This window comes from Ixodes scapularis, unplaced genomic scaffold (genome assembly GCF_016920785.2).
Source record: "Ixodes scapularis isolate PalLabHiFi unplaced genomic scaffold, ASM1692078v2 PGA_scaffold10__122_contigs__length_95168666, whole genome shotgun sequence".
Taxonomy (NCBI): domain Eukaryota; kingdom Metazoa; phylum Arthropoda; class Arachnida; order Ixodida; family Ixodidae; genus Ixodes; species Ixodes scapularis.
The window spans coordinates 32,839,499-32,911,587 of NW_024609836.1; the positions used below are offsets into that span (position 1 = coordinate 32,839,499).

Consider the following 72,089-nt stretch of genomic DNA (forward strand, 5'->3'; position numbering starts at 1 on the left):
TGCGTTGAAAATACGGTACTGTACATTGTTTTTCAGCACAGCCGGTACACATGTAAAAGTCTACACGTTTTTTTTTATGATATGATAATTTCACTTAGTACAATATAACTTCTTTTTTTTTATGAGCACTGACCGATTACTTTAGCTATAGCGGTGTTCATGACAGTGCTCAAGCGAAGAGTATTCAACCACCCTAAGAGGGTGACTATAAAACAACGAATAGAGCTGGGCAGAAATATAGAAAGGTATGACCGGCTCGTTGTTCCTTACCGCTTTGCGTAACTGATAGTTTTTTTGGTTAAACCCAACTTTGATTAATAAATTATACATATTTTAGAGTATTTTTCTTTAGAATCAAAAACCCCAAACCCCACTGATTATATTATTCATAGTGACGTTGATAACGATTTCCAGGATGTATGAAAACGAAGTATATAACATTCAAAGAACAACATATATCAAGTTATTTCGTCTGCATTCAAAAGTAAGACTGCGCACGCCAAGGGAATAATTGCCTTAGCATTGTAATGGTTGATTTATATCATAAACAAAAGCAAAATCACAGTGTTCAACAACCTCGGGTAAATGAAGTAATATGTGCAGCAATGTCTCTCACTCAGTCATATACATAATACCAAAGTGCAGACAAACTCATAACTCGTATACTGAAGTATTTAAGGTTGTCATTGTGATGTTTTGTTTTATTATTATTATTTTAAAGTGGGAACCCAGTGATCCCATACGCCGTTGTGGCATTCAGGGAGGCCTGCAGGATCTACTCCTTTGTTAAGAGGCTTCGCCTCTTCTTGCTTAAAGCAAGCGAGTATTTCCTTTAGCTCATTTAGCTTACCAGCCTGAAAAAAAAAGAAAATAATCGTCACTTGAGTTTGTGATGGTCAACAAAACCATATTAATTCCCTGGCAGTAGCTATCTGGAGAGAATATTTCTGACTTCAGTAAACGTTGTGTCAGACAGAAAGAAAGGTCACAAATTATATAAACCAGTAAAAGCATACAAAAGCTTTAAGCGATTCATAAAAAGAAAGATAGGCGAAGCGTACACATGTTGGCAACTCACAAGTAATGCATAAATAAGCAAACGCTTCTATCTGCACAACCAGTCCTGTTGTGTTAGCTAGCATTGTTCAGCTTTCATCAAATATTGTTACGAGAGATATAAAATTTGATGTGGCAGACGTTTGTGTTCCATAACAGGCGTGCGAAACAGGAAACTTCGGAATATCGTACGGAAACCTAAACATGCCAAAAACCGTTTCGCTGTACTTTCAGGAATGTGTAGCCTGTAGCCTATTTATTCCACGGGAATCGCAAACATGATCCGGTTAATAGAATATTCGCGATGTTCCTACCTCAGATACCTCACGTAGCTATTAAAAGGAAAATTACTTGAAAAACTTTTCTAAGCTTCGATTTTTGTATTTCGTACGGTGTTTCGCACGTGCTTTACGCAATTTAAACCCCCCTCCCCTTTCCGACCCCCCCCCCCCCTCCAAAAAAAAAAAAAAAAAATTGAAAAAAAAAATAAGAGCGTACCATGTTTAACTTTATTCGATAATTCGCAGAAAGCCTAGAGACGCAGAATGCGTCGAATGTGTGTGTCGACCTATTTCTATCTATTCCGCTCCGTTTACCTGTTTTACCCGAGCGGCTTTTAAGATAAATTTTTAAGGGAGCCCGAAAGAACCCACGTCGCACTCTGCGTCCGTCAGTTCTTTCATAATTTATCAAGTTGAGTTATTTACCTCCGCCCGGACGTAACGAGAGCGCGTAAAGGATTCGTTTAAATCTATGTCGTTAATCTTTTAATATTGTTTGGTAAATGGTCACTTTAAAAGTAGTTAGGCACGCGATCACGTAAATCTAGTAGGTGCTGTGACACTTATGATGAACGTTAGCACTTAGCCTATTGTTATGACATGATCGTGTAACACATAATGATTGATTACGTGACATCAGGCACTGGGACGACAAATGTTTTGCGACAACGGAAGTACAGTGCGCCTCAAACTTAACGCCGCCACGAGATGGTCCGGTTTCTTCACTTTTTGAGCTATTCCTGAACCTAGCGGTCGAAATAGTTGGTGAAGGTTTGTGTCGCCGATGAAAACCCATCCAGAGGAAGGTATTCGAGCAGCTGCAGCGATCAATTTGTCTTTGGGTAGCATGCAATAGATCAATATTTGCGAAACTGAGCGGCGGCGTTAAGTTTGAGGCGCACTGTACATTGGCAGCTGTAACGACGCTCATCCAGGCCGCTCCTTTCCTTTCTCTTCTTTTTTTTTTGTTTTGTTTTGCGAGAAGCGGGGTTGTTGTTGTTTTCTTATCAACGTGAAAACGTCTTTCGTGGCAGTCTATACTTAAAAACCGACCATAGAATGCAAGCTTCGTTCCAAGTTTTTTTAAGTAGAAGTATTTTTCCTGAGGCGAACATATTTCTCTCTCTCTCTTTCTCTTTGTGTCCCATATGTACGGAGACATTTCGATTCCTTTTTTAATGGCTTATATTCAGAGTATAATTCAGATGACTTACCTCCGTCTCATTGCATACCAAGTTGTTTGTTTCACAAGGATCTTCTTTAATGTTAAATAAGTAAAATCTATCTTGATGTATGTCGACATTCAACGGTTCGTTACTACAGTTTATTTTGGCCTCGGCCCTCCAATAGGGAGAAAATTGTAGGGGTTCGGGTTTATACAAGTCCCTGAGAGCAGAGGCAGCCACGGACTCATTCATCAAAGCATCGAGGTCATCCAACGGACGCTTGCCTCCCACGGTCTCAAATCTCTGGTCATACAAGCTTTTGTTGAATCGTCCTTCAATGAGTTTGTAGTCACCCACTCGAATTCCGTAGTAGTTTACTACTGAGTTTATATTGAGCACGACCGTGTCACGTTGGGATTCGCTTGATGTAGACAACGAGTCCCAGATGTCAACTCCGTCTATATCGCCAAGCTCTGAGACGTTCCCTCCTGGAAGAGACGATACTCGTTAAGCATGCGGTGAGTCACCATTTGCAGGGACGCCGCTCCGCCTTGGCAGCAGATTGCATAAGTTATTCTAATGTACGCTAGACGTTCAACTGGCGCTAGCGTCTATGCGGCTTCCCGGAAGCAAATTGAAGCAGACAGCGTCCAGTCTACTTTTGCGGTGCTCCTGTGCATTCCTATGAGAAAACGCGCGTGCATTTTGTCTCTTCGTCAGAAAATAACAAGGCGCACTTTTGTTATTTGGGTCGTACCGAATAGTATGTACTTTTATTAAGATTGCTAACATAAATTGGTTTATTTACAGTATTTGTCTTCACCAGTGAGCGATGTTGAACTTTGCTATGTTGACGTGCAAACCACTGTTCCATAGCAAATGTGTAAAAACGTGCGACGATTCTAAGCAAATAGCTATCGAAAGAATTTAGAGTGTGAGCATTCCGGTGCGCTTATACATTGCTAATATGCCACTTCGTGGGCATTCCGGCGGCGCTTATACATTGCTTATGTGTAGGGAGGTCGCGAACCACCCGAGGTTCGATCTCGAAAGGTTTCGATATTTGCGAAGCGAACTAAGCTTCGATTTCGAAAAATTTCGATATTTCTGTACCGACCAAGGTTCGATTTCGAAAAATTCGCAACTTTTGACCACAGCGGAGTTTCAAATTCGAACATTTCGAAGCTTTCACGGTTTCTAAAATTTCGAATTCGAATATTTCGAATTTTTTTTACTTCAGGTTCGATAAATTCGAAGATTTCGAAATTCTTTGTAAAAAAAAATTCGAAAACTGCGAACGCTTCGAATTTTTATAGACATGAAGTTCGAACAATTCGAAGATTTCGAATTCTTTTTGGCATAAAGTTCGAAAAGTTCGAAGGTTTCGATTCTCTTTTAACGCTAAATTCAAAAAAAAAAAAAAAAAAAAAAAACTTCGAAGATTTTGAATTTCTTTCTAATCCAAGTTTTCAAAATTCGAAGTCCGATTTTCAAGTTTTTCCACAGTTTCAGTTTCAAATAACGTTTTCACGACTCACTGGTTTTCACAAAATCAAGTTTAGAAAAGTTAGGGTGTGATATCTAGATTCTGCAAAGTTGGTCAGGCAATTAAATGAGACGACGAGTGTCTCGGACGTGCTAGAATATTTGCCAGTGCAGAATTGTGACCGCCAGCCCCGGGGGGGGGGGGGGGGGGGGGGGGGGTCTTTAACCTGCATCACGCAGTAGTGATTGCACGAACACACTGTTTTACGAGACTCATTTAGTTCGAAACGGCCAAGGGCGAGCAGGAGGTTGAGGCTCAGATAAACCTTGAAGCGACCTGGCAAACTAGCTCGCCACCCCTTGCACGCTTGTAGTAATCCGATCCGGTGAAGTTTATAATTGTCCTGGAGGTTTATCTTCTGGGACGGAGGAATCGCCTCGCAAAAAGCACAAATGCCGACACAACTCGAGGTCGAGGAGCGTTCTACCATACAAGTGGCGTCGGAAGAGGAAAAACGGGGGGAAAGAATGTAGCGGGGGGGGGGGGGGGCTTCAGCTTCAGCTTCAGCTTCCTTCTCTTCCTTGCAGGTATTTCGGACTGTTAAAGAAAACAATACGGGGAAAGAGGGCGTGGTCGAGCTTATTTTAATCTGAAATTATTTATGCATATGTATAGCTACTGTCGCTCTTCACTGCATAAAAGGTTGCGTAGATGGTCATTGTTAGAAACTCGTTGTCAGAAGGCACTGCTCGTCACATGCTTAGTGGTTCGGAAGTTCAAAGCTGTCTTTTCGACCTAAACACCTGTGCCAATAGTAAAAAAAAAAAAAAAAAAAAAAAAGAATAAATGCGGGAATAAAAAGCAGGAGGAAAAAAAAAACTATCAAGAATTCGTCGGAAGTGTTCTATTCTTGCATATTCAGAGGTTCAGAACTTCGAAACAAGTTTCTTTTACCAAAATGTGTACAGGCTAAAAGAAACACGTCCCAGGAACGTGAAGCGAAAAAAAAAAAAAAGTTTTCTTTTAATGACGTGCTGAACTTGAACACTATTAGAAATCTTCTCCCATGAGTTAATTTTTAACGTGAAAAAACAATAAATATATTATTTTGTATTCTGCAGATGGCAATTATATGTACTGTCTGTGGTGGTAATTTAAATGCGATACCTCAAACAACTTAGACGAAAATAAATATCAAGTTTAGGTCATAATTGCATGCAGATACATGTTTGGACATTTCTTCGAAACTCACGTTGAATAACAATAATCACACCTTAAGACGGCACTTACCTAGGCTATACATAGATCATTCTTAAAAAAGTATAACATATCTACCATAAATAGCTCCGGCTGCAGCGTGCTTCAAATCTGGCACAAACGATAATCGTCAAAAAACCCGTCGTCCTTCCTCGCCCCTTCGGGGATTTATTTCTTTAAACCTAAGCATGCCAGAACATTGAAATAAACGACATTGTCTTTCGTAAGGAACGCAGCACCGCGTGTAAAAGTTCGAGAAAAAAAAATACGAATATACCCCACTACTTGAAATCAAATGAAACCGTCCGCCGGTCTTTCGAAGTTCGACGAACGTCGAACTTTTACCCTAAAAGTTCGAAGTTCGTCAAACTTCTGACTTTTCAGAATTCGAAAGTTCGAAACTTTTCGAATTCTCTTGATAAATAAATCGAAAGTTCGAAATTCATCGAATTTTTTGGTCAGTCAAGTTCGAAAGTTCGACAAGCATCGAACCTTGCAGCGCAATAAATTCGAAAGTTTGAAAAAGATCGAATTTTTTAGCGTAATAAGTTCGACGATTCGAAAAGTGTCGAACTTCTTAGCTTAACAAGTTCGAAAATTCGACCTCCGTCGAATTTTACGATATAGACAATTCGAAAAATCGAAATCTTTCGAACAATCGAAATCTTTCGAACCTTTCGAACCGCTTGATTCGATCATCGAAACTTAGATTCGAAAAAAAGTTCGCGGCATCCCTACACGTAACCCCCCAACCCCCGGAGGATATTCAAGAATGAGGGGAGGAGGAGGATAAGGAGGTGAGGAGGAGGGAGGAGCGGTATACCCTCCCCTCAGTACCCTTCCCTCCTCCTCAAGAGCTGCGCTCTCATTCGGCGTTACAGGAAGTTGTAAACGGCTTTCACTTTTTTTCGCTGAAATGCATTACCGTAAATATGTTTTCGAATGGTTTCTGTCTGCTTCAATTTAGAACAGTGCATTAGCACCAGTTGAACCTCCAGCATACATTATCTCTATATAAGATTGGCAACGCCTCCAATGGCAGCGTCCGCGTTACACCGCACAGTGAAGCGCTGCCCGCTACGACCCCTTCTGATACGCCCATTGCATTTTGACCGCACGTTTCTCGATCTCGCTCCGGAGTTAAGGTTTTGTACTTTGACATTGGAAAACCTACCACCGTCCCGCGTTTCTCTGTGTGTCATCTCGCGACGTTCGGCCCTGCAGGGCTTGCTCGGGTTCACTTTGTCCCCCGCGATTGTAAGCGGCAAATACTGTATAAACACCTCCATGTTTTCGCGTATCTGCGCTGGAACACGCCTCTACGAAGGGTGTGTACCCTCGACTGATTGGAAAAGCGCTACGGAACGAAATTCATATTTACGGGCACCAGTAATTGATAAAATCCGCAGGAGAAGTATTTTCCTTCCTCATTTTATCCCATTGACCTTCTCAGGGATTGAGATGGCCGTGGCTGTCTGTGCCAATGCAAGGAGAGGATCTGTGTTCTCAACTTACCAGTCTTGTATTAAAAAAAAAACAAAAAAACTATGGCTCTCAACGACACTATCCTCGTGTCGTTGGATCGATGGCGTGTCTCCAAGACAAGACCGTGACATCATTGTCTTGTCGCACACTTCCAATAGTCTCTCGTTAAGATATTGGCTAGGTAGGAAAGATCAACATATAGAATAGAATTTTCTAAGACGGAAAATATATATATATATATTATAGACACTGGAACCAGATAACTGATTCTTCGGGATAACATGCATTTATCACTCGTGCAACAAGCGTAAAGCTGACGGTGTGATAGCGCGGATGATAAGAGACGAAAATACCGCGCGGGGGGTCGTTTTTGCACTTGCAGCCTTGCGCCTCTTTCACGAGTGGTAATTTAAGCACACCACCTTTCTTCCCACGCACTTCAAGTCTGTCCAAAATTGACTGATTTAGTTGTTTTCAATGTAGCTCAGCAAGATTCTAATTAAAACTTCAGGTTTATCTGCACTAATTAGAAAGTAAAATAAAAACAAATTGTTACTGTAAACGATTGTTTTTTTTTCGCGGGTTCGATATTTCGCGATTTAGGTCAAAGCTGAAATTTTGGAATAATTTGCGGGTTCTAATTTTCGTGACGCGGTGGGATCTCGAAATAGTTTCCAATGTGTTTACATGTTACCGGAATGGTTCGCGGGACCTAGTTTTTGAGAATTGTAGGCGATTCGCGAAATTCGCGAACATTGGGTCCTCGCGAAAATTAAGTCGTTTATAGCATTTCCTTTACTTATCGTGACGATAGCCTGCTGTATTTGGTCCCCCTGGCCCTATATCACATCTGCTGAAACCGCATTACTACAGTTTTTACAGCTTTTTTTATTTAGGGTATGTGCGGACTAGAAGACACCCTACCCTGTACTCGTAATACTCACCCGCTGCAGAGTAGAGCGTCGGAAGCCAATCTGAGATGTGCATGAGCTGGTTGGAGACACGCTTCGTGTTCTTCAGACGACGACTCCATAGAAAAGCTGTGCCCCTAACGCCACCCTCATATAGGGTAAACTTTCCACCCCTCAGGGGCCAATTGTAGCCTCGATTTGACTGGACTCCCCAGGGCAGTGCGCCGTTGTCAGAAGAAAACACGATGATAGTGTCATTTAACATGTCAGCCTTTTGCAAGGCATCGATCACGGTACCAACAGATTGATCCAGTGCGTCCACCATACCTTAAGGAACAAAATACATATTTATAATTCTTTAATGTTTTAAATAAATACAAATGTGTTTTACGAAAATTGTGTTATTCACATGCTGCGCAGGGTGCGTCAACGAAATCGATAGCTGTTTGAAAGAACTGCGTAAATCGGTTTCTAAACGTATCAAGCTGAAATTTTGATCAGAAGCTGTCGGCGAACTTGCATTAAGGTGTAAAATTTGCACTGAACAAACATAGCAGTAAAAAGTCAGAAATTAAAACTCTGAAATCTCTACCTACGGGGGCAATGTGCTAACCAAAGCTGTCTGTCTCATTGGCGCGATGGTGGACAAATGTTAGGAGTGCTCTTCGCGTCGACGTGGGAGGGGAGGGGGGGGGGGGGGGGGGAGTTGGGAGTTCGGCCTTGAAGGCACCGAATTGGGCACTTTTTAGCGTCAGCTTCGTAAATTGTAGAGGAGCCCGGAGTTTTTCGCGGAAACTCCGCCCGAAAACGTCGGTGGACCTTTTTTGTCCTCTTCCACTCCCGTACGAGTGAGCAACCTCGCTCATTTGAGCTAAGCGCGCCATGAAGATGACTTAATAATTGGAAACGAGCGTGTTGGTCAAGATATACGAATGCATGACAGGATATAACTTTTTTGTTGTTGCTAAATGAAAAAAGTGCTGTTTCCATTTCCGTCCTCGATGTTTTATCCTTTCATGTGCTCGTGTCGTTTCGTAAGATGACTTGCATCTGGAAACAGCATGGGCAAAACTCGTATCGGTAGTAAAAAATCAGCCTGCGCTGACTATTCTTGCAGAGAAAGCGCGCATCGTTTCTGGCACAGAAACGTCTGCTATTGCTGAGGTCGAGAAAAACGGCAGTCGTGGCCATCGGCGATCTTACGTGCCGCCATCTGTCGGGTGTCGCGCCAATCAGACGCCTCTGATGTAAACATGTGACAACAACAAAAATAGCTTTACCCGATGGAGATACGTTTTCTGAAATAATGTACCTTGCAAGACACTTTTTCAATAAGGTGCGCTTCGGAAACATGTTTTTTCTTAATCGTGTTCCACAATTTCTCGAACGAGTCTTACGATATAAATATTGGGCCGATTTTGTCTTCAGTGGAAGTTCAATCCGTAAGATACGTGTTCTGCTCCAGGCACCTGATTTATTTTTCCAAAAATTCAGTTTGAGAAACAGTATTCTGATTTTCAAGCCTGGAAATCACTCTCTATGAGTTGCTGAAGCCATAAAATAATAAATAGATTTTGATATTGGCAGTCCTGAATAGACCAATAATACTATTTATATCATACTTTTCGGACGCACCCATCGAAGTAAACAATACTAAACAAACACGTGAAAAGTTATACGTAATACAAACCTGCAAATAAAGTTCTGTTTTCTTCTCTAATGTACGAAACATTTCTGACGCCATCAGTCGGAACTTGGAAAGGCGTGGATCCACCACCTATGTGAGGTGCTTGGTGACTTAAATACAAGAAAAATGGCTGCAATTATATAAAAAGAAATTATAAGCTCGCAATACTTAGAAGTTTTTAGCAACAATAATAATAACATAAAATGTTCAACGTAATCTTTGTGTCATCTAAAAAAAAAAAACATATCGAGAACACACTGTTTCTCATTTAGTCGTAGTTGAGAACGATCTTTGCATGAGTATCCCAAACCTGATTTTTTTTCTCTTACCGTTGACTTATTATGGCAACGAATCAGTTCAATGGCTTTCTCCGTGTAATAATGAGTCGAGTATTGTTGATTTGTTTCCCAGTAAATCTCTTCACCAGATCTAAAGTCATGCCCAGTGTAAGTAACCTTAAATAATGGAAAATAGTATTTTTATTAAAACACTAGAATAGAGTGTAAGCAATAGACTAATGAAGTAATGACAAAATTCAATTTACATTGCATGGTTTTGCGACAGGTGGACATCCTAGCGTGTAGTTCTGGTTGAAGTAGTCCAGCGAGGGGTTGTAAAATCCAAAAAATGTGTCGAATCCACGCCTCAATGGTACATACTTTTTATCATAATATCCGAGGTGCCACTGCAACAAGATTTTTGGTGTCAGTTATTTTATTGTGCAGCTCACAAGCATTTCTCCTCAAATTCAGTTCTCTGGAGTACTGGAATATTACGTGGTAAAATGACTGAAATACCAAAATGGCTATTATTTGATGGAGACCTCAAAGCCCTTCAAAATCAACTTTGGCATGTAGCTTTGATACGAACATAAAACATACCAAACAGCATATAATATTGCAATCGAAATCTGCAGTGTCATATCCAAAAGAGTTAAAGTACCTTGTATCGCCACCAATTATGAAAATAAGTTTGTAATTTTTATGTGCCCTCTATCTCCTACGACCTACCGGACAGCGTTTGTCGTGTGGACTAAAAGAAATAGCAGGAGTGCTCCAACTTCTTCATAAAACATCGTAACTCTAAGTGTGTGTGCGTGTGTGTCTGCGTGTGCGCGTTAATCATCAATTATTGCATCACAATGACGATAGTGTAAGGAGAGCTTAAAATGTTTGTACGTGCACGGGACACTGGGATCATGACTTTATGACATTCAGGGTGAAGCCCTCGAAGCTCGATTGGACGAGTCCGTGCGTGGACGTCAACGGTTCTTCGCGGAGACGCGCTACTGACTTTACCCCGAGAACCTTCATAAGCCTAACGAGCCGGACGCGCTTGCCGGCGATGCCGGCAAAAGCTTTAATCTGGATGGCGGGCCAAAAATAGTGTTAATGACTGTTATGGACGACCCCATGTATGAGCTATACGGTAGATGAGCATGGGCTAGTCGTACGCGCCAGCATCTGTTCCCGCTCGAAACAACAAACGTCAAATGTTGTGAGGTTTGTCAAAAACAAAAATGGGTATTTAAACTCGTTACTCCCATTATTTGCTTTTTTCTTTCTTTCTTTCTTTTTTAGCCTATCACGGTTTTTGCTAACCCCTTCCCCGAATCGTTGATTCGAACACAACCATTGCATTGATCGCATTAATACCGATCGGCGGAAGCGAAAAAAGAAGTAGAGCAGAGTGTGCTATACTCCGTTTCACCTTATGTTGCACTGCAGAGAAGGCTAGGAGCGCGAGCTCACAGCGTTGAGAGCTGCTTTTAACGCACGAGAGCTTATGGCGCCGAGATGTGCCCTAGAACAAGGAGCTCGCGCTTTTAGCCTTTTCTGCGGTACATCATAAGGTGAAACAGTGTACAGACCGCGCTGAAGTGACCTAAGACTGAGCCAACACCATCTAGAACTATGAAGGCCTCTAAAGCCCCACCCTTCTTTCATCGTGGAACGTCATCACCCTGTATAGATCATATGACTACTTTGAGTTGAGGCCAGAAGCGAACACCAGCTCGTGACTATATTTCCTGAGCGCGGGCAGCAGCGTGGCTGGAACACGAGCGCGTCGGCAACACCGATACACGTTACATCCGCGGGTCTTTGGAGAACAAAACAAAACAGAAGCAAACATTGTAACCGTATAACAAAAGGTAAACACAAATACACCCCAGGATTTGCAAAAAAAAAAAACAACGAAAAATTATATTATGGGAGTTGTTTGAATGTTTCACTGTAAGTTAGTCGGCGGGGTGGTAGTCTACTTTTTGCTGATCTTCTAACTATTGTTCTAACTGATGATGCCTCAGAAACTGCTGCTTCACTTTGCACTGGTAATGAATCTGGAGAAGTTGGTTGGCTTTGGTCCCGGTAACTAGGCGGAGGTGGCCTTCCCTGCACACTTGTAGGTTGCTGTGTTGAGACGATATCATCCTCGAGGCTGCTGAATGTCTCAGGCGTTTTCAGCAAGTGACGGCGGTTCCTCCCCCGTTAGGTCCTGTTATTCTCTTTCTATAGCTTGTAGGAGCGTGGTCCAACGCAACCGGTGGCCTTCGCTTTATCAGTCGAAGAGCTTTTTTGTCGTAGTTGAACAATATCATCTCGCTTGAGGTCCTTCAGCGACGCTCCGGTGGTCTCGTACTGCCTCTTTTTGGGCACAGGGCTATTGGGCTCTGATGTGAAGTCTGGAGCTGTGTCCGCAGTTTTCTCCCATTCAGTTATTCTCCCGGAGAGCGTCCGCCTAACAAAGCACAAGATCGATAATTCAGAAGACCCAGATAAAAATTCTCCCCCACGTTGTCACATTTTTACAGCGAAGCGGCGAAGTTGTTATATGCGCTAGGATCTGGGAAATAATGCGTCCGCGGATGTGGACACAGAACTCCCGATTGGTCGTGGCAAGAATGAATAATGAAAAATAAAAAGAGGGGCAACCAGCGTGAGTGAGCCTTCTTTGGCATTATTAGATAGAGGTCCTAATCCCTTGTGTTACGTTTCCTGCGGATCAACGACGGAACGGCTTCCGAAGGAACAGACAGACTCTCTCTCTGCTGGAAGAACGATCTATCTTTATTACAAAACGAAGCTCCCTTTTAATGATCCTGCATCCAATCAGGAACGGACAAAAAGAAAGAAATGCAATATTGCGCCGCACCAACTAATCTTATCGGAAGTGAGGCGTAGCATAGCACCGCAATCGTTACACTTGTTATAATCTAATACATCTTTTCCTGTTAAATCTGCGTTTATTTACACTATCTACAGTTTAAGCTGAAAAGAGGCTAGCCATTGCTCATGGCGTTTTGGAATCAGACTATCCCTGCTATCCCGGGTGCGCACGTGCTTTTCTTGAGCCTCGTCTTCGTCTTTCTTGACCGCGATATATATCATATCCCCCTTCTTGATTAACACCCAGTACATAGTCTTTAAAGTGTGCTGGCTGCTTGATCTGGCGACCCCCTCGGGTAGTCCTTGAACCGGGGTCTGCTTGGACGTCCGCGTTGTCGTCCACGGTGTCTCTGTCCTGGACTTCAGCATGATTGTCCATGGTGCCTCTGTCCTGGACGTCAGCATTATTGTCCCCGGTGCAACTGTTCTCGGGCTGTGTCATTTGTGACTCGTCTATGTCCTCCGTGGCTGGGTAGATTAAGAATGGCGAAGCTTTTTCTTTGCCCTCTAGAGTTTCCAAGTGTGATCTTCTGGGGCGAATATGATCAACGTGTCGCCGCTGAAGTTTTCCGTCCTCCGTTCTTGTTTGAAAGGATCGAATACCGAGCGGTTTCATGATTACCGCGGTAACCCATGCTGGTCTTCCACCGAAATTTCTAACGTAGACGGTTTGGCCTGCCGAGTAATCTCCCGTTACTCCGTCCGTCGGAGCTTCTCGGTCTTCGCTTGTCGACGAGCTTTGATTCATGAGATCGAGAGGTGTGGCGATCCGTCGGCCGAACATTGCTTCGGCGGGTGTTTTCCCCGTGGAGGTTGAAACTGTCGTATGCTGCCTGAACAAAAACCTGGCGATTCTACACTGGATTGTTCCTTCCTTGAGTTTCAGGAGGGCCTTTTTTGTTTCGCCCATCATACGCTCCGCTTGCCCGTTTGTGGCCGGATGATATGGGGCGCTGGTGTAGTGTTTGATGCCGTTTTTCGTTAAGAACTCGTCCATTTCGTTCGACACGAAATTTGGCGCATTGTCGGAGAAAAGGATTCTGGGTACTCCAAAAGTTGCAAAGGTGGAGCGAAGGGCGTCGATGATGCGTGTAGACGTCGTGGAGTGCATCGGCTTCACCTCCAACCACTTCGAGTAAGCGTCGACGACGATGAGGTACGATATCCCGTCAATTGGTCCGGCGAAGTCTATGTGAATTGTCTCCCAGGGTCGAGTGGCAGGTGACCAGTCAGGCGTTGGTACCGTAGACTTGGCCCGATGATGCTGTTGGCACGTCTCACACGCAGCTGCGGTTGCTTCGATGTCTGCGTCAAGCTTTGGCCACCAGAAATGGCTCCGTGCAGTACTTTTCATGGCAACAATACCCGGGTGGTTGGCATGCAGCATTTTCAAAGCTTGCTCGCGTGCTGCTTGTGGTAGAACAACACGTGCCCCCCACGTCACACTGCCGTTGTGTGTTGCCAACTCGTGTTCTCTGCGCTTGTACGGTGCGAACTCGTCTCCTGTCCAGTTTGTGGTGGTTCCGTCTTGTAGTCCTTGGTAGACTTTTGACAAAACGGAGTCTTCCTTGGTCAGACGCGCAATGCGGTGGCCCGTCAAGGGTGGGCACTCCATTGCTTCGAGCATAAGTACATCTCCTGGCGGTGCGGCTTCGTCCTTCATAATTGGCAGTGGTAGACGGCTGAGTGCGTCCACGTTCTGGTGCGCCTTGCCTTGTCGGTAACGCAACTCGTAGTCGTAACAGCCAAGTAGAAGGCACCATCGGGTCATGCGGGGTGACAGCATTACCGGAATCTGTCGACCTTGGCTCATTATCCCCAGAAGTGGCTTGTGATCGGTGTACACGGTCACTTGTCGCCCGGCGACGTACTGGTGGAAATGTTTCATGCCGAAGATGATGGCTAGTCCTTCCTTATCCAGCTGAGCGTAATTACGTTCGCTTTTGCCGAGTGTTCTGGATGCGTAGGCAATTGGAGCTTCTTCTCCGGCGTCGTCCAGCTGCGACAGAACTGCCCCAACATCGTATGGTGATGCGTCGCAAGACAAAACAAGTTTCCGCTTGTCGTCATAGTGAGCGAGCAGGGGTGCTGAACTAAGCAGCACCTTCAGCTCTTTGAAAGCCTTGTGCTCTTCGTTCCCCCAGCGCCACTTGGCGTCTTTGTCAAGCAGTCGATGCAGCCTTTCGGCGGTGGATGCCCTGTTCCGCAGAAAACGACTGTAGAAGCTCAGCATTCCAAGAAAGGCTTGGAGCTCCTTTTTGTTGCTTGGTTCCGGGGCTTCCGTGATGGCCTTTACCTTCTCGGCGGTTGGTCTCACTCCATTAGCGTCAACGTAGGTAGCCTAGGAATTCTATCGCTGGAACCCCGAATTTGCATTTGGCTTAGGAGACCCGAAGTCCGGCTTCCGCGAGGCGTTGCAGAACGGCTTTCAAGCGTTCTAAATGTTGCTCTTCAGTTGCCCCTGTGACCATTATATCGTCAAGGTATGCTCCCGTGCCTTCAATGCCTGACAACAGCGTGTCCATGAACTGTTGAAACAGCAAAGGCGCAACCGAAATTCCGAAAGGAACTCGTTTAACGCGAAAGAGCCCCATCGGTGTCGTTACAGTCAGTAACTCTGCTGTGGCGTCGTCCACTCGCAATTGCTGGTACGCTTGTTGCAGATCTATCTTCGAGAAGATCTTTCCTCCTCGTGCGATGGACAACAGGTCTGGTGCTGTGGGAAGCGGATATGCGTTTGCCTTGAGTGCCGGGTTTACCGTGCACCGATAGTCCCCACATAGCCGTAGTGTACCGTTCTTTTTTCGGACGATGACAAAGGGTGTTGCCCAGGACGACGACTTTACCGGCTCCAAAATGTTCTGGGCCTGAAGCTTGTTCAGCTCTTCATGTACTGCTGTTCGCAGAGCGAAAGGCACTGGTCGACTCTTCAGGAATTTTGGAGCTACGTCCTGCTTGAGGTCTATGTGTAGCGGTTCGCCGACATGACCGTCGAGCTGTCCCTAGAACACTTGCTCATGGGTTCTCAGTAGATCTTCCAGGTTTGGTGGAGACACTGAGTGTACGCCGGAAACCTTGATGTTCAACGCCGGAAACCAGTCCCGACCAAGCGGACTTGCTCCCTTTCCGTTAACCACGTAGAGGTCCAGACGAGCGTCTTTGTCCTTGGATCGTACGTTGACCGGCACCTTGCCTGCTAGTTGCATCTTGTCTCCAGCCCAGACGCACAAGGAGAGGTCGCAAGGTTCTAGCTTAGGAGGTCGTCCCTGCCAAAGACGTTTGTATGTTTCGGAGCTGATTATGGAGTGGGAAGCTCCGCAATCCACTTCCATGTCGAGGTGTCGTCCGTTCACGAGTAGCTCCGCGATGACCCGCGAGGTGTCTCCCTGGGTAACGCTGTTGACAGCAAAAAAATCACCATGCGTCTCATGCTCTGTTGCGTCCACGTGATGCGTGCGACACTTCGATTCCTCTTGGGACTTGCGCTGGGCTCTGCGTTTGAAGCAGGCCTCTTCCAGATGACCTTTCTTGCGGCAAAATGTGCAAGTTGCTTTGATATGCTTGCAGACATCCGGCGTGTGCGAGCCTGTGCAGCGGAAACAAGGTTTCTTCACTGTTTTTCCGCCCTTGGAGGTCTTGACTGTGGAGGTGCTCTGGACCTTCCCTTCTTTTTCACCTTGAATGTGACGTTGCTGGCTGGCAGCAGACTCGGTAGCCAAAGCAATCGCGTAAGCTCGGTCGAAGGTGATGTGACGTTCGACGAGCAAGCGTTGCTGTAGGCGTGAGTCCTTAATGCCACAGATGAAACGGTCACAGAGCATGACATCCAGTGGCAGAACGGTAGAAAATTCAGTTCCTGGTGCTTGTGCGGCCTGGGCCGCTTGTATCACCTCGCTGGACGAAGTAGCGGTTGTAGCCGTAGTAGTCCTGGCCGGTACATTAGTCACCGTTCCGAAGTTGCAGTCCGCTGCGATCTTGCGGAGGGCGGCGACGTAATCAGAGATGGTCTCTGCCGGTGCTTGGTTTCGCTGATGGAACTTGAAACGGCTGAGCAGTTCTGCCGGCTTCGGGTCGTAGTGTTCGTTGAGGAGTTTCACAATTTCTCCAAACTCGACTTCCGAAGGCTTTCTCGGCGCTAGTAGAGCCCGTACGGTGTCGAAGGTCGACTCACCGCATGATGTGAGCAGAACTGCTCGCTTCTTCGCGGGGCCGGTTATGTCCTTGGCTTCGAAGTAGAACTCGAGGCGTTCCAACCATGAACTCCAGTTGCCTCCGGGGTTAAATGCCGGAATTCGTCCGTGAGAGCCGTAGCCTTCCATCTTCAGGGTTCGCGAAACTCCCTCGTCGCCAATTAATACATCTTTTCCTGTTTACACTATGTACAGTTTAAGCCGAAAAGAAGTTAGCCATTGCTCATGGCGTTTTGGAATCAGACTATCCCTGCTATCCCGGGTGCGCGCGTGCTTTTCTTGAGCCTCGTCTTCGTCTTTCTTGACCGCGATATATATCATAATCTCTAGGCATCGTCCTCGATGTCGTCCTAGAAGTCGTCCTTGAGGTATTCCGAGAGGCTGTCCTCTAGGGGTTGTTTTTTAGGTCGTCCTAGAAGTCGCCCTTGAAGTCGTCCTAGACGTCGTCCTCGAGGTCGCCCTGAAAGTTGTCCTCCAAGTCGTCCGAGAGGTCGTCCTGAAAGTTGTCCTCCAAGTCGTCCGAGAGGTCGTCCTCAAAGTAGACCTAGAAGTCGTCCTCGGAGTCGTCCTAGAAGTCGTCCTTTAGGTTGTCCTAGAAGTCGTTTTTGAGGTTGCCCTTGAGGTCGTCCTAAAAATCGTTTTTGAGTTAACCCTTGAGGTTTTCCTAGATGTGGTACCCGAGGTCGTCCAAGAGATCGTCCTTTAGTCGCCGTCCTAGAGGTAGTCTTAGAAGTCGTCCTTGAGGTCGTCCTAGACGTCGTCCTAGTAGGCGCCCTAAAATTCGTCCATGAGGTCGTCCTAGAAGTCATCCTTGAGGTCGTCTTAGACGTCGTCCTCTAGGCATTGTCCTCAAGGTTGTCCTAGAAGTCGTGCTTGAGGTTGTCCTAGACATCGTCCTGTAGGCATCCTCTTAGACGTAGGGCTCTAGGCATCGTCCTAGACGTCGTAAAAATAACAGCTTCGCTGGTCCTTCATTTCTATGTGAAGTGGAAGTGCTTTACAATTTTTTCAAAATCCTCTCTGCAATTCGCATTCCTTTCTCCGCAAGACCGTTGGATTGCGGGAAGTGAGGACTTGATAAAAATCATAAACATTCGAAAAACACCTAAACTCGTATGACCAAAAATTGTGGACCGTTGTCTGTGCAAACCTCAGCTGGTATGCCGTGTCTTGCAAAACACGATGATAATGTTCGGATGAGTGTTTGAGAAGAGGTCTCTTGAAGCTTTTCCACTTCTGGATAATTAGAGTAGGCGTCAAATGCTACTAAGTATGAGTTTCTACCTGATGCAAACAAATCAACGCCAACGCGATACCACGGGTGGGAGGCACTTCGCGCATCATTATTATAGTGGCTCCTGGGGTTGCTGATATGCAATTTTTTTGCATGACGTGCATCCGGCCACAAAGGATTCAGTGTCTCGTCATTTTCGGCTGGAGCACGAGCGCGTCAGCAACCCCGAGAGACAATACAGACCCGTGCCCGATGCCGAGCGTCCTTCGAAGCGTTGATTGGACACGAGGCCTAGCCGAACGTTGACGCAGCACTCGTGTCCAATCTGCGTCTTCGCTCGATCTCACTGTGATGTCGTCCAAATTCTACTGCACAGGGTTTGGTCATACTTGCCGGTGTTCACTGAACACGTTTGGTCTGACTCTTCTCAGCGCGGCGGGGCGCGGCGCATAGTGGACGACGTCGGCACAATCGCGTTCGGGACCTGAATCTAGGACGATGCAAAGGCAGCAAGGGGATTTGGACAACGATGAGTGCCCGTTCTCAGCGCGGCAACCATAAACCTAACCCGTAGCCAATGGTGTGCTACTATACTACGTTTTAAGTCTAGACGCACGCTACGAGCTAATGCGACTGATCAAGACAGCATCCAAAGCTCAAGAGGCCTTTTCTGTTTCTGATTGGTTCGCCGATGATATATGACATGCACAGAAACCTGACGAACACCCCCATAATGGTGCGCGTTATCGCTGTCTGCTTGGTGCCACCAGCTCGTGGCGCCGGCTGCTAAATATAGCCACTTGAGTGTAGAAACACAGCTGGTTCCAGAGCCGATCAAGTGACTTTTGTCACTGTTTTATTGTTGTTAAACTAACATGCCTAATTCAGTAGGACTATCAAAACAAATTCGACAGATTTTCTCCCGCATTTATTCGCAGGTGTAACGAGAGAAACAGATGAAACTTGTGCTGTATGGGGAATGACATTTTCATGATACGCTTACTTTTATATACGTCTCTGTGAAATAAACATTTTTTCGGATTTCTTCCATTCGCTTAGATTGGATTCCTCAACCTCACGTATCCGCGAAAACGGGACATAAGGTTTTTTCAAGGACGAACGGCGGGACGATACCAACGAACCTAAAACTAGACTCCCCCGCCCAAAACGGTACATCTGGTCACTGTACCAATCCGTCGCGGACCGGAAACGCTAGGCTTGTTTCATATTATTATTTTGCTTATAACTTCCAAAATAATGCAAAATTCCGGAAGAAATTTTTCTCCACGATCCTACGTTCTATGAGCTCCGTTTAAACTCAAGGTTCCAACCGGTCCGAAAATCATATAGAACATTTTACTAAGTAACATATTTAAAGGGCTGTTGCTTAGTAGTAAAAAAAGTGCGCATTTTTACAACCTCGTGCCTCGACCTGAAAAACAATGTTTACAAATAAATATTTTTATTTTCCGAAAGAATGGGGCAGATTTAGAGAAACGTTCAGTAGAAACATTTTTCCTTGTTGAACTTGTTACCACCGCCTATAAAAACACTGCCCTAAATGACTATTCTCGCAGGCTTCCATATTTGTCTTAGTTTATGATGGTGTGTTGTGGAAATATCTGGGGGTATGATGTGCATCCTGTATCGTATAGTTTTACATTGGTTTGCATTTTTCTTGGTAGTTTTCAAGCGGTGAAATTTCCTAAAATTAGGTCCTCTCAAAAATTAATTTGTGTCCAGTATTTGCGTTTCGGCCTCGTTTGAATAATATGCTGAGAAACATAACCAAAGAAGAGCATCACAAAATACAATACTTCTTTTAAACGCCTAGCTTTTTACCACTAAGCCCCAGCCTTTAAACTGTGCTACTTGATAAAATTTTCTAAACGCTCTGAAATAGCCGTCAGAAACCGTACTGCATAACTTATATTACAGCAGCGAGAGTATTCAATATCTAAAGTGTTTTAGAACACTAACTATGTCTCAAACGCACAAGTTGGTTTGTTTTCTTGTGTTTTCTAAACTTCAGCACTGAAGATAGGTGCTGGTACTACTCTGCATGAACGCATTTCCGAAGTGTGTGTTTAACCATAGCCTCCTCTATACTCCCAAAGCCTGGCAGTTCGGCGACGGAGTCGTAGATCGCCCTGTCGCAGATTTGGAGCGCGAGGATCTGGTAGCACAGAGCATTTCTCGGGCAGCCTGTAGTCAGCGCACAGCTTTTGCAGCGGCGAGGACCTGAGACATGGTTTTCAAACCCGACGAGAAAAGAAGCGGTAGCGCATAGACGCGAGGAGCACCAGCGGATTTTCCATCGCTCAGTACAAGTGTGTTTCGGCGTCTCGCCGCAGCGAGGCGCCCGTTACATGGCTCTCCTCTCATCCGTTGTCTTCCTCTCTACCTTTTACCTTTCGGCGGCCGCGACTTGTGGCGATCTGCCAGGCTTTGTCAGTATATACGAGGCTATGGTCTAATGCGTCCCCCTCGATTTCCGCCTGATGACGTCATAAAAGTGTCATTCTGTCGCCGGCAGCGATCCTAGCGGTGTCATTACAGTGGTGGCGGATCCGGCAGACGCCTCTTCTGCAGCAAGTTCCTATGCAGCTTGACCTTTCACGGGAGCTTCGGCAGCAAGGAGTTGGGGACGCCACGACGACAATGACACTCGCCTTCCCTCGTGTTTTTTCGTTTTTTTTTCGGGACTTCTAAGCCCAATTGCCAGAATCGCGACATCCGCTAGAATGACACTCCGGCTTTTGTGGCGGCATGTGTTGCCATTTTGGAACCGCTTTGGATGCATGGTCAGAATAAGACACCAAACACACCAATCGGAGACCCGTTCCGAACGCACACCGTGATTGTAGTGCCTGACAAAAAACAAAAACAAAAAAACAACCGTATCTCCACCTGGTGAATGATGTTGATTGGGGCGAAGCTCTGGTGGTGCTTGTCTGCGTAGACGCTGAGTGGCAGCATGCCGAGCCTTTCGTTCGTTTTCATCCATGTCATGCTGCGGTCAAATGCTCAAATGCGTATATAACCACCGTTCCATACCACACATTCTCTTTCTGACATGGATGAAAACGAACGAAAGGCTCGGCATGCTACGGCTCACCGTGTACGCAGACAAGCACCACCAGGGTCGCTAAACTCGTCAACAAAAATATTCTTTGTGCGGCCCAGGCCGCACAAGCACCAGGAACTGAATTTTCTACCGTTCTGCCACTGGATGTCATGCTCTGTGACCGTTTCATCTGTGGCATTAAGGACTCACGCCTACAGCAACGCTTGCTCGTCGAACGTCACATCACCTTCGACCGAGCTTACGCGATTGCTTTGGCTACCGAGTCTGCTGCCAGCCAGCAACGTCACATTCAAGGTGAAAAAGAAGGGAAGGTCCAGAGCACCTCCACAGTCAAGACCTCCAAGGGCGGAAAAACAGTGAAGAAACCTTGTTTCCGCTGCACAGGCTCGCACACGCCGGATGTCTGCAAGCATATCAAAGCAACTTGCACATTTTGCCGCAAGAAAGGTCATCTGGAAGAGGCGTCTTCCTGCGTCTTCGCTCGATCTCACTGTGATGTCGTCCAAATTCTACTGCACAGGGTTTGGTCATACTTGCCGGTGTTCACTGAACACGTTTGGTCTGACTCTTCTCAGCGCGGCGGGGCGCGGCGCATAGTGGACGACGTCGGCACAATCGCGTTCGGGACCTGAATCTAGGACGATGCAAAGGCAGCAAGGGGATTTGGACAACGATGAGTGCCCGTTCTCAGCGCGGCAACCATAAACCTAACCCGTAGCCAATGGTGTGCTACTATACTACGTTTTAAGTCTAGACGCACGCTACGAGCTAATGCGACTGATCAAGACAGCATCCAAAGCTCAAGAGGCCTTTTCTGTTTCTGATTGGTTCGCCGATGATATATGACATGCACAGAAACCTGACGAACACCCCCATAATGGTGCGCGTTATCGCTGTCTGCTTGGTGCCACCAGCTCGTGGCGCCGGCTGCTAAATATAGCCACTTGAGTGTAGAAACACAGCTGGTTCCAGAGCCGATCAAGTGACTTTTGTCACTGTTTTATTGTTGTTAAACTAACATGCCTAATTCAGTAGGACTATCAAAACAAATTCGACAGATTTTCTCCCGCATTTATTCGCAGGTGTAACGAGAGAAACAGATGAAACTTGTGCTGTATGGGGAATGACATTTTCATGATACGCTTACTTTTATATACGTCTCTGTGAAATAAACATTTTTTCGGATTTCTTCCATTCGCTTAGATTGGATTCCTCAACCTCACGTATCCGCGAAAACGGGACATAAGGTTTTTTCAAGGACGAACGGCGGGACGATACCAACGAACCTAAAACTAGACTCCCCCGCCCAAAACGGTACATCTGGTCACTGTACCAATCCGTCGCGGACCGGAAACGCTAGGCTTGTTTCATATTATTATTTTGCTTATAACTTCCAAAATAATGCAAAATTCCGGAAGAAATTTTTCTCCACGATCCTACGTTCTATGAGCTCCGTTTAAACTCAAGGTTCCAACCGGTCCGAAAATCATATAGAACATTTTACTAAGTAACATATTTAAAGGGCTGTTGCTTAGTAGTAAAAAAAGTGCGCATTTTTACAACCTCGTGCCTCGACCTGAAAAACAATGTTTACAAATAAATATTTTTATTTTCCGAAAGAATGGGGCAGATTTAGAGAAACGTTCAGTAGAAACATTTTTCCTTGTTGAACTTGTTACCACCGCCTATAAAAACACTGCCCTAAATGACTATTCTCGCAGGCTTCCATATTTGTCTTAGTTTATGATGGTGTGTTGTGGAAATATCTGGGGGTATGATGTGCATCCTGTATCGTATAGTTTTACATTGGTTTGCATTTTTCTTGGTAGTTTTCAAGCGGTGAAATTTCCTAAAATTAGGTCCTCTCAAAAATTAATTTGTGTCCAGTATTTGCGTTTCGGCCTCGTTTGAATAATATGCTGAGAAACATAACCAAAGAAGAGCATCACAAAATACAATACTTCTTTTAAACGCCTAGCTTTTTACCACTAAGCCCCAGCCTTTAAACTGTGCTACTTGATAAAATTTTCTAAACGCTCTGAAATAGCCGTCAGAAACCGTACTGCATAACTTATATTACAGCAGCGAGAGTATTCAATATCTAAAGTGTTTTAGAACACTAACTATGTCTCAAACGCACAAGTTGGTTTGTTTTCTTGTGTTTTCTAAACTTCAGCACTGAAGATAGGTGCTGGTACTACTCTGCATGAACGCATTTCCGAAGTGTGTGTTTAACCATAGCCTCCTCTATACTCCCAAAGCCTGGCAGTTCGGCGACGGAGTCGTAGATCGCCCTGTCGCAGATTTGGAGCGCGAGGATCTGGTAGCACAGAGCATTTCTCGGGCAGCCTGTAGTCAGCGCACAGCTTTTGCAGCGGCGAGGACCTGAGACATGGTTTTCAAACCCGACGAGAAAAGAAGCGGTAGCGCATAGACGCGAGGAGCACCAGCGGATTTTCCATCGCTCAGTACAAGTGTGTTTCGGCGTCTCGCCGCAGCGAGGCGCCCGTTACATGGCTCTCCTCTCATCCGTTGTCTTCCTCTCTACCTTTTACCTTTCGGCGGCCGCGACTTGTGGCGATCTGCCAGGCTTTGTCAGTATATACGAGGCTATGGTCTAATGCGTCCCCCTCGATTTCCGCCTGATGACGTCATAAAAGTGTCATTCTGTCGCCGGCAGCGATCCTAGCGGTGTCATTACAGTGGTGGCGGATCCGGCAGACGCCTCTTCTGCAGCAAGTTCCTATGCAGCTTGACCTTTCACGGGAGCTTCGGCAGCAAGGAGTTGGGGACGCCACGACGACAATGACACTCGCCTTCCCTCGTGTTTTTTCGTTTTTTTTTCGGGACTTCTAAGCCCAATTGCCAGAATCGCGACATCCGCTAGAATGACACTCCGGCTTTTGTGGCGGCATGTGTTGCCATTTTGGAACCGCTTTGGATGCATGGTCAGAATAAGACACCAAACACACCAATCGGAGACCCGTTCCGAACGCACACCGTGATTGTAGTGCCTGACAAAAAACAAAAACAAAAAAACAACCGTATCTCCACCTGGTGAATGATGTTGATTGGGGCGAAGCTCTGGTGGTGCTTGTCTGCGTAGACGCTGAGTGGCAGCATGCCGAGCCTTTCGTTCGTTTTCATCCATGTCATGCTGCGGTCAAATGCTCAAATGCGTATATAACCACCGTTCCATACCACACATTCTCTTTCTGACATGGATGAAAACGAACGAAAGGCTCGGCATGCTACGGCTCACCGTGTACGCAGACAAGCACCACCAGGGTCGCTAAACTCGTCAACAAAAATATTCTTTGTGTTATGACATAGTGGGGGGAGGAGCCGAAAGATTGCTGCGAAGTTTTCTTTTCTCACAAACCCGCAGATCCGTCTGTCTTCGTGACGTTTTTCGTTGAGGGGATGAAAAATCCCTACGCCTCCCTAGGCACCGGACAAGAGCAGCACTAGAGAGCGCGCGGACACGACCGTGGCTCATACGTGTGACGTCACAACAAAGATTATCAGCTGCGACCGTCATGTTTGATGGTCTCTAAAAAGCACGATGGATGCTTGAGAATTGCATTTTAATATCAACACCGTCGAAGTTGATAGTCTGGTATCGTTCTTATTTCCGCCGATAAAGCAGAATTTACTAAAATGCGTCCCTGCCGTTCTTTTGATTTATCTCGGGCCCAAAGTGTAGCCCGACGTGGCTAGGTCACAAGGAGCCGACTACCGTTGTCCACTTTCGGACGAATTTCGCCTCCGGGCAGCTGTCCCTTCATCGGCGGGATAAAATCATTTTATGGTAGACATTCGAAGATCAGTCACTTTGGGATTAAGTATGTTTATCAACGGAAATAAGGAAATAAAAGTAATGTCAGGTTGTCAATATTGGCGGTGATGCTTCAAGAACGCAAGGACCCTAAAGTTGACATCGTAGATTTGAACACGAACCATCAAATTTGTCGTTCACAACTGATAATCCTGACTCCGTCGTCAAAGGTATCAACTATAAAATGACGTCACTGAACGCTCCCACACACTATATACGTGCCCTGGCACGAGTCTTTTGCTTGAAAGTCTGTCATGGCCACTCTTGAGTTCATGGAACGCGAGCTGTTTTAATTCCAGAATCTCTTGAACCGTTATTTCGAAAATTGCAGGCTGTGCTGTTCCTCGTCATTGCTCATTGGAACACCTCTAAGCAGGGTCGTCGAAACAGGAGGATGGGGAGGGCGGGGGGGTGGGGGATTTAGCCCCGCCCTCCCCCAGTTGCGTCTAAAGAGGGGGCAAGGGGCATAAGGGTGGAAGGGGGGGGGGGGGGGGGTATCGCCTCAGCCCTGAACCGCCATAGCACTTCCGGGAGTTATAATAAAATATTAGGGGAAAGGAATATCCCCCTTCTTCACCACAATCACCTTCTCTCTCTCTCTCTCCCGAACAATTTCTACGGCCCTTCTAGAGACTCCTATTTGTGTGTGTGTGTGTGTGTGTGTTCGTGAGTGTGTGTGTGTGCGTGCGTGTGTGTGTGTGTGTCTCTGTGTGTGCGTGCGCGCGCGTGTGTGTGTGTGTGTGTGTGTGTGTGTGTGTGTGTGTGTGTGTGTGTGTGTGTTGGTCGTACCTTAATTCTTTCTTTAGAGCGCAGCTCTTCGGCGCTCGTTTCGGGGTTTCGCGGCGTGGGCGTCGCCGTCGGCGTAACCGGCCCGCTAAATTTAGCGCGAAATTGACGTCACAGGACCTCAACACCAATTCAATTCCCAGCTACGTGAGTTCAACGCCGATTCACTTCTCCACTACATTGTAATGTGATGTCCTTTTCCCTGCTAAATTTAGCGGAGAAACTGAATGGGAGGAGGAGGGGAGAAGAGGAAGAGGGAAGGAGGAGGGGCATACCCTCCTCTCCGTACCCTCCCTTATTCCTCCTCAAGAGTTGAGCTCTGATTTCGCATTACAAAGATTTGCAAACGTCTTTAATTTTTTTTAATTCCCTTTCTTCGGCTTTTTTTTTTTTTTATCCCCCGTTTCCCCTCAACTCTCAGACATTACCGACGTCTCTACACAAACCGCCTGTGGGTGACCCTGGCGTTGTTGACAGTGGCGGAAGATGAGCTCTATAAAGCCGCCCGCGTACACCGCGCACGGCTCCACAACATCACAAAGTTTAATCTTCGCCTCGATTTCGAAGCGAAGATTTTGGCCTCAAATAACTCCTTCCCAAAGTTGTGAAACGTCACTTTGTCGTCACCAGTAACTTCCACAAACGATGATCTTGCGACGAGAAAGTTCAGAGTATTTACCGGCCGCCTAGGTACAATCTACGCATCATTGACTTTAACGCGGCGTAGGGATGTAGGGACACTCGGGAGAAACGTCACCAGTGCAGCCGTTCAATCGGCTGGCACCACGGTGTTGCTCGCACGCGCTTCGATGGAGCTCGCTACGACTTTGTGTTTTCATTCTCGCTGGAATTTGAGCACCGAGAGAGCTTGAATGATTGACACCTCGCTCGGCTTGACGTCAGCGTCGCGAGAGTCCAATTAGCGCGTTCCGCAACTTTCAGACACAAAGTTGTGCTCGACGAGTTTAGCTACCCAGAGCTTCGCCCGAATCATCATCATTCACCACGTGGAGATTCGTTTTTTTTTTTTGCCCTACACGAGCACGGGAGCAAGTGCTCACGTGCTCCTGAGCAAAAACACGCGACGCCGGACTTGGGACGGACATACGGACATGGCTAGCCCCTAAGGAGCTTCGCCCCTAAAAAAAAATGTATCTTGAAACTTACAGAAAAATTTGCTCACCTTTCCAACCATGTGTGTCTTGTATCCGAGACGTTTGAAGTGTTCTGGCATAATAGTATAGTTAAGTGGCAAACCCATTGGTTCCGCTGGAAGGATTATTAAATGTTGCAGGCCTAGAAATAAAATATATATTTTGTGTCGGCGGACTCTGACACGAAAAACCGTTCCAAATAAGATTAATGTCGCCACATATAATGATACGCACTTCCAGCAAGTCGACGGGTTGGAGAAAGCATATTCTTAAAGGGCCCATAACATTATTCATTCATTCTAAACATATAATTCGTTTTCACATTCGTGATATATCTAGACATTTTATTACTAACCTCAGATGTGTCTATTATATCAATAACTTAGTTTAATTTCGCACATTCGATGGCTACTACTGAAAATTATATAAAATATTCGATTGTAGAACTTTTAACGAAACAGTATGAACGGTGACTTATTCAGTTTTACCTATAAATAGACGGCACGGCATTTAACCGAGTCACCATTTTAATGAAAACTTAGTCACATGCAACTGAATGTAGAAAAGCTACACTAATTATTCTACTATTGACAATCGTTCGCTTACACTCATGCATTCAGGTTGAATCGTAGAAAAACGCTGCTTTAATATTTTTTTACGCACCATGGTCGCACACACACACATTTCTTTCCGCGCGCTCACCCATCGATTGACTACTGCCAGGGTTCTCACTTTCAGTTTCTTCTCCCATTCGCGCGGTTTTGGGCGCCAGTAAAATGTCAAAGAGACAAATCCTTACATTCGGCCGTCCGGCCCACTTAACGTCCTCGTTTAGAAAACGAGAAGCTTAACAAAAAAAAAAAAAAAAATACGATGATACCAATTTCATATCATACCGACCTGCAGACTGGCAAGAACACGCGTCCGACTCGGCAGTCCAAATTGGAGATTATTCTCTTGGTCTTCAAAATCCCCAGGAAATACATCGTCCTCAAGATGAGATGTCTTGGAGGTCGTTGATCATCCCTTGGGATGGGAGACATGGGCCGTTGTTGCAAACCGGCTACTTGAATTCTGGTCATTCTCCGCTACCCTCTAGGTATGTGCAGCCAGCACTTCCGTGACTGCCAGGGATTCTCGGTGCTTGGGCAGTGTCTCAGTAGGATTCCTAGTGTGCTGAGGTGCTCTCTTCAAGAACACTACTTGTCCCACACCGTACAGATTTACTGCATTGTGGCAATTGTCATATGCCTCCTTACTCCTTTCCTGTCCTTCCAACAGAGTCGCACTTTTGCTAGCAGCTCGCTTGGATCCTTCTAGGTAGTTTCATCGCCTTGAGACAGCTCTTGTAGTTGTTCAGCAACCAGAGGGTACTTGTGGATAACGTTTTGAAAAAAAACCACTCAATCTCACAAACTGTATTAAGGCTTTACTCGATGGAGCGAATATCCGTCTAATAACTGAAGAACTTCGCCCGGCGGTACGTTTTGCTTTGCACGCGACGCAGTATAGTCACTGTGCTGATGCCAGGCGCAGAGCGAAAGCCGCCGGGAGAAATTCGTCGACTTTTTGCAGCATATTCGCCCCATGGAGTTCAGCCTTTAAGTAGTGCACATTCTCATGAGTCGGAAATTGGGCGATTGCGTTTGCCTTGGCCTCTCCTGGCTGCATCTAGCCGTTAGTCGAATGGAAACTTAGGAAGTCCACACAATCGCTGGCGAAGTTCGACTTGCCGAAGCCCAGGGTAAGCTTTGCGTCCTGGCTTGTTTGCTCGAAGCGCTAACCGCGGCTAAAGTTAGCCGCAGTACCTATGAGAGGGATTTTGAAATCACGTGACTGGAGGCTCGGTAGGGATGCGGGGAAACATGGCGGTGCCCCGGTGAGTGATAGCCGCTCGCTTTGGAACTACTGTGTCGTGGTAGCTGCAATATTGGGCACGTTAGTCAGCAACGAATGGTGCAGGAGGCTTTCGCTTTGCCTTACCTCACTTAAATCGCAAAGCATGAGCAATGACCTCGCCGCTATTTTTAGATAGACTTTCGATTCTGGCCATTCCTAAGCCTAAATAAACGCGATAATTGTCGGCATGGCAACGTTTTTGGAAAGCGGATTGCCTTGACTCAATCGGCCGGGTATTCATAGCACACAAAAGCAGACAGCGTCCCAACACACCTTTTTCTAAATGATCCAAGCACCGATGTGCATGCTACGACTGTCGTTGCACGCATCGCACCGTGCTGGCGTCTGCAGTAGTGACCGTTCTAAAGCAAAGTCTAAAACAAATTTTGCCTTGCACGCGCGTTCGTCAAAGCCTTATAATGATTTTTTACTTCGAATCTTTTATAAGAGGAAACCAGCGCGCGTGGACCGTAGCGTTACACTTCCAGCGTTCTCCTCGCGATGCGTGGATAATTTAGAAGAAAAGTATGTTGGGACGCTGTCTGCTTTTGTGTGCTATCAATACCCGGCCGATTGAGTTAAGGCAATCCGCTTTCCAAAGACGTTGCCATGCAGACACTTATCGCGTTCATTTAGGCTTAGTTATGGCCAGAATTGAAAGACTATTTAAAAAATGCGGCGAGGTCATTGCCCATGATTTGCGATTTAAGTGAGGTAAGGCAAAGCGAAAACCTCCTGCACCATTCGTTGCTGACTAACGCGCTGGATATTGCAGCTACAACGACATATTAGTTCCAAAGCGAGCGGCGCTCACTCATGGGGCACCGCCATGTTTCCTCACATCCTTACCGAGCCAGTCACGTGATTTCAAAATCCCTCTCCTAGGTACTGCGGCTAAATTTAGCCGCGGTTAGCGCTTTGAGCAAACGGGCCTTGAAGGCTTGAAATACCTGCAGGAGGCGCTCGATCATGTCGTTTCAATCTTGCGTTGGGATGACAACATCATCTAGGTAGTACATCACAGTTCCCATTAGGTATCCCAGAACACGATTCATGAGTCGCTGGAACACAGCTAGTGCGTTTGTGAGGCCAAGCATAATCTTTTGGAACTGTCGAGTTCATCCATGTGCAAGATCCAGGACCGTGCAGAGAGTTGCTCCCGCGAAGTTTACAGCACTAGCTGTTAGTGGGATAATTAGCGCTTTCGCTCCGTCGACCGCGCTCCATAATGACGCGCGGCCCCCTATTTTCGGCACTCTTCCAAAACATTCCACGGGCCGCTCATAACAAGAAAACACCCAAGAAAGATAACATGCATAGTCATGCATAGTAGCAAGATGGCGTGAATCGTCAATAAAATAGACCCCGCCGGGAAACCTTGCAGTACACTGGGATAACGTGCCCACGTGACCCAGAATGAGCACAAACAACAATGCTCGGGAATTCTACAGGTTCCACTGCCTCAGAAGTTTACGATGCATTCTTCACGAGAAATCAAGAGAAAATCAAGTGCGTCAGTGCCCCGTCAATGCACCCGTGAGACACGAAGTTTTATTTTCTAAACGAACGGCAAGAAAGATGGCATTAATTGTGTTTGTCTGTTTCAACAAATTTTCATTCGAGAGTGCACTTCGTCTTGTCTACATGCATGACCCTGTCCATTCGGCGCTTTTCGTTTTGGCACGTGTGACTGTTCGCACCGAAGTGACGTACGAAAGCACATCCCCCTCTTACACAAACAGCTGAAATGCTCTGTACTTCATACACCCTCATTTGTTCCAAGACGCTACGAAATTTTCTTCCGTTCAGCATTACTAGGTCTCATACCAAACGCCTATGCTGACTTTATGGTGCGTGTTCGCACCTTTACCGTTTATTTCGTCCTTCTGCTCCGAAACGACACGTTAGATGCTCCGACGTCACACCTCACCTATCACTGTGTTTCACTTTACGGTTTGCGTAAGTGTTTACAATTTTTTAAACTGGTCATCAATGTTAGATAAAAGAAAACTTCACTCTGTGAGCATTCAGCTTCCTATAGCCCATTACGAGTCGCTTCTTTCCATTCGTTTTGTCCACCACTAGCACTAGGCTAGCGTAGTCGGAGTAGGTCTCAATAGGAGTTCCGAGGACTTTCCACTCCTTTGCAATCTTGCGTGTTGTTTGTCGAGCTTCCATGTTTGCCGCATTGCCAAAAAGGGTGCTTTCTGAAGTTTCGACGATGTCCATTTCTACTATTGACGTGCCACCCAATTCACTGGATGCTATTGCAAAACACACCTTGAAGTCGTTCACAAATTGCACCAATTCAGTCCGTCGCACCTCAGTCACTGACCAACGTTGACGTACATGTTCTGAATGGTCCTACGCTCAGTCTTTCTCGATTGCTTTGTTGTCTTGTGTCCGTCGAACTCTCTGACAACTTGCAAAACTTCCACCGTCTTCGCTCATCCATGTGGTTCATCTTTTCGGATGACCGATTCATCGTGTCTAACAGGACACATCGGCACTGTTACTTCGCCATTTGCCATGTCGAACAAGACATCCTCTCCGCAGTGAATGTATATGACAGTTCCTCTAAGTTTTTGCTGTGACGTGAGGGTGTTCCAGTTGACTCTTTCCTTCTAAAGGATACTCCACCTTTGCCCTCAATAGAAGATTATGCATGTTTTCGAGCGGTTCCAAGTCAACAACTGGGCAGTCGTTTGCTGCAAGAATTGAAGACACCCTTCTGCTCTTGGATATGTAATGTAAGGCAGCTCGGTAAACGTATACGTCCAACCAGCAAGTCCACGGACTGGGCTTTATCTAGAACAACAAGGGCGGGGCGTCCTTGGCCACTACTCCATCAATCGCAATGTCCGCACTGCTCTTGCCTGCAGGCACACTGTTTTTTTTTTTTTTTCACAACCTTAGAGGGGCGGTTCCTCCAATAGAAGCTCAACGTCGCAACGCGCTGCTGCAGAGGCACGTAGAAGACAGCCGGAGCTTCTAGCGTCAACAAGCCCGACGAGTGTAACTCGCGTTTAGTGACACTTCCATCAGCCAGGCACCAACGTTTTTGGTTTCCTCCGCTAAGGTGCTGGCAGCATTTGCATCATCACGCTGAGTCACCTTGCTCTGACGTTGGGTATGACTCGTTCCGTTGCAACGCAGGCACTTTAAGGGTCGTTTTGTCTTTGGGCAGTCTCGTACCATTTGGCCGTAGAGATTCCAATTGTAGCACTTAGGTTCTCCTTTTCTTGTTTCAAAGCGGTGGTCGCTTGTCTCTTGTCCTTCGCCAGTCTTTCTTGCGGACGTCGCACTTGTATCTTCGGTTGGCGTAATCAGTGGTCGTGCGCGCATTGCGTGAAACATTAAAATATTCTTCCCTTTTACGTTCAATCCTCTCAAATTACTTGATGTCGTGCAGGAGGTTGTCATCATCGTCATAGTTTCTTCCCAGTAGCATTGTGCTGAGTTGTCTCGAGAGCAGTCCCATGCATGATGAACTGTTCCCGTGTTTTAGAGACATTGAGATGCACTTATCGCCACAGACGAACCTTGGTGCGGAAGTATAGGCCGTCGTATTCTCCTTGGGTTGTAACGTGTGGTTTTTCATTCTCCTAAAGCGCTCCGCAGCGTGAGTTTGACTGACGAATGTCCGACAGAAACATTCCTCAAAACCTTTCCATAACGCGATCTCATCATTGCACGGACGCAGTCAATCCTTCGCCCCTCCGGTCAGATGAGACTTCGCCGTCTCGATAGAGCAACGCCGTTCTCCGTAAGTTCTCGACCCACTCAAGAGCTGAGGCTCCATCTTCACTGCCTTCGAAACACTCCGCGTTTTCTTTTAGGTCTGCCATTAATTCAAACGTGGTCCCGCCGAAAGGTTCCGCAGCTGCCGACGGCGCCGTGGTTGCAGTTAAACGGTCCAGCAAATCTTTTAGCAACCGGTCATTTTCCAAGATCACACTCAAAAGCTCTCTCACAAAGATCCTGTCGTTTAGATCGGTAGCTTCTGCTGAGCCGGTCGCACTCGTAGACTTTTGTTTGCTCATCTTTGGTTAGGCTTAATATTGCCGCGCGCGCAGCTGGCCAAGTAGGCAGCGCGCGCGTGGCCTAACGGTTATCGCGCGTGCATTCCACGCTGAAAGCCAGGGTTCGATTCCTGGCCGCGGAGGCGCATTTTTGTTGACTCTGTAAAGTAATGTTCTGGTAAATTCGAGAACCATGTTGCTTGTTCGAGGTCAGAATGTTCTACGCGCCGAACCTTCTACGCCGAACGATCCAGAAACCCACGAGGGTACATAAGGGATTCCGCAACGCGAACGGAGTCAGTTTTCGCACCAGCGTTCGACTCTGCTGCTACGCCGACTTCGACGCCCGCGACGCTCTATTATTATCTTTTGTACTCGTTTATTTTCGGCACAAGTTCGCCACATTAAACGTTTATTTCTTTCTCTTTATTTCCTGTTTTTTTTGGTCACTACCCGTGACATTTTGGTGGAGGGGCTGGGTACCGCATGCCCCTGCCGCGTACCCCTCCGAAGGCCCGCAGTGCAAGTCCGACGCCTAGCCCACGAAGAACCGACGAAAGCACTTCCGAGATCCGGTTCAGTCGTCGCACCCAAGGTCTACACCCGGAATTCGGACCTCTACCGCCCAAGACTAACCAGCCAACCAGGCCAACGATGGACAGCCAGTCGTCCCAGAACCCGTCCACCGCCAGCGTCATATACCTGCCTGTCGCCCCACGCAACCCGACGCCGTTCCATGGTGAGGCCCATGAGGATGTGGAGGATTGGCTACAGCATTACGAACGAGTGGCCCGCCATAACCAGTGGTCACCAGAGCAGTGCCTTCAGAACGTCTACTTCGCTCTAGAAGGCACGGCGCGCACCTGGTTCGAGAACCACGAAGCGTCGATTTCTACGTGGGAAGAGTTCCAGGCCGAGCTGCGACGCACCTTTGCCAACCAGCAGCGACGACAGCGTGCCGAAGAACTCCTCCAAGCAAGACACCAAGGGCCAAACGAGAGCGTCACAAGCTTCGTCGAAGACGTTCTCCGCCTCATGAACCGCGCCGACCCAAACGCTCCCGAAGAGAAAACGTTGCGGGTCCTAATGCGCGGCGTCAAAGAAAACATCTTCGGGGGCCTCGTGCGGAGCCCGCCTACGACTGTCCAGGGTTTCATTACTGAGGCCACCAACATCGAACGTGCCCTTCACGCACGGGCCTCACACTACCAGAGACTTCCCGGCTTCGCTGCCCTCTCGCCGTCCAGCTGCAGCATCCCGGACATCCGCGACATCATCCGGGACGTCGTCCGGGAAGAACTCAGGAAGCTGCTGCCTGCTGCCAACCAGCCGGCTTCGCTGTCGATAGCCGAGGTGGTGCGCGAAGAAGTTCAGCGCGCAATTCAACCGGAGACTCCTGCCAGCGTGGCCGCAGCCGATGAGCCGACGCTGACCTACGCCGCAGTGGCCCGAGGACCGTCGCCAACTGCTCAACACTAGCCGGTGGCGCCACGACGAGACCCATCAACGCAGGCGTACCCCTGACGCAACGACGAAGTACGTCAGTACGACCGCCGAGAACAGCAGGCGCCAAGGAAAAGCGACGTGTGGAGGACAGCGGATCGACGACCCATCTGCTACCACTGCGGGGAGGCCGACCATATCTACCGTCGTTGTCCCTACCGGCAAATGGGCCTGCGTGGGTTCCACCCGAACGACCCACGCCCGAGGTACGGCGAACGCCCTCGCGACATCGAGGAGTACCTCCGACGTTCGCCCTCCCCAGTGTCGTCTCTCCGCCGTGAAGCCCGCTCCCCATCGCCACGACGTTCAGCCTCCCCAGCGCCACGATCCCGCCGAGAGAGCCTGTCTCCCCTGCGTCGTCGGGAAAACTGAGTGCGGCAACGCCTGGAGGTGACGTTGCCGAAAACGACGGAAGCAAACAGCCTCCAAGAACGCCGGAGCGCTCCCACTCTCTCGACACCCCGCATTGCACCGACGCGCCTGCAACGGTGTCCAACAACCTAAACGTTGTTATTGATGGCCAAAACGCATCGGCACTCGTTGACACCGGGGCAGACCACTCAGTATTGAGTGGGAGGCTCTCTCGCCACCTTCGAAAAGTCACGACGCCGTGGGATGGACCGCAGATACGAACCGCCGGAGGACACCTCATCACGCCTGTCGGAAGGTGCACCGCTCGCGTCGAAATTCACGGCGAGACGTGTCCTGTGAAATTCGTCATTCTCCAAGACTGTTCCAGAGACGTCATTCTCGGCATGGACTTTTTGTGTGAATACGGCGCCGTCATCGACCTTGGAGAAAACAGATTGACGCTGCGGACACCTGTTCCGCCTTCAGAGAAACTCCAAACTGCGTCAGCCGCCGTCCGGGTCGCTGCCGACCACGTGAATCTACCGCCACGATCAAGTGTTGTCGTACCCGTCGTTACCGATGCAGCTACCCGTAGCGAAGTTCTTCTGGAAGGTAGCCTCCAGTTGCTCCTGGGAAGAGGAATAGACGTCGCACGAGGAGTAGCTGAACTTCAGGATGGCCGCACTGTGGTCCTCGTAACAAACTTCCGGAATGAAACGCAACACCTCACAAAAGGTGCAGCCGTTGGCCACGTCGAGGATCTCCGAAACTCCGCCGAAATCGCCGCCATTGCTGATGAATCCTCGCCACCTCAGCAAGACGGTACGTCGCCAGCGCAACTCGACATCGACCCTAAGCTTCCGGACCCGAAACGACGGCAGCTGATTAACCTCCTCGCCGAATACCGTGACTGCTTTGCGACGTCGTCGAAGGTACGCCAAACAGCCGTTGCGAAGCACCGCATCATTACCGAGGACGACGCGCGCCCTGTGCATCGATCGCCGTACAGGAGGTGATCCAGGAGCAAGTTCAAGAGATGCTGAACGACGACATAATCCAGCCATCAAGCAGTCCGTGGGCCTCTCCAGTCGTACTGGTTAAGAAGAAGGACGGAACGCTTCGGTTCTGCGTGGACTACCGGCAGCTGAACGCGGTGACGAAGAAAGACGTCTACCCACTCCCCCGAATTGACGACACGTTAGACCGGCTGCGCCACTCTCGATACTTCTCATCGATGGACCTGAAGAGCGGCTACTGGCAGATCGAAGTCGACGAACGGGACCGAGAGAAGACAGCTTTCGTCACGCCGGATGGGCTGTACGAGTTCAAGGTAATGCCCTTCGGACTATGTACGGCGCCAGCAACTTTCCAGCGTGTTATGGACACCGTACTGGCAGGACTGAAGTGGCAGAGCTGTCTGGTCTACCTCGATGACGTCGTGGTATTTTCCAGCGACTTCGACGAGCACTTGCGACGACTCCGAGCTGTTCTTCAAGCCATACGGACCGCTGGACTCACCCTCAAGCCGTCAAAGTGTCGGTTCGCCTATGACGAACTGAAGTTTCTAGGTCACGTGGTTAGCAACGAAGGCGTGCGCCCAGACCCTGAGAAGACTTGCGCCGTCGCGTCATTTCCAGCACCGACAGACAAAAAGGCCGTGCGAAGATTCCTTGGACTTTGCGCCTACTATCGTCGCTTCGTTCGGGATTTGGCACGGATTTCCGCACCGCTCACAAACCCCACGAAGGACGCCGAGAGGTTCGAATGGGCCGAGGAACAGCAGCAGGCATTCGACGAGCTGAAGCGACGACTTCAGACGCCTCCGGTTCTTGGACATTTCGATCAGGATGCGGACACCGAGATTCACACTGACGCAAGTAACGCAGGACTTGGCGCGGTACTAGTTCAAGTACAAGAAGGCACCGAACGAGTCATCGCCTACGCAAGTCGGACACTGTCCAAGGCAGAGCGAAATTACTCCACGACTGAGAAAGAATGCCTTGCGGTCGTCTGGGCAATCACGAAGTTTCGTCCGCACTTGTACGGAAGCCCGTTCCGCGTAGTCACGGACCACCACTCGCTCTGCTGGCTTGCGAACCTCAAGGACCCGTCAGGACGCCTCGCTCGATGGAGCCTCCGGCTACAAGAGTTCAACATGACTGTGGTTTACAAGTCAGGACGCAAGCACAGCGACGCTGACTGCCTGTCCAGGGCCGCTGTCGAAACACCTTCCGGCAGCAACGACGACGATGATGATGACGAGTGCTTTCTAGGGGCAGTGAACACCGATGACATGGCACGACGTCAACGAGACGATCCGGAGCTGCGAGCCTTAGTCGAGCACCTGGAAGTGCGCGGCGGTACCGTACCCCGTGTTTTCTCACGAGCCGTGCCGACCTTCGCCATTCGACAAGGTGTACTCTACAAAGAGAACTTCGGGGACAACAACTCGCCGTGGCTGCTGGTAATCCCGACCGACCTTCGAGGGGAGATCTTTCAAGCATGTCACGACGACCCGACGTCCGGACACCTTGGATACAGCCGGACACTGGCCCGTATTCGTGAAAAGTATTACTGGCCCAAGCTCCCCAAGACCGTCCACCTGTACACACGATCATGCCACGAGTGCCAGCGACGCAAGAAACCTCCGACGAGGCCGGCCGGACTCCTGCAGCCTATTTCTCCTCCAACTGCACCCTTCCAGCAGATCGGAATGGATCTACTTGGTCCTTTTCCGCCTTCGACGTCGGGGAACCGCTGGATCATCGTCGCCACAGATTATCTCACGCGGTACGCCGAAACGAAAGCTCTTCCTTCGGGGACTGCTGTGGAAGTTGCCAAGTTTTTCATTGAGTCCGTCGTCCTCCGGCATGGCGCTCCAGAAGTTCTGATTACAGATCGCGGATCATCGTTCATGGCACAACTGACCCAAGAAATCCTCCGACTCAGTCACACCAGCCATCGTCGTACAACTGCGTACCACCCGCAGACCAACGGGCTGACGGAGCGACTCAACAAGACAATCGCCGATATGATCTCTATGTACGTCGACGTAGAGCACAAGACGTGGGACGAGGTGCTGCCCTACGTCACGTTCGCCTACAATACGGCGGTTCAAGAGACCACTGGATTCACCCCTTTCCAGCTGGTACATGGTCGGAAGGTAACGACCATGCTGGACGCCATGCTGCCCCATGAGCCATCTGACAACGAGAGCGACGACGCCCAGGCGGTTGCTCAACGCGCCGAAGAAGTTCGCCAGCTCGCCCGACTCCTGATTCAAGACCAGCAATGTGTCGACGCCGGCCGCTACAACCTTCGTCGCAGGGACGTCCACTTCCAGCCCGGAGATAGGGTGTGGTTATGGACGCCCATCCGTCGCCGCGGCCTCAGTGAGAAATTGCTGAAACGATACTTTGGACCCTACAAAGTGCTTCGTCGACTCGGGGATCTGAAATACGAGGTGATGCCCGACGGAACACCGACTTCGTCACGCCGCCCTCCACGACCGGAAGTCGTCCACGTCGTGCGACTGAAGCCGTACTACGCTCGATAGGACTGTGGACCTTATGTGACTCTTTAGTTTACCGTTCTGTTTGCCTCATTTTATTTTTGGGTTGCATCGGGACGATGCACTTTTTTAAAGGGGGGAGTAATGCCGCGCGCGCAGCTGGCCAAGTAGGCAGCGCGCGCGTGGCCTAACGGTTATCGCGCGTGCATTCCACGCTGAAAGCCAGGGTTCGATTCCTGGCCGCGGAGGCGCATTTTTGTTGACTCTGTAAAGTAATGTTCTGGTAAATTCGAGAACCATGTTGCTTGTTCGAGGTCAGAATGTTCTGCGCGCCGAACCTTCTACGCCGATCGATCCAGAAACCCACGAGGGTACATAAGGGATTCCGCAACGCGAACGGAGTCAGTTTTCGCACCAGCGTTCGACTCTGCTGCTACGCCGACTTCGACGCCCGCAACGCTCTATATTATCTTTTGTACTCGTTTATTTTCGGCACAAGTTCGCCACATTAAACGTTTATTTCTTTCTCTTTATTTCCTGTTTTTTTTGGTCACTACCCGTGACAATATCACTCGTTAAAGTTCGCACGGTTCGCATGGTTCGCACAGCTCACTCGGTTCGCAAAGTTCGCACTCCCGCAGGTCCATATAGGCCATCCCACTTCTGAAAAATGTTAGCTACGTTGACGTACACAGGATAGAATTAATTTATGTGGCTTATTTTCTCCAGCGCCTAATATTTTGACGATCCTTACATGAGAAGTGTTTTAGAGCCCAGCTCTTTGGCGGCCGTTTCCAGCTTCAGTGGTGCCGCCGTCGGCGTCGGCGTCGACGCGGGCGTCGGCGTACCTGCGCGTTGCCTTATGGGACGTTTGCCATAATAGGCAGTTTTCGTACATCGTTTTCGCCGTCCCACAACACCCTCGGCAACCCGCTCCGATACCCGGAACTCTACAGCCAAGGCCGTCGGCACGCAAGCGCAGTAGCGACTTCTTCGTTGCGGAGGGCTTGGCGGAGGGTGAAACGCGGTCTACGAAAACTCCCTAATGATGTTACACGTGACGTCACGAAGGTCACGAGTGACGTCACTTGTGACGTCACCGCGCGTTGCATTTGGGTAGATTTCCCCGCTGAACCTAGCGGAAAAATATTTCGGACTAAATTTAACGAAAAAAATTCACCGCTTAATTTGGCGGAAAATTTCTCCCGCTAAATTTAGCTGAAAAATTCCCCACTAAATTTAGCAAAAAAGGTCCCCGCTAAATTTAGCCGTAAAACTTGCCCGCTAAATTTAGCGGGAAATTTAGTGACAATTTCCCGCTAAATGGGAGGGGAGGAGGAGAGGAGGAGGATACGGTACAACAGAGGTGGAGGGGCATACCCCCCTCTCCGTACCTTCCCCTCCTCCTCCACAAGAGCTGCGCTCTAATTCGACGTTACGGGGGGTCTTTCATTTTTTTTATCCGCAATTCGGACCTATACTCGGCGACAACTTTCTTGGCAATGCAGTGGAAGGTACGCCCCGCGTCCCCTCTTCCATTCAACTTTTCTTGGCAATGCAGTGGAAGGTACGCCCCGCGTCCCCTCTCCCATTTTGAGTGTACGCAGGCTCTCCTCCTCCCCCATTTCAGGGGGAGGAGGAAAGCATGCGTACACTCAAAATGGGAGAGGGGACGCGGGGCGTACCTTCCACTGCATTGCCAAGAAAAGTTGTCGCGGAGTATAGTTACTTGTACTTCATCACGGGGCTAAACTGCCTATGTGCCCACGGATCTTTAAGAAAATGAGAATCAATTGGGAAAAAGATATGTATTTTTACGCATGTCAATCAAACGTCTACATATTACATTTAGTTTTATTTTAAGCTCCATAAGCTGAGTGTGCATTAAACGCAGCCTATAAGACATTAGTTAAAACAAACAAACTTTCGTGCAATGCTATAATCCGTTTCACTTTAGGTCCGAGCGCAGCGGACGCTACGAAACAATAGGGCCAACCAAGCAGTGACAGAAGCGTACTTTTGGCAACTGATTGGGTCCCACGGTGATGCACTCCGTAACGCTGCACCTTTGCCGCTATTTGATTGGCTCTGTCGTTACGTAGCGTACGCTGCGCTCGGACGTAAAATGAAACGAAGTATAGGTGCCGCTCCAATACACCGGAAGACTTACGAGCACTCTAAACGAACAAGCCCGAGATGTCAGGCAGTGCACCCTACCTATGTGAAAGGGATAACGGCCTGTCATGAGCGCGGCCCTTGAAGGCGAGCACACGTACTGAACGTAGTGCTGGTTCAGAATAATGCCGTCTGCCGCCATCGCATCCATGTTCGGAGTGGGAATCTGAGACGAGCCATGAATGCTTGTGTCATCCCAACCCTACGGAGAAAAGGTATCTTATTGGAACATTCATAAAAAAGTTCTACTTTGTAATATAAATCATACGCCGCTGAAAAGCGAAGATACAACTTCTTGGCAGCAATAGCATGGCAGCCAGAAAAGTCATATGAAATTCGTTGCAAGACCATATAAAAGTCTTGAACTTTCACAGAAATCATCAGATATTTCATAGCCATCTATGACACGCCCCTGCTAATGTAATAAAATTAGCCATAAAAATGTTCTACCTTACCAAACAACGAGCTATAGAAGGCTAAAGAAACCAGTGGAAAACCTATAGGCATGTATAGCACGCGGGCTAAAAAAAGCATTGGTCAAGCCATACATTATTTAGCAGAACATTAAAAAAAACAAGTGGAAGCTTTGAAGGCTAGAGCGTGTCGGCTACAGAATTTATAGAATAAGCTAAAAATATTATTTCCCAGAACATATAGCGTGAACAGCTAAATAAATACTAAAAAAAGCTATTGCAGCTATTGGGGAGAAATAACAACTCTACTCCTTTAGAAGCTTAGTTTAAAACTAAACAAACCCATTGGGACAACAGCAAAATAAAATATTTGTTTGTACTGATTTAGAAGGTTAAAAAGCGCAACACAACAAGGACAATGAAGACACGAAGACGACAGGACGGTCGTCTTCGTGTCTTCATTGTCCTTGTTGTGTTGCGCTTTTTAACCTTTTAAATCAGTATGAACCAACTCGCCCAAACACAAGTTTTAATTCAACATATTTGTTTGTGTTTCTGATGCAGCGCTCGTCTGCCATAGCTGAACACTGCTTCAGTGTTCGGCAGATGCTCGGGCTCACATTAAAGCATCGATTGAACACGAGTCAAAGCCAAACCCTGACGCAACACTGGTGTTCAATCTTCCCCACGCTTGATGAATACAATTATCTAAAAAATTAAGTTCACAGGACTTGTGATGGGAACACAAGCTCTGTAGATAACAAGCTGGGCAAAGCGCCCCATAATGTTCAATCTCCTCGGCCATAACGACCAGACTAAATTCGAACACAACCCCGGGCACGCCACCAGAAACGTTGGAATTATTCGGGAGTGGGAGGAGGACAATCGTGGTAGTGGGGAAGAGGGAGATTTTCTTCCCTCGTTCCCGTATTGTTCACTTCAATCATTCTTTTTACTCGCCTTGTTTGTACTGTTCATCAGCAATGGGTGTGCACCAAGTGACGCATCCGGAATTCATAATTGAGGTCGCCGCATCAAGCATAAACACCATTTGGAATGACGGCTGTCCGCTCTCTTCTTTGGGGGATGAGCACTCTCAGACTTTCCCTTATTGAAGGTGGGGGGAGCCCGCGTCGAAAAATGTCCAGAAACACCCTCACCAGTATTGGGCAAAGTAGGTCCGCGTATTTTTTTTTTTTTTTTTGTAGAATTCGAAGCCGATCCCGTCAGGTTCCGGTGATTTGTTGCTCGATAGCTTCTTGGTGGCTCTCTGCACCTCTGATTTTCTGGTGGGAGCATTTATCAGGACTGCAGCACACGGCTTGAGTCGAGTCGCTGGCGCAGATATATAAATACACTGCCACCGCTTTTATCTCGCGTGATCTCTTTTTTATTTTTTCTCATATTTACCTTTTCTGGCCCTAACTGTACCTGCGGCGTCTAAAGTATAAAGGGACGGTTATTTGGACTCAAGTTGAAAGCCTCTGCGGTCTGTTCCTGCGAGCGAAATTAAAGTTTTGTACTCAAAGCGACACAGATTTCTCTGCTATTAGGCAGAGACGCTAGGTACTTTCATGTCCCCATGGAGCTTGTCACGTGACATAAAAATCTCTCTTGGACGCAACGCCGGCCGTGGCCGCGAGATGAGTAGACCACCCCAGGGGACGCTGCGAAAAGGGACTCGTTAGGACTTGTTTTCGGCACTACAATCTTAAGCGTCTCAGACTGCCGCACATGTAGAAGCTTGCTTGCTCTGGTGCGGAGCGCGAGATCACGAAGAAAATACTAAGAAACAACAAGAATTCGAACGCCGTCGAAGCAGAGGACAAAGCTAAGACGCTAAGAGCGGGAGCCAAGAGACACCGTTTCACGCGTTCCAAAGTAAAAAGAAGAAAAAAAATGAGAAAATAACGCGTCGGGACGCCAGATGTTCTAATGTCACCAAGCAGAGATAAGAGACGCGTACCCTAGTGGTGGTGGTATGTACCTGGCACTTTCGTTTGTCTTGCGGCGTTAAATCTAGCCGATTCTGGACGTCGAAAGCTGCTTTCCGTTCTTCAGATCTACACAACAAATAAAAGCTTAGCGAAGGTGTCATAAGTAGTGCGAGGCCCAGTTAAGTGAGCTTGTACAACCCAATATGATTAGATTGGATTGGGGTTTTATGGTGCAGGGGCAGCTGAGGCCAAAGAGCGCCAAAGAAGGAAACTATTGCATTGAGGGTAAGTGAGAAGAAAGGACTCTAGTGGTCAGGGTTAAAAATAAAGGAATGAGACATAAAACCGGATTATGTCACAAACAACAATGGCCATGAGTGAGAAACTTTGAAATTCACAATTGATGTAGAAGACCAATAGCATCTCAAAACTTAAAAATCTGCTTGTAAGCCACGAATGGTTCATCACCCAACAACAACATTGGGTGTAAGGGACTGTGATTTGTGTGCAACTGTGCAGAGTGAGATTGGCGTTCCCGTTCGTAGAAAGGGCGCTCAATTAGAAAATGGAGAACACTTAGAGGTTTATCGCATTGTTCACACAAAGGGGCATCCTCCCCACGGAGCAGGTAGCCATGAGTCAGATGCGTGTGGCCAATGCGCAAACGACACAGTATTACTTCATTAAACCGTTCTCGGTGTCGGGCGCTCGCCCATTCACCCAGGTTTGGCTTAATGAGATGCAGGTTTTTGTTGATCTCTTCCTTCCACTCGGCTTGCCATTGGGCTCGTATGCGAGAACTTACAGAAGGGCGATAGTCCATGTAAGGGATCCCTTTTATGTCTACCTCTCTGCTGACGTATGTGCGAGCCGCACGATCGGCCGCCTCATTGCCTGGGATACCAACATGGCTGGGAATCCAGCAAAAGACGATGGTGCAATGCTTTCTAGCTGCCACAATAACTTTCTTCTGAACTTCAACAACAAGGGAGTTGCTTGTGGGCAGCAGTGAAGAGATGGTTCGCAAGGCACTAAGAGAGTCCGTGAAAACTACTGCCAGAGGTATCCTGTGGCCAGCTATGTGTTCCGTAGCCAGCGCGAGGCCATACAGCTCCGCTGTCAAAATGGTAGCGGCAGTGTTTATTCGCCTTACAACTTCCACTGAAGAGCCAATGAGAGAGCAGCCAACAAAGGTCTCAGATTTTGTTCCATCTGTATAGAACTTTGTATGATCTTAATACAATTGAGCCAGTTCATAAAATTCTTGCAGAAGCACAGCACTTGGAGTGTTTTTCTTGTTATACTGTGCAAGAGACAGGTTGCAGTGTATGTCAGGGTGCTCCCAAGGTGCTATGATGCCAGGAAATTCTACTACCTAGGATGCCACATCTAATCCGACAGACTCGGCCAAGGTCTTCAGTCGCATACTGAACGGAGGGATCACGCTAGGTTTTGCAAGAAAGAGTCGTTCCGAACGTGTTTCTTGAGCAACTTCTCGAGTAGGGTGCTGGAGGACAGATCGGATGCGGAGAGAGTACATCATGTCCAATGCGAATCTACGTCTCTCGAGGCAGCACTCGTTAGCCTCTGCATGTAGACTCGGCACAGAGGATGTACGAAACGCACCTGTAGCCAACCGAAGCCCAAGATGATGAATGGGATCCGACATCTTGAGAACAGACTGTCTGGCAGACCTATAAACAAAGCAGCCATAGTCTAGTCGGGAGCGTACCAAAGAGCGATAGATCCGCAGGAGGCACAATCGATCTGAGCCCCAAGACCGGTGCGAGAGAACTTTATGGATATTGAGAGATTTGTGAGCTCTCAATTTCAGGCTGTTTACATGAGCAATAAAATTCAGTTTACTATCAAACGTAAGACCTAAAAATTTGTGCTGAGGTTGGACACTTACATTACTATTGTAGATTGTTAGGGACGGTTCAAGAAGGATTCCACGTTTGCGGGTGAAGCAAACACATGCAGTCCTCTCAGGAGAGAACTTAAATCCCTTAATGTCAGCCCACTCAGTAAGCTTGTTCATGCCTAGCTGAACCCTGCTTTCACAGACTGAGAGGTTACAGGAAGAAATTGAAATTTGTAAATCATCGACTTAAAGAGAGTACTGAACCGACGGAGGGATTACTGAAGCAATGGAGTTTATTTTAACTAAAAACAAGGTGACACTTAGCACTCCCCCTTGTGGCACTCCATTTTCCTGCAGAAATTCACGGGAGAGTGTGTTTCCCAGCTGGACTCGAAAGGTGCGCCTGTCTAAATAGCTCTGAATTGCATGAAGCATGCGACCACGTAGTCCGAGGTCCAACAGGTCCCTTAAAATGCCATAGCGCCAAGCCGTGTCATACGCTTTCTCGAGATCAAAGAACACGGAGAGGCAGTGTTGCCCGTGTACAAAGGCGTCACGCACAACAGTTTTGAGACGGACCAAATGGTCAACTGTAGACCTTGATGATCGATAGCCGCACTGAAATTTGTCTAGTACCTTGCCATGCTCCAGAAAGTACATTAGCCTTCGATTAATCATTCGCTCCAATGTCTTACAGAGTCAGCTGGTAAGAGCAATGGGCCTATAACTGGAAACACAAGAAGCATCCTTACCAGCCTTCAAAAGTGGTAGGACATGTGTTACCTTCCAAGATGAAGGAAAATGGCCCTCCTTCCATATGCGGTTGTAAAGATATAAAATGACATCAAGTGTGGAAGGATGGAGATGCTGTAGCATTGAATAATGTAAAGCATCTGGTCCAGGGGCTGTGAGGGCTTTGTGGTATGAAGAACTGCGACGAGCTCGTGCAGGCTGAATGTAGCATTATATTCCTCCTGTTCACCTCCTGAGGTTTTCAAGGGGTTGCTCTCAGCCTTCAGTTTGTGTTGAAGAAAAGTAGATGAGTAATGATGCGAACTGGATACATACTCAAAATGTTCTCCAAAAATATCAGCTTGTTCCTCCAGTGTGTCTGGACATGTTCCATTCCTAGAAAGCAGGGGGATTTTAAATGCATGATAGGAACCATTGATCTTGTGTATTCGATCCCACACCTCCTTAGGTGAGGTACTGCTATTTATAGTAGAAACATAGCCTTGCCAACTTTCTCGTATGGCTTTTCTTCGGACGTAGCGTGCACGCGCCTCCATTTTCCGAAGGATATGAGGTTGTCTCTAGTGGGGTATCGTCTCAGAATACCCCACGCCCAATTTTGTTTCTTTCGTGCCTCTTCACATTCCAGATTCCACCAAGGCTTGGGCCTCCTAGGGAGAAATTGAGATGTCTGCGGGATGGACAACTTGGCTGCTGCTATGATGTGCTTGGTTAAAAGATGATTGAGTTCGTCAATTGTGAGACTATCCAGACGAGAATATGCTACAAGCGATGCCTGCTTAAAAAGGCCCCAATCAGCCTTGTCAAGCTTCTAACGAGAAGGGTGTGTATGAATTAAAAGACGGGCTACGCTACAGGTTAAAAGAGTAGGAAAATGATCGCTTCCACGTGGATTGGGATCCACACTCCAGGAAAACTCTGGAAGCAAAGTAGCACAATTGTAAGGTCAATGGAAGTTGATGTCAAAGATGATGGGCTAAAATAGGTTGGCTAGCCTGTATTAAAAAGACAGACTTCGTGTAGTTAAAACTGACTCAACTATTTTTCCTCTGACATTCTGACGTGTGCTCCCCTATAAAGGGTTGTGACAATTAAAATCGCCCATCAAAAGGAAGGGCTCAGGAAGCTGATCTAACAGTGAGTTAAAATCTGAACATTTCAAAGTAAAAGAAGGTGGCAGATATTAAGAACATACTGTAAGAGCTTTATGGTGCATGAACCGAACTGCCACTGCTTCAAGTGGTGTGGACAGTGGAACCTCTGTGCAGAGAACTTCTCTCGGGAGAACTACCGCAACTCCCCCAGAGGAACTGACGGAGCTCGGACAATCCCTCCGGAAATCCTGGTAACGTCTCAAGAAATTGGTACTGCTAGGACTCAAATGAGTCTCTTGCAGGCACAGCGCTCGTGGCTTGAACTCCTCCAGAAGACGCTCTAGATCATCCGGGTTTCTTATAAGGCCACGACAGTTCCATTGTATGAGTACTGAAGCCATTTTGGAGACAAAAACTGGAGCACATGAAAAAGTGAGTCAGTTGCTTGACTTTGGAGGTGTTACGGTTTTTTTTAGATTTTTGTTTCTTTGTAGTCTGCCACTCCATCTCGTCCTGGTCAGAACCCGGAGTCGATGACGGGGCAGACAAGGCAGTGCCAGTGTTCTCCTGAGCCCCGCAGGCAAACGTGCCTGCTGGCCCGGGAGCGTCTGTGCCGCGGGGCCCCAATCCGCGGCCACGACCAGAACTAGGCGGAAAGGTGGTCCGTCCATCTGCTCCACCTCTTTTCCCGGCAAGGAAGCTGCATGCGACCCACGCAGCTCCTTGGTTGTTGCCTGCCTCTCCAGGGACTGAGGCCAAGGGCCTCGCCTCTTCTCCTGCTTAGGAGAGCGTGAAGTGTTGACAGGTGCAGCCGGTGCTGGCCTGTCCTGAGCAGAGGGAGCAGCTAAGGCACCCTCCCCGCGAGAAGAGGGAGCCTGCTGACCCTGCTCCGTAGTCTTGAAAGGGAGGGCAGGCACGGCTATTGCTGGCCCGTCCTTGCCCAGGGGAGTAGCATGCCGCTCCGGTTGATGGGATGGGGCTCTTAGGTCAGCTGCCAAGATCTCAGGAGAGACCTGAGTGGCCCTAGTCTCCGAGCGTGGTACAGGACCCCTGCGCACCACCTCGGCGTAACCTCCCTTTGAGAGGAACGACAGCTCCTTTTTAGCTTCCAAGTAGGGGATATTCTCCTTTGCCCTTAAGGAAAGAATTTCTTTTTCTTGACGCCAAAGGGGACAGTTGCGGGAGTAAGCTGGGTGGGGCCACTGCAGTTACTACAGCGGGCCGCCGCCTCGCAGACGTCAGCAACATGTTCCTGGCTTCCACATTTCGCACAAGTTTTTTTTCCTCGGCAACTGCGTGACCCATGCCCAAAGCGCTGGCAGTGGAAGCACCGTTGAGAGTTGGGAACATAGGGAGGGATGTGACACTGGAGATAACCCGCCTTCACAGTTTCAGGGAGGGTGTGTCTCGCAAAGGTCAAGATCACATGCTTTGATGGAGTTTCCTTGTCATCTTTCCGGAACATAATACGTTTGACAGCGACAACACCAGCATTTTTCAGTCCTTCCAGAATTTCTTCCTCGCTAGCATCGAGAAAGTCTTCTTCAGAGAGGACTCCACGGATCATGTTGAGCGACCGGTGAGAACTCGCGGACACTTTGACGTCCACTATGCTGGTCATCTTGGAGAGTGCCTCACTTTGAGCTTTCGTATTTACTTCAACGAGAAGGTCGCCGGAGTGGAGTTTTTTCGCTTTGTATGAGAACCCGATGAGGTTTTCTAGCACCTTGGCTACCACAAAGGGGGACAATTTCGACACTGGTTTGTCTTCGAGGTTCGAATGAATGACGAAAAACTTTGCAAATGTTCGAATTTCAGGGGCTTTTTCAGTGACTTGGGGCTCAGGGCGAGGCCTCTTAGAAGCCTGCCTTGAACTGGGTTTAGAGAGGAGGGGCGCCATATGAAGGGCGAGAACTTCGGCATCTGTAGCGCACCACCCACCACGGAGTCCAGCGAGGGGATAGGTAACATGTCATAACAGGTCTGGCTTGTCTGAGTATGTTACTCTGACAGTGCTACCAGGAAGCTATAACCAAGTGTGGATAAAGAGAGAGTTCCGTCGCCCCCCAAGGTTAGCCCTTGCCGCCAAAGGAATTAAAAAAGGAAAGAAGAGAAATGAGAAGAGTGAAACAAGGAGAAGACAAGGGTGAAAGAAGGGACGGGATAGTAGAAGTGGCGACTGACTGAATCATCCTGGTCGGGCCACGCCAGGACACCCGTCTATGGGAAGCGGGGGCCGAAGTGGTGTATTGCCTCGCCCGGGGGGCCCCAAAGGGTCCAAACCTACCCCGGGCTCGGCTCAACCCCCAGGATGCCCTTTTCCCCGGACACGGGAAAGCCACGCACAGCCAGACGTGAGCGGGCGAACCCGCATGGCTTGGGGTCCGTGGAGACACCACTCTCCAAATACCTGCTTTCACAGGTGCCCCCTGCGGGGAACCCAATATGAGGGCGCCACGGTGTGTTCAGAGATTCAGAGCAGGAGGCCTTTCATTAACGCAAGTTTCTTAGCTTAAAAGAAAGAAAAAAAGACAACAACAATTGGTGTGCGTAATTTTAGACAGCTTTTAAAGTTAGTCTGCCTCAGTGGGCGTCTGGTGTCTCAGGTGTAGTAAGAAATTAGGCAGTGCAGCACAACCGGTAGCCTGGGGTCTTTAACGTGCACCGCGCAGTAGTGATACACAACCGCACGCCAGTACGATGCTCATCCAGATCAAAATGGGCAGGGGTGCGAATTGAACCCGGTATCCCCAGGCCAGAATAGAGGGCAGGGCTCTACGAATCTAGCATTGAGGTCTACACACTATCCTTTCAATCAAAGCCAATCAGAGCTCGGCGTCGTTTTGACGTCATCGCCACTCCTGCGCAAGAAGCAGACGACCTGCTCTGCGCATCGTCTCACCGACGTGGCACGGCTTCTTTGCAGATGGCGCTTCACTCTGATTTGTTGGCTAAGCAATAATGTGACCATAACGAAAACGAATAACGTTCTCGACGGAACTCGCGCTCTGAGCGTCGCTATACAAGCGACTCTACAGAGTTTTCTGACCCAAAACTTTATTTTACGCGTGACCATTATGTCAGGTATGGCAAAAGTACTGTCCATCTATCTTTTTAGAGCGCAGCTCTTAGGCGCCCGTTTCCGACTTGAGCGACGCCGCCCAGGGCGCAACCGCGCGTTGCATTATGGGGCGTTTCCCGTAGTGACGTCACACGTGACCGAGGGTCATGCGTGATGTCACGAGGGAGGAGGGGGAGGAGAAAAATTTTCCGTTAAATTCAGCGGAATAAATTTCCTCGCTAAATTTAGCGGAAAGTCTTTCTCGCTATTTTTAGCGGGAAAATTCCCTATAATTCTGGAAGAAAAAATTCCCCGCTAAATTTAGCGGAAAAATTTCTCCGCTAAATTGAGCGAAACAAATTTACCCGCTAAAATTTACAAATTTAGGGCTTAAATATTTTCGCCAAATTGAACCAGAAAAGTTTCCCCGCTAAATCTAGCGGGTAAATTTCCCCTTTAAAGTCAGCGGAACTAATTTCCCTGTTAAATTTAGCGGACAAACATCCCCACTAAATTTAGCGGGAAAATACCGCCGCTAAATTTAAAGGAGAAATTTCCCCGTTAAATTTGGCAGAAAAACGCTCCCCCCATATTTCGCGAAAAAGAGGGCATGACGTCGGCCGCGTAGCCTCCACAAGCCATGCTCCCTTGACGCCTCGCCTCTTTCTCATTTTCCTCCTCACGCCCCTGACTTACCATGCCTTTGTCTTGCTATGGGGTACTAGAATACACCACAGCTTAGCCTTCGATCTGATAAACCCTACCGGACGGAGCGCGCGCAAGCCTGCAAGGAGTCCTTCTACAATCAACCATCCATCTCACACGTGACATGTCACGCGCACCAATCGCCAGAGAGATCTGCGGTCACGCTGGGCACAAAATTGTTTAAACTTTTTATGACTAGGCTTCACCAATATTGCAACGTGCCCCCCTCCTACTACTTCTAACCTCCTTGGCTTGCCGCCGTCACTCATAGATCGTGGCAACCTTTCAGCGTCGACAACCAGACAAGTGGTTGCTTCCGTCGCTCATAGATGGCGGCAACATTTCTCCGGAGGAAGGAGAGCGGGAACGGAACGAGCAGCGGCGATGTGCGCAGCAGCGCGAATGGTTCCGCAACCGCCGCGAGGCTGCTATCATCTAAAGTTCCAGTGCGTCGAGCGCTTCAGATTCCCTCGCGAAAGAAGAGCAGATCGCTTGCCTGGGAAGCCACCGCTGAGAACAGAACCTACGGCTTCTCTGCTCTTCCTTCTTTACCAGAGTGGGAAGGCTGAAAGTTTTTCTTATATTTTTTTTTTTTATCCGTAACGTGCTTTAAAAGGAGACGTTGGGATGTGTGGAGGCCTTGCCGCCGTTCCGCGCCGTCAACACCACCCTTTTTGTATCGACGCTCCCACTCCACCAGCTCTCAGTCACGTAAAAGCACGTCATCGCCAATACCTCCGAGACAAAGAAAAGATAACACAAAAAGCTAAAGCTCCGCCGTCACCCGAAGAAGACTCGTGCACAATCGATGAAGACGTGAGTGTCAGCCGAACACTGAGGCAACACTCGTGTTCAATCTGCATTGACACTCCCTAGGTGACGCCGAAAATTTTGCACCACTATTTTTTTTTACCTACAGGGGGCGTTGTCAGCGCTCACCTCATGCGCATCGTCACTCAGGGATGTCACTCGCACGCCCCCTTTGACAGCGGAGCTGTTAAGGGCTAGTTTCCTCAGGATCGTGCCCCCCGCAAAGAAATGAAGACACCGAACTTTGGACACCTACCGCCATCGATGAGCGACGGCGGAAAGCCACGTATCTGGTTGCCGCCGTCACTCATAGATGGCGGCAGCCTTTCTACTCTGACTGGCCGACTTCCGGCCGGCCATTACTTTTCATTGCACAGCCCTGCTGGTCTTCCCTCTTCACCAGAGTGGAAAGGCTGAAAGTTTTTCAAGTGGTGCCATGGTGAGGGTTAAGAAATTCCGCCTCAACTAATTGCATCTCCACTAATTGCGCATGCACAAATTGCATCTTAACAAACGGCGTCTTAGCGAACTGCTCGTTAGCAAATAGCGTCAGTGCAAAATCAGATGGAGAGTTTAGGAGATCACAATTGCGGGAGTGTCTTGGCCAACGACGGCCTTTTGCCGTGTGCACGCCTTCACGTTCCGACGTCGCGGTTCTTCGCAACAGGGAGGGTGCGGCAAGCGGCTGCACCCACTGGCTGCACCTATACAGAGCCTTGACAATGGGATTTAAGAAAGGCGTTTGATTCTTAGTTTCTGGACAAATAAACTTTCCCATGCACTTTTTTTTTCCTTTTTTTTTAAGAATCAGTTTTTAGAAATCAAAACTTGGAATTCATTTGAATTTTAGGGCAACTGCCAGTTAAAACGCGTGCATGAGTATTTGAGCTGTTTCATACCAAGTCATCTGCGAGAATAAAAACGATGTGAGGTGGTTTCTTTTTTTCGGCATCCTCTCCCACTGACACCCCGGCTAGAGCTAAAAGTAAAAAGATGATCATTCTGTAACAAAGAACAAACATTTAAAAAGTACATGTGAGGATTTGACTTTCGAATAACCAGCTATCTAGCATATGAGCATGGTATCAATTTTTCATCCCACTTATAAAAGCAGAATCGCTCAACATTAAACAAATATTTCTAAAAAGGGTGACTGGGAAGAAGGACACTTTCAATCCTGCTTCTATGTTCCAAACAGAATATGAAACACTTCGGATAAGAACCTTCTAAAGTAACGAACATTTAGATTTTCTGAATATCCTACAAATACATCGTAGTAGGTCGTCAAGGAAGAAAAATTGCGTTCGTATGAACTTCCGGGTGTCTTACCGAATACTTTCGAAAATTCTTAAAAATAGGGTGGTTTAGAAATAAAAATTAAGCACTTTCCGGTTACAACTTGCCAGCAAAAAAAAAAAAAAAAAGTCAGGAATTGCAAAGAAAAAAAAAAACACTAATCAGCTTAAGTAACTAAAATTTATTTATGTTCTTTTTTTTAAATAGTGAAGATAGGCATGTGGTTCCACTTATAACCCTCCTGAGCATTGTCGAGAAACACCAATAAACTGATTTTAGAGAGATACGATGCAGAAGCAGCATTTTAGGCTTTTAAAAAAAATGCTCGATTTGGACAAGTTTTGAGGTCTGGATAGCGTTTCTTTCCACCACCGCTCCTGTCCGTCGGTGATCGAGACGCTGGACGCATCAGCGTTATTCTTCCATGCTACGAGGAAGCCGAGCCCGTAGCTCCGCGCGACGGCCACATGACAGCCACTTACGCAAAGATGGGCTTTGATAGGAAACCGAAACCTAAAACCGCGTCTAAAATGAGCGTCTTATTTTAAACCCGTAACGGGTGGGCATCAATGCACGCCAAAGATACAGATCTTAAACTTCGTTCTTCTAATCCTACAGTTCTCGAGCGAGATGGCCTTTGGTCTCGAACCTAGCCCTTCGGGCGCCAATCTGTCTGCCCCAAGGGATTTGCCCAACATGGAAGTCGTCCCCTTTACCGGAGTTTTCAGTTTAACCAAGCAGAAATTAGGGCAAGGCAACCGAGGCATTCTTCGTGACTGTTCTCAACCAGCTTCGCCTCTGTCCTTCCGGGAGAGCCACATCGACACCTGCACCATCACAGTGGCCTAGAAAGCTGGTCCCCTCACCGTGAACCGTCAGTTGGCATAGATGCACGCCAAAGATGCACATCTTAAACTTCTTTCTTCTAACCCTACAGGTTGGTAATCAAGACGGTTGTTATTGTTTTAAGTCGAACGATGTCTGTATTGCAGTGCTTCCATGCCGAGAAGCTTTGCTAAGTTCGTTTAAAGTGCTGTTACTGTTACTTGGTGGTGATGTTGAGACTGACCCCGGTCCAACTAATGCCAAAATGGCTAAGGAACTAGATGAAATAACGCAGTTATTGCAAGATACAAATGTGCGTACTCAGAAGGTTGAACAAGGGCAGAACAACATATTCACCTCGATTAACGAACTAAAATCAAGTCACGAACAACTAAAAGTCACGATTGCAAATATTGGTGCGAAGTTTTCTACTATCGAGGTGAAAGGCAGCTTCAATTGTCTAATTTCACCATGAGTTGGCAAGAGCCCACGAAGCTGTTCAGCGCGTTGAAAAAGATAATAGCCTTTTGAACCTCAGATTAGACAAAATAGAAGACCAGTCACGCAAAGATAAGCTTGTATATCATGATTTAGGTCAGGGGCGGCCAAGGTGCGGCTCTTCACGTGTTAAAGCGCGGCTCGCGGCACACCCCACCCCCCAAAAATATGGAACGCGTCTTAAGTTGAAAGACAGGTTGATGGTGCTACTACTACCTTTCGTACAATTGCCTGCTTTTGACTCGAATAAATTGAAAGTATTTCGAGTTTCGTTTATTGCTCTGTGCATAAGTTTGCCCCCCCCCCCCCCCCCCCCCCCCCCGGCCCCCTGCGTCTCGTGGAAGTTTCGTGGTTTTGTTTGCGGCTCTTAGGCCGGGTCAGCCTGGCCACCCCTGGTGTAGGTGATTGCGCTGGCGAAACGTGGGCCCAGGCGGAAGGGAAGGTAATAGGGAAACTTTCAGAATACGCCTCGCTTAGTATATCACGAGAACAGATTGTGAGCGCCCACCGTTTAAATTCATTTATAACTGGAAAACGCCGTACCATATCAGTGAAGTTTCAGTCCTTTAAAACTAAAAAACCGTTCTTTTCAAAAAAGTATTTAACCGAGAAACTAAAATTGGCTATAAAACTTGGTGTTCGAATATCAGCTCTTTACGCGCATGTGGGACGAGTAATAATGTTTGTGCTAATCAAGCGTTATCTTTGATTCACACATGCTAAAACACAACCTACCCAATCTATATGTTTAAAAGCTAGGTTAGGTTAGGTTAGGTTAGGTTAGATAAGGTGGGCCATTAACGGTAATTAAATAAATAACCAGCGGACCCATAATGTTCTTTCTCTTGTAATTCGCCATAAGCACACTTACTGTACTGTCCTTTGCCGATGAAATGAAGTAAATGCTTGAGCTGTGTGCTGCGTCTTAACTTTGCCACTTTTAAAGACATTCCATGATGCGTCACGTCAATCTCTACGTCACCGATTGCGTCAGATTATCACGCGATAAAGCCGGATCTTAACACCCACTCAGCTCTCCTTCGTTGGCGTTCGAATGAATGAAAACAAGTATTGTTCTGGCAAAACGTTGAGAAATAAAGCCATAAAGCAAATTAATATAAAATGATTGAGCAAATGTGCTGTTCCTAAGGTACAACGCCATTTACAACGCCATCGTGCATGCCATTTTTGCTCTTTTTTTTAGGGTGATTGGTGGCCGGGTGAGCTATACGTTCACCCACAAGAAGCTGTGCCTTCAGCGCGAGCTCTCTTTCCTTCCTAACACAAGTGTGAACTCGCAGGCACGCGCAACCGGAGCACTGCGGAAGCCAGCCAGCTCGAGCAGAAGGCGGAGCTTCTAAACTCAGCTTCGCCAGCTCGGAAGCACGCGCAGCGAAAGCTAGCTCTGCAGGACCCCAAGGATGCTGGGTTCAACCCCCCCATCTGCCCGTTTCGATCAGGGTCGCCTAACTCGTCAAACACGAAGTTGGGACTGAAGTTTGCGGAGTGACCCGACGACGGCCTCACGCGGGACGAGATGTCAATCATCTAACCTCCCTCGCTGCTCGAATTCCAGCGAGATTGTGAAACACAAAGTCGTAGCGAGCTTTATCGTAGCGCGCGCGAGCAACACCGTGGGTTAGCCGATTGAACAGCCGCACTGATGACGTCGCGCCCGCATGTTTCTACATTCCTTCGCCGCAATAGAGTGTATACTGTCAAGATTGTCCTTAGGCCAGGCTGTGAATACTCTTAACTTTCTCGTCGCAAGATCGTCGTTTTCGGAAGTTATCGGTGACCACGAAGTAACGTTTCAAAACCTTGGGTAGGAGTGACTTCGCTGATCTTGAAGATGGTGTTCCGGGCTGCAACGCCGTTCTTAATCTCAGCCCAAAGGAGTTCCGCGTGGTTTAGCTCACAGTGGTATAGTGGGATCCTGACCACAACGCAGCCAGCCTTCTCTGCAGGAGCATCCACCCGGAACTCCAAGAATTGTGGCTTGACCGGCGCCACAATGTCGAAAAGCGCCTTCTTGGTCATCTTGGCGTCAAGAATGGCAAGGAGCATTGTCCATGACGACAACACTCCCCGTCGGTAGTGTCTCAAAGAACTTGGTCGAACCACTTCTCGAATCAGTTGCCGCCAATTTCCTCGTGGTAATCGCCTGTCTTTTTCTCGCCGAGGACATCCAAGCAGCCACTGACGAAGCCTTTTTCGCTGCCGATGTGCGTAACTATCAGGCGTTGGCCTTTCCCCGACGGCTGCTTGAGGCCCGTCGTCAGACCATGCATGAAGGCTTGGTGGGACGTGGTCACGGTCGTGTCAACCCACACCATCGAGACAGTGTGCCCTGCCGTCACTCTTGTCTCGTCCAGGTAAAAAATCTGCCGACTCTCTTGCCTGTGACGCGCGATGTCACGCAGGTATTTCTGCTGCCACACGACGATGTCCTCTCGCTTGATCATACGCGAGTTTCACTCTCTTTTATCACGCCTGAAGCCAATGTCGCGAAGAACACGGCGCACAGTCCACGCCTGCACAGGGAGTTAGTGCTTGTGCGGAACTCGACCTTTATCTTCTCGACCGTGGGGATTTCGTTCCGGCAAAAGAAGCGATGTATGCACGAACTGAGCGCACACAACACGAAGTCCCCCATTCCTGGCGTTGCGCCACCTCTTGTCTACGCTTGCTGGGCGCCTCCGAGAGGGAGTGGAGAGTGTCGGAAGTGGGCCATGGAGTTTATCCCCTGTCTTAAGCGCGAGACACATGCGCGAAAAATCCATCCGATCCGACGTCCGATCCTACAGTGCGACTGCCTGTTCCGAAAAATTTGGTCGCTTCAGGCGTCGGATCGGCGATCAGACGTGCGTCCAACGCGCCAGATAGTTTCGCACGGCGGACGGATTGTCGGATGCGTCCAGCCAATGACAGCACAACTAGTGCGAACGTCATGATGACGTACTGGGTATGGCGGGACGAATCAGAAAACGGGACGGGCGACGGGAAGCCGGACGCGTGGATCCCGCCGACCCATTCGAGGAAGATGGCCCCGGCAAAGAATGCACGCGCTAACGAGAACGAGCTTCTCAGTTTGCTCGTGTGAGCTAAACCGTCAATCTGGGACCACAGATCTGTGAACGCGGACCTCCGCTGGAGAGCCTGGATCCCCTGGGCGGAGCCGAACGGATCGTCGTGTCGCATGCAAGGTCGGAAGCGTGTGTCTCAAACTGTCGCGTGCGGCGATTCGGAGCGGCGTTCGGACTGTCGGATCGGACGTCGGATCGGACGACTCTGCCGTCCATGTGTTTCGCGCTTTAAGGCTCTGTTATACTCCGACGTAACGCGCGCGCAAGCGAACGCTGGCCGAAGTCGTCTACGTCACGTCAGTCACGCCGCGTGCGTGAAAAATTCGCCCTCTCTATACTCCGGCGGCCCTGGCGGCTTCCGCGGCGCGCGTCGGTGGGCCGCCTGCGCGGCGCATGCGCAGAATCTGACTACGAGGGCACGTTTCCTGCGAGAGTGCGCCACTTCCGGTTCCTTTTCGTTTCGAATAGCAGGCGAAAATTCTCGCGCTTCTTGAGCACCAAGTTCGAGCGATGGCATGGACGTACCTTGCACGACAAAAACTCGCGCTTGCACTGTTGGTGCACCGCCTGCGGCGCAAGCGTAGGCGGTCAACGTACATGCGGTACATCTTTCACAAGCGCACGGTCTACGGTACTCAAGCTTCCTCGTGTCGTAGACACACGGGTGTGGACGAATTCCCTTGATCAGCTTCTCGACGACCGAGTCTGATTCTTCAAACATGACGCCACACGGAGCGGGGCTCCTGTCGTCTGCTATTGCTCGTATTCGCCGCGCTTCCCGCGTGAGGGCTGCCGGGAGCCAGCGCGTGATGCATCCTGGTCCGGCGTCGCTGGCGCGGCCGGCGCGGAATACGGCAGGCTCCATTTTGGCGTCGAGGCGGTCAGGCTGCGTCGAACCCCGCTGGTCGCGTCGGTTACGCCACGACGCCGGAGTATAAAGCGTGGAGTTTTCACCGACGTGACGTCGCTGTGACGCGCTCGCACGCGCGCACGCGTTACGTCGGAGTATAACAGAGCCTTTAGCTTCCTACGTGATCTCGTGGACACTCCCTACGCCAACTGCAAGCAGCTTGCTGACAGCCTTGCATGCCTCAACCACGGTAAGGGCGGGGTTCCCGTGTCGCGTCTTGACGCGTTCATAATCAGTTGCCGTTGGACGCGGTTGAGGACCCAGCCGCTCCTCTGTTTCTCGTAGAGGTGCCTTGGTGCCGACGGTGAAGATGTATGTAACAGGCTCTCTCAACAAGGAAGAATCCGAAGAATCACTCTCCGCTGTCAACACGTTGGAAGCCATGACGGGAAGGCAGCCGAAAATGGCGATGTCGATGACTTCGTGAGTTTCAAATCCGTCAAAACCCGAAAAGTATCTGTGAAAACGGCGTAGCATTTTCTAATTCTTGCTCATTGTAGTGCCGATATTGCAGCTCGATTGAATAATAAGGTCCACTCTCTTAGCTATGAGGACCCACCTGAAGTTTAAATTGTATGAATTTTCCTTTTCAACATACCCGATACCCGCATGATACACGTATGTAATTTGGCAAAGAAGCCTATTAAACTAAAAACAGGTTCAAAATTTTCGTAAATTAGACCAAACTAAATTAATCTACTGTTGTTTGTTTTTAGGAGAAATTAGAATGTTGCTACTTTTCTTTCTCCTCAGCTAGAAGACAGCCTTTTAGACAGCGTTTCAGACAGAAAGTCACGTGGAAGACTGCACGTTCGACAAGACACTTTTCTTTTGGTAGTGAACTCGTTTCGTTGGCAATGACGGCTCCTAACTGTTGTGAGTGGCATGAATAATTAACGCATTGACCTAAAAACGTCTTTTGAGGAAGGAAAAAGCCGCGCGTCTACGCAAGTCTTTTCTCGACGGCGGAGGACCTCAAGTGGGCGCATGGCGTTTCTGGGCGGGGATTCTACATCTCTTCTGAGTTGTCACCGACCAAGGAGGTTATAAGTACTAGGAGGGGGCACGTTGCAATATTGGTGAAGCCTAGTCATAAAAAGTTTAAACGATTTTGTGCCCAGCGTGACCGCAGATCTCTCTGGCGATTGGTGCGTGTGACATGTCACATGTGAGATTGATGGTTGATTGTAGAAGGACTCCTTGCAGGCTTGCGCGCGCTCCGTCCGTTAGGTTTTATCCGATCGAAGGCTAGACTGTGGTGTATTCTAGTACCCAATAGCAAGATGAAGGCTAGCTACGGTCACGTGATGTGGTCACGTTGGCATGGTAAGTGAGGCGAGTAAGGATAAAAATGAGAAAGAGGCGGGCGTCAAGGGAGCATGGCTTGGTGGAGGCTACGCGGCCGACGTCATGCCCTCTCCTACCCTTCTATCCTCCTTGTCGGCTATTCTCTGGGGCTGGAGCGATCGCCTCCCCCCTCCCCCCCTCCCCAATGCTCCTTCTTTAAACGCCTCCTCTTTTTTTTTTTTTTTGTGGGGGGGGATCGCTTCACTTCCCGTCCCCATTTCGACGCCCCAGGTTGAAGGCATCCTAATTGAGCGAGACTAGGAACAGTAGGGTGTGCTATTTCCGACATAATGGTTCCAGAGGTTCTGGAGTTAAAGCGGTTCACGGTCCATGAACTCACGAGCTGCCATGACAGACTTCCAAGCGAGAGGATCGTGCCAGGGCTTCTGAGAACATCGCTGAACGCCAGCGCGTTCAGCGACGTTCTTTTATGGTTCCTACCCTTGACGTCAGGGTCAGGATTATCAGTTATGAACGCAAACTCGAAGGTGCGTGTTCGAATCGACGGTGACACATATGATTGTGTACGGTGGAAGTTTGGAGTCCATCGCGTTCTTAAAACATTGCACTCAATACTGACAACCTGACATTACTCTTATTTCTGTTTATAAAAACAGAATTAATCTCAGTCTTGCTAATATATGAAAGGCGACCACACCGACTCTTTCGGTAGTCTACGTGGCCAATTGTCACTACTTTGAAAACAGTATTAAAATTATTTTATCCTGCCGATCGGGGAGAAGTGCCCAGCGGCAAAATCCACCCGAGGGTGGACAACGATACTCGGCTGGTTCTGACCTAGTCACAATTTGATTGTGTTAAAAAGGCCGAGGCAGACGAAAGAAACGGCAGGGACGTTTTGCATTAGATTCTGCTTTATCGGCGGAAATAAGAAGGATATCAGAGAGCCAACTTCGAAGGCGTTGATATTAGAGGGAAATTATCTTAAGCCTCTGTAGTGCGTTTTAGAGACCATCAGATATGTTGGTCGCAGCTGATAATTTTGGCTGTGACGTCACAGGTATGAACCAGGGTCGTCTCCGCGCGCTCTCTCGTGCTGCTCTTGTTCGGGACTTTCCGCTCATTCACACTGGAAGCGGATCTGCGTTCGCAACGCGGTTGCGAACGTGGTTGTATAAAGATTCAGTACAATTGCACGCGCACTTGATGTCATCGAGTGCGTGTGCAATTGTACTGGATCTTTATACAACCGCGTTCGGAACCGCTTTGCGAGCGCGGATCCGCTTCCAGTGTGAATGAGCGGTTAGGGAGTGGTAGGGTTTTTTTTGCCCATTCAATGAAAAGCGTCACGAAGATAAACGGATCTGCGGGTATCTGAGAAAAGAAAACTTTGCGGGCGTTCTTTCGGCCACTCCCTCCGCGTCGTCATGACGCAGAAAATCTTTGTTTTTCGCGAGTTTAGCGATCCTGGTTGAGCATCGTACCGGCGTCCGGACACGTATCACATCCGCGCGGTGCTTGTCAAAGGGGCCCAGCAAACCTATTTAAGCGTCTACCTTTTTTTACGGTTTCCACGTCACTTGTGGTTCGGGCAACCCAGCGGGCACGGAGAGAGTAACTAAACATCAGCGCGTCATACTTTAAACGGACGACACGGAAACCTCCTCCTCCTACGGGGGCGCCCCGTGGTGTAGACCGCGCGCGGCATGCGACGAAATCCTGACGTTGTTGGTCCTGGTCAGCCGAGGAGAGAGAGCTGTCCCGTTCAGTCTCCTCGGCCTCACCTTCTTTCCCCGTCTTCCCCTCCTTTCCCGCATTCCTCATGGCCCTCACGCACTCATGCCCCTCAGAGGACCAAGGACGTCATAAGAGATTATTTTTTTTTTGTAATATTAATATGACTATAACTTTTAAAATAAAGCGAATTTCAAGAAAAGAAAAAGTTCACTAAGTTAATACGTTCTGTGCGCTCAGGGTCGGTGCAAATTAAAAACAAATACAGCAAAAAGTCCAGGTTAGCGGTTGCACTGCATGGCTAAATTGCTCATCTACAGGTGAGTGACAGGTCGCTCATTGAGGCACTCTAACTTCAGGCTCTATAAACATACACAAAGCACTATTTCTTGAGGATTTAATATTTTTTATGTATTCTACAGTAATAACGATAATTACAAACTAAAGAGTTGTTTCTAATTACGCTTTAATTTCTCGATATTACGTTGATTTTGAGTTTTTCGTTCATTATTTCTCTTTTAATAAACCACAGTTGCTGATATCGTACAATATTTTCTCGAGTTGTAACGTCGATCCCTGCCCTCACGATAATTTAACTGAATGTACCCGCGTCCACTTCGCAATCTGCTGAAATAAATCTGAATGTTTTGTATACCAACATTCGGAGTGTGTTATCAAAGCGAGACGATATCTCATCTTTGATGGAATCTTGCTCGGCTGATGTCGTTGCTCTCACGGAAACCTGGTTGAATGATGAAGTGGATGACTCAATTATTTTTGAGGGCGTGTCATCGTTTACTATATTTCGTCAGGATAGACAACAACGCAGGGGTGGCGGGGTGATGCTTGCTGTCAGGAAAAGTAGAGTTTGTACACGTATTTGCGTTGACATATGTATAGAAAGTGCGTGGTATTCCTTAAAAATAAAACAAGCTACTGTTGTGTTTGGGGTCTGTTGCAGACCTCCTGATTATAAAGTGGGCTTTGTTTCAGCTTTTCATGATATACTTTGTGATTTTTCATTGCAGTTTTCTGGCTGCTGCTTTGTAATTTTCGGTGATTTTATTTATCCTTCTATAGATAGGTCTCAAAGTCAACCTTCTTGTTAGAGTAACATTGCTGAGTGCGAAAGTTTCATCGAGGCTTGCCTTGGCTTTAACCTCTCGCAGCTTGTAACAATACCTACACGCTCCACTCCTTGGACCTCAAATATTCTTTATCTCATCTTGACTACGCAGCCCGACTTGTTTCATCCAATTACTCCCCTTCCAGGGTTATCTGATCACAACGTCCAGTTTGCGCAAATCATTCTGCCATTAACAAGAAAGGAAACCATTCGTAAACGCATCGGAAGTTATGGCCGTGCTAACTACGATGCAATAAACAGCGAATTAGCACATTTTTATGAGCCGGTTTTCTTGCTTAACGTTGAAAGCCGCACAGTTGAGCAAAACTGGGGGCTATGTAAAAATAAAGTGAAATATCTTATTGATAAGTATATTCCTGTTATTTTCATTAAGACGTCAAATGTTTCTTCGCGGTATGATGCAAGACTGAGGCGCCTACAGAATAAGAAAAAAAAACGTCTATTCAGGCGTGCCAGGTGCCGTGACAGTCCCTCCAGCTGGCATGCATACGATGAGTGCGAAACAGAATATAAGCAAAAGGTTGTTCTAACTAGAAAAGCTTAGTACCAAATCACTCTCCTCAATATGTTGCGTACAAACCTCAAAATAATTTGGACAGTAATAAATCCTAAATCTGGTTATGCATTAAATCTTATTGATATATTAGGAAAATCACTATCTGACCTCGAAAGTGCTCGTGTTTTGAATTCTGCTTTTTCAGCTGTATTTTCATCATCATCATTTAATAAACCTTGAAGGCTATTGCGGGCATTATACAAGGGGGGAGTAACTGCTGAAGAAACATTATATAAAGGAACAAACAAAAAGTGGGTTTCATGTTGGAAAACATTGTTATATAAAGCAGCAAAACAGGGAAAAAACACTTAAAACAGTTTTAGGAAAAAACAGCTGATGAAACAGAAAAATACCCAAATAAAACATTTCTATAAACACGAGTTGACTTTGCTGTTAGTGCAAATGCAGATGGATGGTCAGTTGGGATATGAATGTATTATAATCTGTCTGGGTCACGATACTGTTAGGCAGGCTATTCCAGTCCGTTATTCTGAATGGCAAGGTGGAGTTAAGAAACGAAAGTGACGAGACGAAAATTGGACGAACTTTACAGACGTTATCAATGCGAGGAAATGTGCGAGTGGCTGGGGATAATAGCGAAGTTCTGATGTCATGGTTATGATAGTTAATCTTTTGAAAAGGAGACGGCGTGATAATTTTCCTCTGAGTGAGAACAGATCAAGGTTAGCTTTCATTCGTAAAGAACTGATGCTGGTGTCTCGTGAGTAATCTGAAAAAATGAATCTGATTGCGCGATTTTGAAGTGCCTCTATGTTTGTTATCAATGAATGTTGCCAAGGGGACCAGATGGATGACGCGTATTCAAGTTGCGATCTTACGAGTGTAGTGTAGGCTAGTTGTTTAACTGATGATGGTGCTAGTTTCAGATTCCGTCGAAGATAGCCAAGAAAGCGGTTAGCATTAGACCGGACGTGTGTTATATGCGTGTTCCATGAGAGATCGCCAGATAAGTGAACACCCAGATATTTGTAAGATGCACACTTGCTAATTACCTGGCTGCACATGGTGTAAGTGAAAGAGAGAGGACTATGGGGAGCAGGCGTGAAGGAAATGAAATTTGTGTTAAAAAAGTTAATTGTCATTTTCCACTCTTTACACCAGTCGGCTCTTAGGTTAAGGTCAAATTGTAGGGTTATGTTATCGTTCAGATTTGATACAGATCAGTAAATTACGCAGTCATCAGCAAAAAGTCGTATACAGGATATTATGCGATCTGCTAGGTCATTTACGAATGTTAAAAAAGCAGAGGTCCGAGAACACTGCCCTGGGGGACTCTGGATGATACAGGAGAATAAGCTGACGACTGGCTGTTAATCACAGTATGCTGAGTGCTATTGGTTAAAAATTGTCCTATCCATGATGTTACGAGTGGATGAATGTGAAGTTGTTTTACCTTGAGCATGAGTAAACTGTAGGATACCTTATCAAATGCTTTTGAAAAATCAATGAATATGGCGTCTGTCTGTATGTTGTTATCAATGTTACTGTGTATTTCATGAACAAGTTGTACAAGTTGCGTTTCGCAAAAATATGATTGTCTGAACCGTGCTGGTTTGGAAAGAGGATGAGGTTATTTTCGAAATGCTTCATGACATTTGAATATATTATGTGCTCAAGTAGCTTGCACGGCACACTGGTTAGAGATATAGGACGATAATTTGATGGTGAAGTTCGATCCCCCGATTTGTGTATGGGGACCACACTGCCAATTTTCCAATCTGTAGGAAGCTTGCCTGAAGACAAGGATTGTTGGAAGGTAATTAACAGAAAACGGACTGGGTGTGAATTGGTGTTTTTCAGTAACTTGGAATTAATTTTGTCATCCCCAGAACTCGACGACAACTTTAACCTTTTTATAGAGCTTATGATACCTGCATACATTATTTCAATGGCAGCCATGGGAGTGTGATATGCGTTGTTAAGATGAGGCATGCTACTGTGGTCATCTGTGGTGAAGGCTGAGGTGAAATAGTCGTTAAGACAGTTGGCGCTTTCTTCACTTGATAATGGCAACCGATCATCGCTCATTAGTTATACAGGTCATGTGAGAATACAGCCCTGCCTATTTTAGATACGTTTTTTGAAGATGATCAAATGAAAAGTATCCCGATTAATTCATCTGGTGCTATAAAATTAATTGATAACTTGAAAGTTTCTTCTTCGAGTGGTGAAGACGAAATTAATGCGAAGGTTTTAATGAATACTAAAACACGTTCCAGTGTGATATTGTCCGCTATATTTTCACAATCTTTGCTTTCTTATTCAGTTCCTAGTGACTGGAAGGTCGGTAAAATTATCCCGTTATTTAAATCAGTTTAATCCCTTAAACTATCGGCCCATATCATTTACAGGCATTGCCTGAACATTTTTTGAACATATATTACATTCGAACATCATTCGCTTTTTAGAGTAAAATCAATTATTTTTAATTATCGGCATGGGTTTTGGAAGGGTCATTCCTGCGAGACTCAACTCGCAGGATTCATTCATTATATCCATCTTTCTATTGACTTCCGTTCCCAAATTGATATTATTTTTCTTGAATTCGCCAAAGCGTTCGACCGGGCCCCACATAAGCGTCTGTTGCAAAAACTTGCCCATCTAAAATTAGATACCAACATCATCCTGTGGATCAAAGACTGGCTTTCTGACCGAAGTCAGTACACGGCCGTGAACTCACATTCTTCAACTTCTATTCCTGTGTCTTCAACTGTTCCTCAAGGCTCCGTCCTTGGACCCTCGCTTTTCTTGATATATATTAATGACTTACCTTCATGTATTTCCTCCAGCACCCGTATTTTTGCAGACGACTGCGTTGTATACAGGCAAATGTCTAACGAAGAAGATAGCACGAAACTACAACATGACCTCACTAACGTATCATTGTGGTGCTCGACTTGGCTCATGAAGCTTAACCCTTCTAAATGCAAACTCATCTGTTTTGTTAGGAAGGAAACCTTTCTTTTCTCGTAACTATTTTATTGATTCTAACGTTCTTGAGTCTGTTTCCTCTTGTAAACACTTAGGTGGTCACGTCGACTCGCGTCTCTCCTGGAAGGCACATATTCGGTCACTGTTATCATCGTGCAATCGTTCTTTGGGCTACTTAAAACATACACTTCGTTGCGCTCCTCCTCACTTAAAAAAAACTGCATACCTTTTATTGATTCGGCCGAAACTTGAGTACGCATTGAGCATCTGGGATCATCACCAAGCATATTGGATCACTGAAATAGAAGCCTTTCAAAACCGGGTCGCCCGCTTCACTTTTTCTGATTATTCTCGACATTTCAGCGTCACCTTATTAAACAGAAAGCCGATCTTCCAGAACCGGCCTTAAGACGCAAGCTTTCTTGCTTATGCCTTTTTCATCGTATTCGCTTTGCACCATCTCTCAGCCAAGGCACCCTAACACAGTCGCATTTCGTTACACCTCGTCGTAATTACTCATGTAAGATTGACCGTTCCAACTGCCGCACTTCCTCTTTTTTGTATTTTGTTCTTTCCCAAAACAGCAGTGTGGTGGAATGATCTAACAGAGCACACCTCCGCCGAGATTAACCCTGATAGCTTTCGCTTCTTATCAGCAGCCGTTTAGGTATTGTATGACACGATTTCTTGCATGTTGCCAATACTGTGGAAGCTTTTATTTTTTGGTGCTTGATTTTCGATATTTTATGTTTGCACTGCTGTGCATTTTTTTATTTTATTATTTTCTGTGTTTCACACATAATGTACTTATCACCCCCCCCCCCCCTTTATGTAATGTCCTTCCCAGAAAGACCTTTAAGGTATTTCAATAAAGAAATAAATAGACTGTTCGATCAGAGTGAATTAAAGAAGTAAGCATTGAATTTTACGAACAGTGGATATATAACTATAAAAAAAAATAGAAAATGGTATTGTTTCCTTTTGCAATAAAACCAGAATCACGTCAACTAATGGAAATAACGAGAAATTAAATTCTGAAACATCTTTTGATGTTACGTTTGCCGGAAGCGGCATATTGATAGATCAAACGTCGAAGTTTGGTATTGCCTCAAACTTATTCTACTAAAACAAGCCTCAACGTTTTTCCTTTTTTTTTATCGAATACAGATGCTCACTCGTTCTCAAGAATAGCTTGATTTGCTTTTGCGCCGTCATGTTTCGCTTGGAACGCCGCGTGAGGGACAGAAATAACACCAGATATTTTGGTGTCTGATGCCCGGATGGCCGCAGTGAGCGAGTCAGATATGGTTAGAACAACAAGCGTGAGGCTGCTGGAGGACCAACGGCCAGAAAATATTGTATATTTTAACCTATTTCCACGTTAATGCGAATGAAAAAATGAAAGCCGTTTACAATTCCCTGTAACGCCGGTTAGAGCGCAGCTCTTGAGGAGGAAGATGGAAGCGTACAGAGGGATAGGTGACTCCTTGAGGTCACGTGACCTCAAGGGCGTCACGTGACTTCAGGGGGTCACGTGACCTCGAGGGTCACATGACCTTAGGGGGTCACGTGACCTAGGGGTGTCACGTGACCTGGGTGGGTCACGTGACCCCCTGAGATCACGTGACCCCCAGAAGTCACGTGACTTCAGGCGGTTACGTGACCTTAGGGGGGCCACGTGACCTTAGGGGGGTCACGTGACCTCAGGGGGTCAGGTGACTTCTGGGGGTCACGTGACCTCGGGGTGTCACGTGACCTGGGTGGGTCACGTGACCCCCTTAAGGTCACGTGACCCCCTGAAGTCACGTGACTTCTGGGGGTCGCGTGACCTCAAGGGGGTCACGTGACTTCGGGGGGTCACGTGACCTCGGGGGGTCACGTGACCTCGGGGGATCACGTGACCTAGGGGTGTCACGTGACCTGGGTGGGTCACGTGACCTCGGGGGTGGGGGGTCACGTGACTTCGGGGGTCTCGTGACCTCGCGGCTGCGCCGACGCCGACGCCCACTCCGCTCAAGCCGGAAACGGGCGCCTAAGAGCGCAGCTCTTAGGCGCCCGTTTCCGGCTTGAGCGGCCGTCGCCGTCGGCGTCGGCGTAACCGCGCGGTGTATTATAAGTAAATTTTTCCGAAGGGACCCGAGGTCCTCCCGAAGGAACCCGAGGTCCTTCGGGAGGACCTCGGGTCCCTTCGGGAGGACCTCGGGAGGACCTCGGGTTTCTTCGGTAGGACCTCGGGAGGACCTCGGGTTCCTTCGGGAGGACCTCGGGAGGACCTCGGGTTCCTTTGGGAGGACTTCGGGTTCCTTCGGGAGTTGCATGAAACAGGGTGCGTGCAACCTGTTGAATGCAGCTGGCATGCAACCCGGATGCATGCAGCCTGTTGCATGCAACTGGCATGCAACGTGTTGTATGTAACCTGTTGCATGCAACCCAGGTTGCATGCAACCTGGTGACGTCATCGGCATCCGCATCGTCATCATTCCTGATGACGTCATCAGTGACATCACTGATGACGTCATCGGCATCCGCGTCGTCATCGTCATCATCACTGATGACGTCATTGGCATCCACATCGTCATCGTCATTATTACTGACGACGCCATCAGTGACGTCACTGACGACGTCATCGGATCGTCATCGTCAAGGTCACGTGACCCCCCAGATCACGTCACCCCCCCCCCCCCGAGGTCAGATGACCCTCCCTCCTCCCTACCCTTCCCTCCTCCTCCTCCTCAACAGCTGCGCTCTAATTCGGCGTTACAGGGAGTTGTAAACGGCTTCATTTTTTAGAGCGCAGCTCTTAGGGGCCCGTTTCCGGCTTGAGCGGCGTCGCCGTCGGCATCGGCGTCGCCGTCGCCGTCGGCGTCGGCGTCGGCGTAACCGCGCGGTGCATCATGGGAAATGTCCCATAATGCACCGCGCGAGCCCCCCACCGGGGTCACGTGACCTCGTGGGGGGCACGTGACCCCCCCGAGGTCACGTGACCCCGGTGCATCATGGGAAATGTCCCATAATGCACCGCGCGAGCCCCCCACCGGGGTCACGTGACCTCGTGGGGGCACGTGACCCCCCGAGGTCACGTGACCCCCCGAATTCACGTCTCCCCTGAGGTCACGTGACCCCCTCCTCGAGGTCACGTGACCCCCCGAGGTCACGTGACCCCCGCCGATGTCGCGTGACCCCCCGATGACGTCATCCTCACTGATGACGTCACCGGCATCCACATCGTCATCGTCATCATCACTGATGACGTCACCGGCATCCACATCGTCATCGTCATCATCACTGATGACGTCACCGGCATCCACATCGTCATCGTCATCATCACTGATGACGTCACCGGCATCCACATCGTCATCGTCATCATCACTGATGACGTCACCGGTATCCGCATCGTCATCGTCATCATCACTGATGACGTCACCGGCATCCACATCGTCATCGTCATCATCACTGATGACGTCACCGGCATCCACATCATCATCGTCACTGATGACGTCACCGGCATCCACATCGTCATCGTCATCATCACTGATGACGTCACCGGCATTCACATCGTCATCATCACTGATGACGTCACCGGCATCCGCATCGTCATCGTCATCATCACTGATGACGTCACCGGCATCCACATCGTCATCGTCATCATCACTGATGACGTCACCGGCATCCACATCGTCATCATCATTGATGACGTCACCGGCATCCGCATCGTCATCGTCATCATCACTGATGACATCATCAGTGACGTCACTGATGTCGTCACCGGCATCCGCATCGTCATCATCACTCATCACTCGCTGATGACGTCATCATCACTGATGACGTCATCAGCGACGTCACTGATGACGTCACCGACAGTCGCATCGTCATCGTCATCATCACTGGTGAAATCATCAGTGACGTCACTAATGACGTCATCGGTACCCGCATCGTCATCGTCAGTGATGACGTCATCAGTGACGTCAGTGATGACATCATCGGCACTGGGGGTCACGTAACCCCCAAGGTCACGTGACCCCCCACTGGTTAGTTTAACCCCCCCCCAGTGCCCTTCCCTCCTCCTCCTCAAGAGCTGCGCTCTAATTCGGTGTTACAGGGAGTTGTAAGCGGCTTTCATTTTTTATGTTTCCGTTCGCAAAGAGCATCAATACTCGTAGCAACCTTACTTGTTCACCTTGGTAGAGAAAAGAATCCAGACTGTTATGGGACGTTTTCGTTTTTTCAACTTTAACTGCAACCGGATTCACTCGTAAGAGACAAAATTACAGACGTTTACGCTTCTTTGTAATGTAGAATTAGAGCGGAGCTCTTGGGGCAGGCACCTAGCGAGGTTGACGCAGGCACGTAGCCAGGATTGTGGTTTGGGGAGGGGGGGGGATGTCCGCCCGTGACAAAATGCTGTATGACGGGAGGGTGGAGAGGAGGCCTCAGCAAAACGGAAAATATCGGAGGGGAAGGGGTGCCCCCCCCCTTTTTTTTGTTACGTCCCTGTCTTTAGGTATCCTGATTTCGCAATATACCGTGGTAAGAAACTTAAAGAAAAAAATGTACATTGATTTTTTTTTAAGGTAGACCAGAGAGTTTGAGGAGGGTGCGGTGGGAGCCCCAGAACGCAACGCGCGCAGTGTAGATTTCTGGGGCGTCGCAGACCTAAACGCTAATTCAGTTTCTCTACTAAATTTAGCGGATAATTGAATTGGCGTATAGGTCTTTAACGTCCCCTAACGCAACGGGCGCGGATACGCCCACACCGACGGCGACGACGAATTTTGCCCGGTGAATTTTTCTCTGCGTATGAACTTTTCTCTGCGCATGCTCTGCGTTTTGCCCTGTGCAGGTTTTTTTTTATGAAATCGTCTAAATATGGCGATAACTCGCTCTGGTGGCTCTAGTCATACTAGAAATCTTCTAATCATGACGGTACGCCGCCGATTTCGCTATTAAAAAAGCAAAGGTCGCAACACACTAAGGTCACCTCAAGCGACGGGAGAAGCATGTTCCGAAACCAGGACCACTATCAGCCAATAGCGAGCGAAGGATCCTCGTACCTCCGACCGGTGGAACCGCGGAGTGATACCTGGAATGCGCGCAGCTCGTTGCCCATACAGCCTGGACTACGATATAACCCAGCGAGCACGGCGCTCGAGAGCTGACGACATCACTCACGCGGGAAGAAAACTAAGCAAAAAAACAAGCATAGCGCGTTGTTTTTGAGACGATTATTGGAGTATTATGGTCACTCTATTGTCATCTACAAAAACATACATATTTTGTAATGACAGCGTTTGCAACCTCAAAGAAAAGTCATGTTTTCATTGGTCACATGTCGTCCTGGCTGCCTGAACATGTCGTCCTGGCTGAGGAGATGACCTCTGTGTGTCCGATGTTTGATTGCTTTTTGACAAGGAAATCGGCCGCGCATCGTTTTGATTGTGCATTTCTAAGACGGTTAGAGCTTGCAGAGTGAGTTATCGCCATATTTAAGCAATCTCAGAAACCTACTCACGTCAACTATAAGAGATTGCCTCTAAAACGATGATTTCGAGTCTGAATCTTACACGACCTGATAAAATGAGAATCAATTGACGTAAAATACACGTGCAATCATTTTAATTCACCACGTAAGGGGGAAGTTTATAACACTCCGTGAGGAGCACTAGTTATTTTTACTACGGTTTTTGAGGCGAAAACAAGTGTAAGTAACATTGATATACAGTTATTTGCCACCAGCACATTGCATCCCTATACAAAATGTGTTGTCTCATGGACATTTTGTAGGTTTTGCAGCAAAAGCGGCTCGTCAGATGGGCGGGACGTTGCTGCTCGACACCATGGCGATTGTAATGAACAGCATGATGGGCCATCCGTCCAGCTGCTGTTCAGCCTGGCCTGAAGGAAGGGCAAGTGGCCCCTCATTGGCATGCAGTTTTGCGTATAGTGGCAATAGGTAATCACTTTTTACTAAAATTTGCTGTTGCCTTGCGAACTTCATTTATTGTTTACCGCTACCGTAAAATCCCGAGTCTTCGCCCACCCCCCTGGTGCCTCATATATTGTCCAGAAAAGTGGTATGGGCGATTTCTCAGGGTCGATCTGCAAGAAGTTTTGAGAAAGCTTACAATCTCGCATTTTTGCTCATCTATACAAGTTTTCACCTCGGAAATCATAATAAAATATTTGTATTTTTCGATTATAAAGCAATTACATGCAAAGCTGCAAGCGAGCTGGATCTGAATGACGAAAATATTTCCCGGAGAAGGGAACAAGAGGGACAAAAGACAAACACAAATCTCCAAACACAGCTAGGTGACTGGTGCGCGACCGAAAAAAAAACCACCTGGTCCGGGTATCGAACGGGGACCTCTCCATTTTCAGTGGAACACTCTACGAACTGAGCTAACCAGAAGTTAGACGTCAGTAGAGCAATCAGGCTTTATCAGCTTCACGGGAGTGGTGACTTGACTGCCACCAGTCCCGTGAAATAAGTGGGCAACCGCGATGGAAGTTTCTAAAACCATCAAACATGACGCATGGCAACTGGATACTGACAAAGCGGTATTTCGCATAACATGAGTAATGTTTGAAAACAAGTCTTTCAAGCAGACGACACGATGATTCTCTCTTCGTTGCGTAATTTTTTGCTGGACGTCAGGACTGCCAAGCTCGCTCGCCCGGCACGTTGGACGAGAAGTCCCGACCTCCCCTTTCCTCGCGGCAAGAGGGAAGAGAAGGAAGGGTTTTTCTTGTTTTTCCATTCTTGGACCGCGCCGCGACGACGGGGTACGAGAACGAAATTTCCGCAGAGTGTCGCCCATAAAGCTATCGCTTTAAAAAGAGGTCCGTCTCTTCGAGGAGCGTTACCGATTTCCCCCTTTATCTAGAGAATTAAG

At 47.9% G+C, this 72,089-nt stretch overlaps 1 protein-coding gene across 1 annotated transcript; it reads right to left on the bottom strand.

Moving 5' to 3' along the window:
- Nucleotides 1–710: 710 nt before the first annotated feature.
- Nucleotides 711–55,543, bottom strand: LOC115312641 (arylsulfatase B-like). The gene is made up of 9 exons (XM_042288516.1): nt 55,445–55,543; nt 40,290–40,449; nt 26,816–26,928; nt 9,892–10,014; nt 9,659–9,784; nt 9,333–9,459; nt 7,676–7,969; nt 2,552–2,991; nt 711–854 (listed from the first exon to the last, which is right to left on the bottom strand). The coding sequence occupies exons 1-9, from the start codon at nt 55,541–55,543 to the stop codon at nt 711–713; spliced, it is 1,626 nt and encodes a 541-aa protein (XP_042144450.1).
- Between the last annotated feature and the right edge of the window lie 16,546 nt (nt 55,544–72,089).

What these genes read in the sequence shown, in the direction of transcription:
- LOC115312641 (XM_042288516.1), bottom strand. Translation starts at nt 55,543, where the DNA reads ATGACCAAGAAGGCGCTTTTCGACATTGTGGCGCCGGTCAAGCCACAA. An exon ending in GTTGCCATAATAAGTCAACG is followed by an intron (nt 9,460 to 9,658) that starts GTAAGAGAAAAA and finishes ATATAATTGCAG; the next exon opens with CCATTTTTCTTGTATTTAAG. An exon ending in GACGCTCTACTCTGCAGCGG is followed by an intron (nt 2,992 to 7,675) that starts GTGAGTATTACG and finishes CGTCTCTTCCAG; the next exon opens with GAGGGAACGTCTCAGAGCTT.